The sequence below is a fragment of the Oncorhynchus mykiss genome, chromosome 18 (genome assembly GCF_013265735.2).
Source record: "Oncorhynchus mykiss isolate Arlee chromosome 18, USDA_OmykA_1.1, whole genome shotgun sequence".
NCBI lineage: Eukaryota > Metazoa > Chordata > Actinopteri > Salmoniformes > Salmonidae > Oncorhynchus > Oncorhynchus mykiss.
In genome coordinates this window covers 7,572,461-7,644,549 of record NC_048582.1, presented here as the reverse complement: position 1 = coordinate 7,644,549, position 72,089 = coordinate 7,572,461, and the positions used below count along the sequence as shown (strand labels likewise).

The 72,089-nt window shown below is 45.9% G+C and overlaps 4 protein-coding genes across 11 annotated transcripts in view; 1 reads left to right on the top strand and 3 right to left on the bottom strand.

The window, feature by feature from the left end:
- The first annotated feature begins 13,342 nt into the window (after window positions 1-13,342).
- LOC110495406 (serine protease 23) lies at window positions 13,343-27,014 on the top strand. The gene is made up of 2 exons (XM_036951587.1): window positions 13,343-13,665; window positions 24,574-27,014. The coding sequence occupies exons 1-2, from the start codon at window positions 13,628-13,630 to the stop codon at window positions 25,733-25,735; spliced, it is 1,200 nt and encodes a 399-aa protein (XP_036807482.1). The 5' UTR covers window positions 13,343-13,627; the 3' UTR covers window positions 25,736-27,014.
- A 223-nt stretch (window positions 27,015-27,237) lies between these two features.
- On the bottom strand, window positions 27,238-44,131 carry LOC110495404 (transmembrane protein 39A). 3 transcript variants are annotated; one of them, XM_036951585.1, is made up of 11 exons: window positions 43,985-44,128; window positions 43,809-43,899; window positions 41,281-41,482; window positions 39,992-40,214; window positions 39,805-39,888; window positions 38,473-38,627; window positions 36,815-36,925; window positions 31,582-31,804; window positions 30,796-30,983; window positions 29,661-29,781; window positions 27,238-28,866 (listed from the first exon to the last, which is right to left on the bottom strand). In XM_036951585.1, exons 3-11 carry the CDS (start codon window positions 41,385-41,387, stop codon window positions 28,591-28,593), a joined length of 1,488 nt encoding a protein of 495 aa, XP_036807480.1. In that variant the 5' UTR covers window positions 41,388-41,482; window positions 43,809-43,899; window positions 43,985-44,128; the 3' UTR covers window positions 27,238-28,590. The 3 variants fall into 3 exon arrangements, with proteins under 3 accessions (XP_036807480.1, XP_036807479.1, XP_036807481.1); XM_036951584.1 differs by having other exon boundaries at window positions 43,809-44,131; XM_036951586.1 differs by having other exon boundaries at window positions 28,755-28,892; window positions 43,809-44,130.
- A 3,030-nt stretch (window positions 44,132-47,161) lies between these two features.
- LOC110496984 (immunoglobulin-like domain-containing receptor 1) lies at window positions 47,162-59,323 on the bottom strand. The gene is made up of 7 exons (XM_036951583.1): window positions 59,028-59,323; window positions 54,353-54,523; window positions 52,524-52,673; window positions 52,037-52,156; window positions 49,221-49,367; window positions 48,901-49,023; window positions 47,162-48,741 (listed from the first exon to the last, which is right to left on the bottom strand). The coding sequence occupies exons 1-7, from the start codon at window positions 59,092-59,094 to the stop codon at window positions 47,876-47,878; spliced, it is 1,644 nt and encodes a 547-aa protein (XP_036807478.1). The 5' UTR covers window positions 59,095-59,323; the 3' UTR covers window positions 47,162-47,875.
- A 3,925-nt stretch (window positions 59,324-63,248) lies between these two features.
- LOC110495403 (immunoglobulin-like domain-containing receptor 2) overlaps window positions 63,249-72,089 on the bottom strand; it is a 46,611-nt gene continuing 37,770 nt past the window's right edge. For 2 of the 6 annotated variants that reach the window (XM_036951576.1, XM_036951579.1), the window contains 6 exons: window positions 71,442-71,588; window positions 70,628-70,801; window positions 70,253-70,381; window positions 68,707-68,944; window positions 67,391-68,282; window positions 63,249-65,553 (listed from right to left, as the gene is read on the bottom strand). In XM_036951576.1, coding sequence (XP_036807471.1) covers window positions 65,518-65,553; window positions 67,391-68,282; window positions 68,707-68,944; window positions 70,253-70,381; window positions 70,628-70,801; window positions 71,442-71,588 — 1,616 coding nt within the window. In that variant the 3' untranslated portion in view covers window positions 63,249-65,517. Of the gene's footprint in view, window positions 66,925-67,390; window positions 68,283-68,706; window positions 68,945-70,252; window positions 70,382-70,627; window positions 70,802-71,441; window positions 71,589-72,089 lie in introns of those variants that run through there. The other 4 variants (XM_036951578.1, XM_036951577.1, XM_036951580.1 and 1 more) reach the window with 4 other exon arrangements.

Genomic DNA, 72,089 nt, shown 5'->3' with positions numbered 1-72,089 from the left:
GAAAGAGCAGGAGGGAAGAGAGAGAGAGAGAGAGAGAGAGAGAGAGAGAGAGAGAGAGAGAGAGAGAGAGCAGGAGGGGGAGAGAGAGAGAGAGAGAGAGCAGGAGGGGGGTGAGAAAGAGAGAGAAAGAGAGAGGGGGAGACAGAGAGAGGAAAAGAGAGAGAGGGAGAGAGATGGGGAGAGGAAGTGAGGGAAGAGTGAAGAGGAGGGAGGGAAAGGGGAGAGGGAGAGATACAGATACACAGAGAGGGGGATCAGCATCACACTTGTTTGATTGTGTCTGCTCAGTTCAGCTCTGTGGGGAGAACGAAGAGGAGGGGAAAAATGTACATGAACACCACTCTGGAGAATGTGTGTCCCCGTGGCAACGACAAGCCATTAGCTCAAACAAGATGGCCTCTTTCATAACAACTCAAAACAAACAGCATGTCTCACCATATCAGCCCACTCAAATAACCTTTCTCCCATTGACCAAATGAGGTTGTCTGTCTGTCTCCTGGTCTGTCTGTCTCCTGGTCTGTCTCCTGGTCTGTCTGTCTCCTGGTCTGTCTGTCTCCTAGTCTGTCTGTCTCCTGGTCTGTCTCCTAGTCTGTCTGTCTCCTGGTCTGTCTCCTAGTCTGTCTGTCTCCTGGTCTGTCTGTCTCCTGGTCTGTCTGTCTCCTGGTCTGTCTGTCTCCTGGTCTGTCTGTCTCCTGGTCTGTCTGTCTCCCGGTCTGTCTGTCTCCTGGTCTGTCTGTCTCCTGGTCTGTCTGTGTCCTGGTCTGTCTGTCTCCTGGTCTGTCTCCTAGTCTGTCTGTCTCCTGGTCTGTCTCCTAGTCTGTCTGTCTCCTGGTCTGTCTGTCTCCTGGTCTGTCTGTCTCCTGGTCTGTCTGTCTCCTGGTCTGTCTCCTAGTCTGTCTGTCTCCTGGTCTGTCTGTCTCCTGGTCTGTCTGTCTCCTGGTCTGTCTGTCTCCCGGTCTGTCTGTCTCCTGGTCTGTCTGTCTCCCAGTCTGTCTGTCTCCTGGTCTGTCTCCTGGTCTGTCTGTCTCCTGGTCTGTCTGTCTCCCAGTCTGTCTGTCTCCTGGTCTGTCTGTCTCCTGGTCTGTCTGTCTCCTGGTCTGTCTGTCTCCTGGTCTGTCTGTCTCCTGGTCTGTCTGTCTCCTGGTCTGTCTGTGTCCTGGTCTGTCTGTCTCCTGGTCTGTCTGTGTCCTGGTCTGTCTGTCTCCTGGTCTGTCTGTCTCCTGGTCTGTCTGTCTCCTGGTCTGTCTGTCTCCTGGTCTGTCTGTGTCCTGGTCTGTCTGTCTCCTGGTCTGTCTGTCTCCTGGTCTGTCTGTCTCCTGGTCTGTCTGTGTCCTGGTCTGTCTGTGTCCTGGTCTGTCTCCTGGTCTGTCTGTCTCCTAGTCTGCATGTATCCTAGTCTGCATGTATCCTAGTCTGCATGTATCCTAGTCCGCCTGTCTCCTAGTCCGCCTGTCTCCTAGTCTGTCTGTCTCCTAGTCTGCCTGTATCCTAGTCCGCCTGTCTCCTAGTCCGCCTGTCTCCTAGTCTGTCTGTCTCCTAGTCTGCATGTATCCTAGTCCGCCTGTCTCCTAGTCCGCCTGTCTCCTAGTCTGTCTGTCTAATAGTCTGCCTGTATCCTAGTCCGCCTGTCTCCTAGTCCGCCTGTCTCCTAGTCTGTCTGTCTCCTAGTCTGCCTGTATCCTAGTCCGCCTGTCTCCTAGTCAAAATCAAATCAAATCAAATTTGTCACATACACATGGTTAGCAGATGTTAATGCGAGTGTAGCGAAATGCTTGTGCTTCTAGCTCCGACAATGCAGTAATAACCAACAAGTAATCTAACTAACAATTCCAAAACTACTGTCTTATACACACAAGTGTAAGGGGATAAAGAATATGTACATAAAGATATATGACCAATTCAGTTTGTCTGTGATGTGTATGCCGAGGAACTTAAAACTTGCTACCCTCTCCACTACTGTTCCATCGATGTGGATAGGGGGGTGTTCCCTCTGCTGATTCCTGAATTCCACAATCATCTCCTTAGTTTTGTTGACGTTGAGTGTGAGGTTATTTTCCTGACACCACACTCCGAGGGCCCTCACCTCCTCCCTGTAGACCGCCTGTATCCTAGTCCGCCTGTCTCCTAGTCCACCTGTCTCCTAGTCTGCCTGTCTCCTAGTCTGCCTGTCTCCTAGTCTGCCTGTCTCCTAGTCCGCCTGTTTCCTAGTCTGTCTACTGATCCAGCTGCAGAGAATACTCGTTATAACTCAGGACATGTGATTGGCTGGAGGACAAACAACATCACAAACACACACACAATCAAATGAACAAACACACAGGCTGTGTCAGAGATACACACTCAACCCCTTTAGATTCAACCAAAAGTATCATGGAGATTTTTATCCAACATAGGGACCACTTATTGTGCATACTGTAGTCAACGTTGCTAACCAACGGAGGCCCAATTACACTTTCTATGATGCAGAAGTCCAACCATGGATGAATATTCTTGTGTATTTGAATACTTAATTCAAGGCCTCAAAGAGGTCAGCTCTGAACCAAGGCTGTAGAATTGGTGTTGGGAGTGAATGGAGGTTAGGCTCAGTTGGCAGGGCTGCTGACCCAGTTACACAGCAAAGAGAGAGAGAGAGAGAGAGAGAGAGAGAAAGAGAGAGAGAGATAGAGAGAGAGAGAGAGCAGGAGGGGGGGAGAGAAAGAGAGAGAGAGAGAGAGAGGGAGAGAGAGAGAGAAAGCGAGAAAGAGAGAGAGGGGAAGAGAGAGAAAAAGAGCGAAGGGAGAGTGATAGATAGATGGAAAGGGAGAGGTGGGAGAGAGAGAGAGAGAGAGAGAGAGAGAGAGAGAGAGAGAGAGAGAGAGAGAGAGAGAGAGAGAGAGATAAAGAGGGGGAGCAGTGTAGGAAGTGTCATTGTTAGGTGATCCAGCGTGCGATGTAGAGTGGAACACACCCTGGACCTGGCCAACAACCTGATTACTAATCACTCACAGACAGAACACAGTTCACCCAGCACCATGTCGCTGCATTGTTGTGTGTGTGTGTGTGTTCACAGAGCACAGTTCACCCAACTATCTCCATGCTCTCACATTGTTGTGTGGGTGTGTGTGTTCACAGAGCCAGTTCACCGGACTATCTCCATGCTCTCACATTGTTGTGTGGGTGTGTGTGTTCACAGAGCCAGTTCACCCAACTATATCCATGCTCTCACATTGTTGTGTGGGTGTGTGTTCACAGAGCACAGTTCACCCAACTCTCTCCATGCTTTCACATTGTTGGATGGGTGTGTTTGTGCGGTGTGAACCTCTCTGGTGCTAGCTACCTCTCCAACAATATGACACCATGCTCTCTGGTGCTGGCTACCTCTCCAACAATATGACACCATGCTCTCTGGTGCTGGCTACCTCTCCAACAATATGACACCATGCTCTCTGGTGCTAGCTACCTCTCCAACAATATGACACCATGCTCCCTGGTGCTGACTACCTCTCCAACAATATGACACCATGCTCTCTGGTGCTGGCTACCTCTCCAACAATATGACACCATGCTCTCTGGTGCTAGCTACCTCTCCAACAATATGACACCATGGTCTCTGGTGGTGGCTACCTCTCCAACAATATGACACCATGCTCTCTGGTGCTGACTACCTCTCCAACAATATGACACCATGCTCTCTGGTGCTAGCTACCTCTCCAACAATATGACACCATGCTCCCTGGTGCTGACTACCTCTCCAACAATATGACACCATGCTCTCTGGTGCTGGTTACCTCTCCAACAATATGACACCAAGCTCTCTGGTGCTAGCTACCTCTCCAACAATATGACACCATGCTCTCTGGTGCTAGCTACCTCTCCAACAATATGACACCAGGCTCTCTGGTGCTGACTACCTCTCCAACAATATGACACCATGCTCTCTGGTGCTAGCTACCTCTCCAACAATATGACACCAGGCTCTCTGGTGCTGGCTACCTCTCCAACAATATGACACCATGCTCTCTGGTGCTAGCTACCTCTCCAACAATATGACACCATGCTCTCTGGTGCTGATTACCTCTCCAACAATATGACACCATGCTCTCTGGTGCTAGCTACCTCTCCAACAATATGACACCATGCTCTCTGGTGCTGATTACCTCTCCAACAATATGACACCATGCTCTCTGGTGCTGGCTACCTCTCCAACAATATGACACCATGCTCTCTGGTGCTAGCTACCTCTCCAACAATATGACACCATGCTCTCTGGTCCTAGCTACCTCTCCAACAATATGACACCATGCTCTCTGGTGCTAGCTACCTCTCCAACAATATGACACCATGCTCTCTGGTGCTAGCTACCTCTCCAACAATATGACACCATGCTCTCTGGTGCTGGCTACCTCTCCAACAATATGACACCATGCTCTCTGGTCCTAGCTACCTCTCCAACAATATGACACCATGCTCTCTGGTGCTGACTACCTCTCCAACAATATGACACCATGCTCTCTGGTGCTGACTACCTCTCCAACAATATGACACCATGCTCTCTGGTGCTAGCTACCTCTCCAACAATATGACACCATGCTCTCTGGTGCTAGCTACCTCTCCAACAATATGACACCATGCTCTCTGGTGGTGGCTACCTCTCCAACAATATGACACCATGCTCTCTGGTGCTAGCTACCTCTCCAACAATATGACACCATGCTCTCTGGTGCTAGCTACCTCTCCAACAATATGACACCATGCTCTCTGGTGCTAGCTACCTCTCCAACAATATGACACCATGCTCTCTGGTGGTGGCTACCTCTCCAACAATATGACACCATGCTCTCTGGTGCTAGCTACCTCTCCAACAATATGACACTATGCTCTCTGGTGCTGGCTACCTCTCCAACAATATGACACCATGCTCTCTGGTGCTAGCTACCTCTCCAACAATATGACACCATGCTCTCTGGTGCTGGCTACCTCTCCAACAATATGACACCATGCTCTCTGGTGCTGGCTACCTCTCCAACAATATGACACCATGCTCTCTGGTGCTGACTACCTCTCCAACAATATGACACCATGCTCTCAGGTGCTGACTACCTCTCCAACAATATGACACCATGCTCTCTGGTGCTAGCTACCTCTCCAACAATATGACACCATGCTCTCTGGTGCTAGCTACCTCTCCAACAATATGACACCATGCTCTCTGGTGCTAGCTACCTCTCCAACAATATGACACCATGCTCTCTGGTGTTGACTACCTCTCCAACAATATGACACCATGCTCTCTGGTGCTAGCTACCTCTCCAACAATATGACACCATGCTCTCTGGTGCTGGCTACCTCTCCAACAATATGACACCATGCTCTCTGGTGCTAGCTACCTCTCCAACAATATGACACCATGCTCTCTGGTGCTGACTACCTCTCCAACAATATGACACCATGCTCTCTGGTGCTAGCTACCTCTCCAACAATATGACACCATGCTCTCTGGTGCTGATTACCTCTCCAACAATATGACACCATGCTCTCTGGTGCTGGCTACCTCTCCAACAATATGACACCATGCTCTCTGGTGCTGACTACCTCTCCAACAATATGACACCATGCTCTCTGGTGCTAGCTACCTCTCCAACAATATGACACCATGCTCTCTGGTGCTGACTACCTCTCCAACAATATGACACCATGCTCCCTGGTGCTAGCTACCTCTCCAACAATATGACACCATGCTCTCTGGTGCTGACTACCTCTCCAACAATATGACACCATGCTCTCTGGTGCTAGCTACCTCTCCAACAATATGACACCATGCTCTCTGGTGCTAGCTACCTCTCCAACAATATGACACCATGCTCTCTGGTGTTGACTACCTCTCCAACAATATGACACCATGCTCTCTGGTGCTAGCTACCTCTCCAACAATATGACACCATGCTCTCTGGTGGCCCTGAATCATGCCTGACTCATGGTCTTGACTGGGGGATGTGGCTCCACCTATTGTCCTCAACTTCTCTGATGCTTTAACTATAAACAATCATTGCATATTGGACTGAAACGACATGGTAGTTTTCCTGGGGCTCTGCAGCTATTCAACATCCTGTGATTTAACAGCCTTCAGACATATTCATTGCATATTGAACTGATCAGAAACCGCAAGCCTTTAATGAGATCAACAGTTGGGTGCGTTTGATTAAAAAAAGATCCTATGTAAATCAAAACGTATGTGTGGTTATGATTCATCTCAAACAGACAGCTGGTACGGGTTGACAAATGGTCTGTGTTACAGAATAAACACCACTAGATATGGATAACGACAGTATGATACTGTATAAACAACACTAGATATGGGTAAAGACAGTATGATACTGTATAAACACCACTAGATATGGGTAACGACAGTATGATACTGTATAAACACTAGATATGGGTAACGACAGTATGATACTGTATAAATACTAGATATGGGTAACGACAGTATGATACTGTATAAACAACACTAGATATGGGTAACGACAGTAAGATACTGTATAAACAACACTAGATATGGGTAACGACAGTATGATACTGTATAAACAACACTAGATATGGGTAATGACAGTATGATACTGTATAAACACCACTAGATATGGGTAACGACAGTAAGATACTGTATAAACAACACTAGATATGGGTAATGACAGTATGATACTGTATGAACACTAGATATGGGTAACGACAGTATGATACTGTATAAATACTAGATATGGGTAACGACAGTATGATACTGTATAAACAACACTAGATATGGGTAACGACAGTAAGATACTGTATAAACAACACTAGATATGGGTAACGACAGTATGATACTGTATAAACAACACTAGATATGGGTAACGACAGTATGATACTGTATAAACACCACTAGATATGGGTAATGACAGTATGATACTGTATAAACACCACTAGATATGGGTAATGACAGTATGATACTGTATGAACACTAGATATGGGTAACGACAGTATGATACTGTATAAACACTAGATATGGGTAACGACAGTATGATACTGTATAAACAACACTAGATATGGGTAATGACAGTATGATACTGTATAAACACTAGATATGGGTAATGACAGTATGATACTGTATAAACACCACTAGATATGGGTAACGACAGTAAGATACTGTATAAACAACACTAGATATGGGTAATGACAGTATGATACTGTATAAACACTAGATATGGGTAACGACAGTATGATACAGTATAAACACCACTAGATATGGGTAATGACAGTATGATACTGTATAAACAACACTAGATATGGGTAATGACAGTATGATACTGTATAAACAACACTAGATATGGGTAATGACAGTTTGATACTGTATAAACAACACTAGATATGGGTAACGACAGTATGATACTGTATAAACAACACTAGATATGGGTAATGACAGTATGATACTGTATAAACACCACTAGATATGGGTAACGACAGTATGATACTGTATAAACACTAGATATGGGTAACGACAGTATGATACTGTATGAACACTAGATATGGGTAACGACAGTATGATACTGTATAAATACTAGATATGGGTAACGACAGTATGATACTGTATAAACACCACTAGATATGGGTAACGACAGTATGATACTGTATAAACACTAGATATGGGTAACGACAGTATGATACTGTATAAACAACACTAGATATGGGTAACAACATTAAGATACTGTATAAACAACACTAGATGTGGGTAATGACAGTATGATACTGTATGAACACTAGATATGGGTAACGACAGTATGATACTGTATAAACACTAGATATGGGTAACGGCAGTATGATACTGTATAAACAACACTAGATATGGGTAATGACAGTATGATACTGTATAAACACTAGATATGGGTAATGACAGTATGATACTGTATAAACACCACTAGATATGGGTAACGACAGTAAGATACTGTATAAACAACACTAGATATGGGTAATGACAGTATGATACTGTATGAACACTAGATATGGGTAACGACAGTATGATACTGTATAAATACTAGATATGGGTAACGACAGTATGATACTGTATAAACAACACTAGATATGGGTAACGACAGTAAGATACTGTATAAACAACACTAGATATGGGTAACGACAGTATGATACTGTATAAACAACACTAGATATGGGTAACGACAGTATGATACTGTATAAACACCACTAGATATGGGTAATGACAGTATGATACTGTATAAACACCACTAGATATGGGTAATGACAGTATGATACTGTATGAACACTAGATATGGGTAACGACAGTATGATACTGTATAAACACTAGATATGGGTAACGACAGTATGATACTGTATAAACAACACTAGATATGGGTAATGACAGTATGATACTGTATAAACACTAGATATGGGTAATGACAGTATGATACTGTATAAACACCACTAGATATGGGTAACGACAGTAAGATACTGTATAAACAACACTAGATATGGGTAATGACAGTATGATACTGTATAAACACTAGATATGGGTAACGACAGTATGATACAGTATAAACACCACTAGATATGGGTAATGACAGTATGATACTGTATAAACAACACTAGATATGGGTAATGACAGTATGATACTGTATAAACAACACTAGATATGGGTAATGACAGTATGATACTGTATAAACAACACTAGATATGGGTAACGACAGTATGATACTGTATAAACAACACTAGATATGGGTAATGACAGTATGATACTGTATAAACACCACTAGATATGGGTAACGACAGTATGATACTGTATAAACACTAGATATGGGTAACGACAGTATGATACTGTATGAACACTAGATATGGGTAACGACAGTATGATACTGTATAAATACTAGATATGGGTAACGACAGTATGATACTGTATAAACACCACTAGATATGGGTAACGACAGTATGATACTGTATAAACACTAGATATGGGTAACGACAGTATGATACTGTATAAACAACACTAGATATGGGTAACAACAGTAAGATACTGTATAAACAACACTAGATGTGGGTAATGACAGTATGATACTGTATGAACACTAGATATGGGTAACGACAGTATGATACTGTATAAACACTAGATATGGGTAACGGCAGTATGATACTGTATAAACAACACTAGATATGGGTAATGACAGTATGATACTGTATAAACACTAGATATGGGTAATGACAGTATGATACTCTATAAACACCACTAGATATGGGTAACGACAGTAAGATACTGTATAAACAACACTAGATATGGGTAATGACAGTATGATACTGTATAAACACTAGATATGGGTAATGACAGTATGATACTCTATAAACACCACTAGATATGGGTAACGACAGTATGATACAGTATAAACAACACTAGATATGGGTAATGACAGTATGATACTGTACAAACAACACTAGATATAGGTAATGACAGTATGATACTGTATAAACAACACTAGATATGGATAACGACAGTAAGATACTGTATGAACAACACTAGATATGGGTAACGACAGTATGATACTGTATAAACACTAGATATGGGAAACGACAGTATGATACAGTATAAACACTAGATATGGGTAACGACAGTATGATACTGTATAAACACTAGATATGGGTAACGACAGTATGATACAGTATAAACACTAGATATGGGTAACGACAGTATGATACTGTATAAACAACACTAGATATGGGTAATGACAGTATGATGCTGTATAAACAACACTAGATATGGGTAATGACAGTATGATACTTTATAAACACTAGATATGGGTAATGACAGTATGATACTGTATAAACAACACTAGGTATGGGTAACGACAGTATGATACTGTATAAACAACACTAGATATGGGTAACGACAGTATGATACTGTATAAACAACACTAGATATGGGTAACGACAGTATGATACTGTATAAACAACACTAGGTATGGGTAACGACAGTATGATACTGTATAAACACCACTAGATATGGGTAAAGACAGTATGATACTGTATAAACAACACTAGGTATGGGTAAAGACAGTATGATACTGTATAAACAACACTAGATATGGGTAACGACAGTAAGATACTGTATAAACACCACTAGATATGGGTAACGACAGTATGATACTGTATAAACAACACTAGATATGGGTAATGACAGTATGATACTGTATAAACACTAGATATGGGTAACGACAGTATGATACTGTATAAACACTAGATATGGGTAATGACAGTATGATACTGTATAAACAACACTAGATATGGGTAACGACAGTATGATACTGTATAAACACCACTAGATATGGGTAACGACAGTATGATACTGTATAAACACCACTAGATATGGGTAACGACAGTATGATACTGTATAAACACTAGATATGGGTAACGACAGTATGATACTGTATAAACACCACTAGATATGGGTAACGACAGTAAGATACTGTATAAACAACACTAGATATGGGTAACGACAGTATGATACTGTATAAACAACACTAGATATGGGTAACGACAGTATGATACTGTATAAACAACACTAGATATGGGTAATGACAGTATGATACTGTATAAATACTAGATATGGGTAACGACTGTATGATACTGTATAAACACTAGATATGGGTAACGACAGTATGATACTGTATAAACACTAGATATGGGTAATGACAGTATGATACTGTATAAACAACACTAGATATGGGTAACGACAGTATGATACTGTATAAACACCAGATATGGGTAACGACAGTATGATACTGTATAAACAACACTAGATATGGGTAATGACAGTATGATACTGTATAAACACTAGGTATGGGTAACGACAGTATGATACTGTATAAACACCACTAGATATGGGTAATGACAGTATGATACTGTATAAACACCACTAGATATGGGTAATGACAGTATGATACTGTATAAACAACACTAGATATGGGTAACGACAGTATGATACTGTATAAACACCACTAGATATGGGTAACGACAGTATGATACTGTATAAACACCACTAGATATGGGTAATGACAGTATGATACTGTATAAACACCACTAGATATGGGTAACGACAGTATGATACTGTATAAACACTAGATATGGGTAATGACAGTATCATACTGTATAAACAACACTAGATATGGGTAACGACAGTATGATACTGTATAAACAACACTAGATATGGGTAACGACAGTATGATACTGTATAAACAACACTAGATATGGGTAACGACAGTATGATACTGTATAAACACTAGATATGGGTAATGACAGTATGATACTGTATAAACAACACTAGATATGGGTAACGACAGTATGATACTGTATAAACACTAGATACGGGTAATGACTGTATGATACTGTATAAACAACACTAGATATGGGTAACGACAGTATGATACTGTATAAACAACACTAGATATGGGTAACGACAGTATGATACTGTATAAACACCACTAGATATGGGTAATGACAGTATGATACTGTATAAACACTAGATATGGGTAACTACAGTATGATACTGTATAAACAACACTAGATATGGGTAACGACAGTATGATACTGTATAAACAACACTAGATATGGGTAACGACAGTATGATACTGTATAAACACTAGATACGGGTAACGACAGTATGATACTGTATAAACACTAGATACGGGTAATGACTGTATGATACTGTATAAACAACACTAGATACGGGTAACGACAGTATGATACTGTATAAACACTAGATACGGGTAATGACTGTATGATACTATATAAACAACACTTTACACCTCTGTAAACTGTGATCAGTTTTATGACCTTGTTGTCATTGTAAATGTAGTTTGAGTTCTGGATTCAGGCCAGAAGGGCAACATGTGTAAGTTGGAGTGTGTACAGTTGGAGAAACCCTGCTGTGTGTTGACTGTGTTGACGGAGGCTAACACCTGAAACCAATAAAGTGTGCCTGCCGACCTTGGGCACACATACGCGCTCTGTTGCTGGTCGTAAAACAACATTTGTGTGTTTGTGTGTTGTGTATGTATAATATGCATCTGAAGGACTGCAGATTCTGGGTTGTGTGTGTGTGTGCAGAGAGGAATGCGCGTGTCCTGCCAAATCTGTGAGTTAGGAGTGTGTGTGTGTGTGTGTGTGTGTGTGTGTGTGTGTGTGTGTGTGTGTGTGTGTGTGTGTGTGTGTGTGTGTGTGTGTGCGTGCTTCGGTCCGTGTGTGGGTGTCCTGCCAGAGTGTGTGTGCGTGTTGTGACAGAGCAGTAACTAGGAGTAGGTGGGTGACAATAGAAGCTTGGGATTGCAGTATGCAGTCTTCAGTGCTACCATGGAGACAGAGACAGTTCTAGAACACAGAGAAGTCTTTCATCTAATGTCTCTGCTGTGTACTCCTCCCTCCCTTCTCCTGCTAAGTATTCCTCCCTCCCTTCTACTGCTAAGTACTCCTCCCTCCCTTCTCCTGCTGTGTACTCCTCCCTCCCTTCTCCTGCTATGTACTCCTCCCTCCCTTCTCCTGCTATGTACTCCTCCCTCCCTTCTCCTGCTAAGTATTCCTCCCTCCCTTCTACTGCTAAGTACTCCTCCCTCCCTTCTCCTGCTGTGTACTCCTCCCTCCCTTCTCCTGCTATGTACTCCTCCCTCCCTTCTCCTGCTAAGTATTCCTCCCTCCCTTCTCCTGCTGTGTACTCCTCCCTCCCTTCTCCTGCTATGTACTCCTCCCTCCCTTCTCCTGCTATGTACTCCTCCCTCCCTTCTCCTGCTATATACTCCTCCCTCCCTTCTCCTGCTATCTACTGCTATCTACTCCTCCCTATATACTCACCCCTCCCTTCTCCTGCTATGTACTCCTTCCTCCCTTCTCCTATGTACTCCTCCCTCCCTTCTCCTCCTCTTATTCTTCACTCTTCCTCACCTTTGCTCTCTCTATTCTTCTCTCATTGTCTTTCTCCATTCCTCCAGTCCACACCCTAATTGTTTTAACACTGCAGGGCACCACTACCTCCAGCTTCACATTCAGTATCACAAAATCATCATCTGAAAACACTAGCAGGTACAAAGAATTATGATGATGATTGATGATGATGATTGATGACATGGGGTCATACGGTAACTGAATGTTCACTGAGGCATGCCTTTAGTCTGGATACAACAATTCTGGAAATAATATCAGAATTCAGTTGGTGAAGGTTCATAAATAAATCAACAACAAATAGTTTCCTCATCTCTGATATTGTTTGTCAGCGTTTAAATCGTTGCCATGCAAATGACAAGCAAAATATCATCAGTCACGTGACCGGACCGGTTATAGCAGAGGCAGTAGCTTTCGCTGGTGGTCATTAAACTCTGGTTAGTATCCACCGAGCGAGCGCCTGTCCCAATGGAGGAGCGTCTACAGCGGACCGGTTGCCTTCGGAAATCATTTGAGAGAATACATCTTTTTCATTGGACCTCCTCTCTCCTGATGTAAGGATCTACTTTTTGAAAGGACTAGTTTAACTTCCACCCCTTCGCAGCACCCGCGTTATCGCACCGATACCCCTCTGATGTCCGCCCGGTAGCAGCAACAACCGCAGCTTCCCCAGACCCCCATCGCGTGCCACTTGCCAATGCAAACCAAGCATAAGTGGGGTGAAGCGCTCCGTGGGTAAGGATTTTCACATTTTATAGCCTATTATTTCATGTCTGCGTAATCTAGGTTATTATTCATCACCATAATTCCTATATAATTACCTATTCAGGCGTCCAATGTAGGCTAATGAGCACGGGGAGCATCTGAGCGAGATTTATTGAGAAGTTCTGGAGTAGTTCATGCCCAAGCAGATTTAAATGTATATCTATGAGTGATGGTGAAACATAATTTCATCAACATTTATAAGTCAATAACGTTAATAAACATGAATGTTAATAAACATTAATAAACATGTAATACCTTCCTATGAACGAAGTGTTTTGGACATCTGTGGTGATATCTGTTAATAGCAAAGTGCAATACATCGATACATCAGATCCCCAAAGTATTGGCTGACGTCATGGAGATAAGAGATAATCAGAAGAGAAGAGATACTGTTTTAACCAGTACTTCCCGTTTGTTTGTTCATAAAACAGGTTCAGGACATTTCTACTGTCCAGGACATGAAGGCCTACAGATAGATGCAAATAGGCTACTGTTGGCTCTAGTTTAAAACACATTTCCTTATTCAGAAGGACTTCGTTCATAGGAAGGTATTACATGTTTATTAATGAACCATCACTTTAGGGGTGATCCTACGTCTGATCCTACCACTGTGCTTAACAAATCTAAGTATTTTTACCACAGACAAGCCCCCCCCCCCCACCCACACCCCACAGCCTGTCCTACAGCCTGCCCTATTCCTATGGAGAAATCTAGTTGATAGAACCAGTATGATATACTACTATACAGTTCCTGCTTCCAGTCTGTAGTGGGGGCAAATGAGAGATGGAGGTCACATCCCAAATGGTACCCTATTCCCTATGAAGTGCACTACGTTTGACCAGAACCCCATAGAGAACTGGTCAGAAATAGTGCACTATATAGGGAATAGGGTGCCATTTGGGACGTATCCAGAGTTTCCTCCTACTACACAGCGAACAGAGCATCCTCACCCTCCCAGCCTCTGGAACCTTCCTCCAGCACTGCTCAGCCCTGAAGAGAGCACCTGACCTCTAACCTTTAACCCCAGGGGAAGGACATTTTTAAGCCATATTAAAACAGTAGAAGTTGTGTAACTGCTTGGCCGAATTCCACCGCAGCTCTAAATTCCTAAGGCAGAAATCTTAGTCCCTTGTGCACACAACCCCCCCCCCCCCCCCCCCCCCCCCCCCCCCTCTCCCCTCCCCCCCCCCCCCTCTCCCCTCCCCCAGCTCCAGTCTGGTGGCTAAAAATACGATGCAGGGCTCGCCGGGTCTGGGTTGGAGAATGTTTCCCAGCCGCTGTGACTGACGGTCCAGACATCCGGTCACATTCAGAAGGGCTCTGATCTCTCTGGTCACTGCAGTAGAACTACAGGACTCTCTGGTCACTGCAGCAGAACTACAGGTCTCTGGTCACTGCAGCACAACTACAGGACTCTCTGGTCACTGCAGCACAACTACAGATCTCTCTGGTCACTGCAGCAGAACTACAGGTCTCTGGTCACTGCAGCCGAACTACAGGTCTCTCTGGTCACTGCAGCAGAACTACAGGTCTCTCTGGTCACTGCAGCACAACTACAGGTCTCTCTGATCTCTCTGGTCACTGCAGTAGAACTACAGATCTCTCTGGTCACTGCAGCAGAACTACAGGTCTCTGGTCACTGCAGCACAACTACAGGTCTCTCTGATCTCTCTGGTCACTGCAGTAGAACTACAGGACTCTCTGGTCACTGCAGCAGAACTACAGATCTCTCTGGTCACTGCAGCACAACTACAGGTCTCTCTGATCTCTCTGGTCACTGCAGTAGAACTACAGGACTCTCTGGTCACTGCAGCAGAACTACAGGTCTCTGGTCACTGCAGCACAACTACAGGTCTCTGGTCACTGCAGTAGAACTACAGGTCTCTCTGGTCACTGCAGCACAACTACAGGTCTCTCTGATCTCTCTGGTCACTGCAGTAGAACTACAGGACTCTCTGGTCACTGCAGCAGAACTACAGATCTCTCTGGTCACTGCAGCACAACTACAGGTCTCTCTGATCTCTCTGGTCACTGCAGTAGAACTACAGGACTCTCTGGTCACTGCAGCAGAACTACAGGTCTCTGGTCACTGCAGCACAACTACAGGTCTCTGGTCACTGCAGTAGAACTACAGGTCTCTCTGGTCACTGCAGCAGAACTACAGGTCTCTCTGGTCACTGCAGTAGAACTACAGGTCTCTGGTCACTGCAGCAGAACTACAGGACTCTCTGGTCACTGCAGCAGAACTACAGGACTCTCTGGTCACTGCAGCAGAACTACAGGACTCTCTGGTCACTGCAGCAGAACTACAGGACTCTCTGGTCACTGCAGCAGAACTACAGGACTCTCTGGTCACTGCAGCAGAACTACAGGACTCTCTGGTCACTGCAGCAGAACTACAGGACTCTCTGGTCACTGCAGCAGAACTACAGGACTCTCTGGTCACTGCAGCAGAACTACAGGACTCTCTGGTCACTGCAGCAGAACTACAGGTCTCTGGTCACTGCAGCAGAACTACAGGTCTCTGGTCACTGCAGTAGAACTACAGGTCTCTCTGGTCACTGCAGCAGAACTACAGATCTCTCTGGTCACTGCAGCACAACTACAGGTCTCTCTGATCTCTCTGGTCACTGCAGCAGAACTACAGGTCTCGCTGGTCACTGCAGCAGAACTACAGGTCTCTCTGGTCACTGCAGCAGAACTACAGGTCTCTGGTCACTGCAGTAGAACTACAGGTCTCTCTGGTCACTGCAGCAGAACTACAGGTCTCTGGTCACTGCAACAGAACTACAGGTCTCTGGTCACTGCAGCAGAACTACAGGTCTCTGGTCACTGCAGTAGAACTACAGATCTCTCTGGTCACTGCAACAGAACTACAGGTCTCTCTGATCTCTCTGGTCACTGCAGTAGAACTACAGGACTCTCTGGTCACTGCAGCAGAACTACAGGTCTCTGGTCACTGCAGTAGAACTACAGATCTCTCTGGTCACTGCAGCAGAACTACAGGTCTCTGGTCACTGCAACAGAACTACAGGTCTCTGGTCACTGCAGCAGAACTACAGGTCTTTGGTCACTGCAGTAGAACTACAGATCTCTCTGGTCACTGCAACAGAACTACAGGTCTCTCTGATCTCTCTGGTCACTGCAGTAGAACTACAGGACTCTCTGGTCACTGCAGCAGAACTACAGGTCTCTGGTCACTGCAGTAGAACTACAGGTCTCTCTGATCTCTCTGGTCACTGCAACAGAACTACAGGTCTCTCTGATCTCTCTAGTCACTGCAGTAGAACTACAGGTCTCTCTGGTCACTGCAACAGAACTACAGATCTCTTTGGTCACTGCAGCAGAACTACAGGTCTCTCTGGTCACTGCAGCAGAACTACAGGTCTCTCTGATCTCTCTAGTCACTGCAGTAGAACTACAGGTCTCTCTGGTCACTGCAGCAGAACTACAGGTCTCTCTGGTCACTGCAGCAGAACTACAGGTCTCTCTGATCTCTCTAGTCACTGCAGTAGAACTACAGGTCTCTCTGGTCACTGCAACAGAACTACAGGTCTCTCTGATCTCTCTAGTCACTGCAGTAGAACTACAGGTCTCTGGTCACTGCAGCAGAACTACAAGTCTCTCTGGTCACTGCAGCAGAACTACAGGTCTCTCTGATCTCTCTAGTCACTGCAGTAGAACTACACGTCTCTCTGGTCACTGCAACAGAACTACAGATCTCTCTGGTCACTGCAGCAGAACTACAGGTCTCTCTGGTCACTGCAGCAGAACTACAGGTCTCTCTGATCTCTCTAGTCACTGCAGTAGAACTACAGGTCTCTGATCGCTGCAGCAGAACTACAGGTCTCTCTGGTCACTGCAGCAGAACTACAGATCTCTCTAGTCACTGCAGTAGAACTACAGGTCTCTGATCGCTGCAGCAGAACTACAGGTCTCTCTGGTCACTGCAGCAGAACTACAGGTCTCTCTGGTCACTGCAGCAGAACTACAGATCTCTCTGATCTCTCTGGTCACTGCAGTAGAACTACAGATCTCTCTGGTCACTGCAGTAGAACTACAGATCTCTCTGGTCACTGCAGCAGAACTACAGGTCTCTCTGATCTCTCTAGTCACTGCAGTAGAACTACAGGTCTCTCTGGTCACTGCAGCAGAACTACAGATCTCTCTGGTCACTGCAGCAGAACTACAGTTCTCTCTGATCTCTCTGGTCACTGCAGCAGAACTACAGGTCTCTCTGGTCACTGCAACAGAACTACGGATCTCTCTGATCTCTCTAGTCACTGCAGTAGAACTACAGGTCTCTCTGGTCACTGCAGTAGAACTACAGGTCTCTCTGATCTCTCTGGTCACTGCAGTAGAACTACAGATCTCTCTGGTCACTGCAGTAGAACTACAGATCTCTCTGGTCACTGCAGTAGAACTACAGATCTCTCTGGTCACTGCAGTAGAACTACAGATCTCTCTGGTCACTGCAGCAGAACTACAGTTCTCTCTGATCTCTCTGGTCACTGCAGCAGAACTACAGGTCTCTCTGGTCACTGCAACAGAACTACGGATCTCTCTGATCTCTCTAGTCACTGCAGTAGAACTACAGGTCTCTCTGGTCACTGCAGCAGAACTACAGATCTCTCTGGTCACTGCAGCAGAACTACAGTTCTCTCTGATCTCTCTGGTCACTGCAGCAGAACTACAGGTCTCTCTGGTCACTGCAACAGAACTACGGATCTCTCTGATCTCTCTAGTCACTGCAGTAGAACTACAGGTCTCTCTGGTCACTGCAGTAGAACTACAGGTCTCTCTGATCTCTCTGGTCACTGCAGTAGAACTACAGATCTCTCTGGTCACTGCAGTAGAACTACAGATCTCTCTGGTCACTGCAGTAGAACTACAGATCTCTCTGGTCACTGCAGTAGAACTACAGATCTCTCTGGTCACTGCAGTAGAACTACAGGTCTCTCTGATCTCTCTGGTCACTGCAGCAGAACTACGGATCTCTCTGATCTCTCTAGTCACTGCAGTTGAACTACAGGTCTCTCTGGTCACTGCAGTAGAACTACAGGTCTCTCTGGTCACTGCAGCAGAACTACAGGTCTCTCTGGTCACTGCAACAGAACTACAGGTCTCTCTGATCTCTCTAGTCACTGCAGTAGAACTACAGGTCTCTCTGGTCACTGCAACAGAACTACAGGTCTCTCTGGTCACTGCAGCAGAACTACATTGTCTATAGACTGCATGACTAGTATAAGAAATAGCATCATCATATAAACAAACACTAAATCATCTGTAACAGTGAGAGAAGGGTCTGTTTTATCAGGTGAAAGACCCTTGATGTATTACTGACTCACCACATCTCACCTGTCTAGGTATTACTGACTCACCACATCTCACCTGTCTAGGTATTACTGACTCACCACATCTCACCTGTCTAGGTATTACTGACTCACCACATCTCACCTGTCTAGGTATTACTGACTCACCACATCTCACCTGTCTAGGTATTACTGACTCACCACATCTCACCTGTCTAGGTATTACTGACTCACCACATCTCACCTGTCTAGGTATTACTGACTCACCACATCTCACCTGTCTAGGTATTACTGACTCACCACATCTCACCTGTCTAGGTATTACTGACTCACCACATCTCACCTGTCTAGGTATTACTGACTCACCACATCTCACCTGTCTAGGTATTACTGACTCACCACATCTCACCTGTCTAGGTATTACTGACTCACCACATCTCACCTGTCTAGGTATTACTGACTCACCACATCTCACCTGTCTAGGTGTTACTGACTCACCACATCTCACCTGTCTATGTATTACTGACTCACCACATCTCACCTGTCTAGGTGTTACTGACTCACCACATCTCACCTGTCTAGGTATTACTGACTCACCACATCTCACCTGTCTAGGTATTACTGACTCACCACATCTCACCTGTCTAGGTATTACTGACTAACCACATCTCACCTGTCTAGGTATTACTGACTCACCACATCTCACCTGTCTAGGTATTACTGACTGACCACATCTCACCTGTCTAGGTATTACTGACTCACATCTCACCTGTCTAGGTATTTAGTGACATCACACTTCACCCCTACCTATATGTACAAATTACCTCAACTAACCTGTATCCCGCACACTGACTCGGTACCGGTACCCCCTGTATATAGCCTCCACACTGACTCGGTACCGGTACCCTCTGTATATAGCCTCCACACTGACTCGGTACTGGTACCCTCTGTATATAGCCTCCACACTGACTCGGTACCGGTACCCCCTGTATATAGCCTCCACACTGACTCGGTACCGGTACCCTCTGTATATAGCCTCCACACTGACTCGGTACCGGTACCCCCTGTATATAGCCTCCACACTGACTCGGTACCGGTACCCCCTGTATATAGCCTCCACATTGACTCTGTACCGGTACCCCCTGTATATAGCCTCCACATTGACTCTGTACCGGTACCCCCTGTATATAGCCTCCACATTGACTCGGTACCGGTACCCCCTGTATATAGCCTCCACATTGACTCTGTACCGGTACCCCCTGTATATAGCCTCCACATTGACTCGGTACCGGTACCCCCTGTATATAGCCTCCACATTGACTCTGTACCGGTACCCCCTGTATATAGCCTCCACATTGACTCTGTACCGGTACCCCCTGTATATCGCCTCCACATTGACTCGGTACCGGTACCCCCTGTATAGAGCCTCCACACTGACTCTGTACCGGTACCCCCTGTATATAGCCTCCACATTAACTCTGTACCGGTACCCCCTGTATATAGCCTCCACATTGACTCTGTACCGGTACCCCCTGTATATAACCTCCACATTGACTCTGTACCGGTACCCCCTGTATATAGCCTCCACATTGACTCTGTACCGGTACCCCCTGTATATAGCCTCCACATTGACTCTGTACCGGTACCCTCTGTATATAGCCTCCACACTGACTCTGTACCGGTGCCCCCTGTATATAGCCTCCACATTGACTCTGTACCAGTACCCTCTGTATATAGCCTCCACATTAACTCTGTACCAGTACCCCCTGTATGTAGCCTCCACATTGACTCTGTACCGGTACCCTCTGTATATAGCCTCCACATTGACTCTGTACCGGTACCCCCTGTATATAGCCTCCACATTGACTCTGTACCGGTACCCTCTGTATATAGCCTCCACATTGACTCTGTACCGGTACCCCCTGTATATAGCCTCCACATTGACTCTGTACCGGTACCCTCTGTATATAGCCTCCACATTGACTCTGTACCGGTACCCCCTGTATATAGCCTCCACATTGACTCTGTACCGGTACCCTCTGTATATAGCCTCCACATTGACTCTGTACCGGTACCCTCTGTATATAGCCTCCACATTGACTCTGTACCGGTACCCCCTGTATATAGCCTCCACATTGACTCTGTACCGGTACCCCCTGTATATAGCCTCCACATTGACTCTGTACCGGTACCCCCTGTATATAGCCTCCACATTAACTCTGTACCGGTACCCCCTGTATATAGCCTCCACATTGACTCTGTACCGGTACCCCCTGTATATAGCCTCCACATTAACTCTGTACCGGTACCCCCTGTATATAGCCTCCACATTGACTCTGTACCGGTACCCTCTGTATATAGCCTCCACATTGACTCTGTACCGGTACCCCCTGTATATAGCCTCCACATTGACTCTGTACCGGTACCCCCTGTATATAGCCTCCACATTAACTCTGTACCGGTACCCCCCTGTATGTAGCCTCCACATTAACTCTGTACCGGTACCCTCTGTATATAGCCTCCACACTGACTCTGTACCGGTACCCCCTGTATATAGCCTCCACATTGACTCTGTACCAGTACCCCCTGTATATAGCCTCCACATTGACTCTGTACCGGTACCCCCTGTATGTAGCCTCCACATTGACTCTGTACCGGTACCCCCTGTATATAGCCTCCACATTAACTCTGTACCGGTACCCCCCTGTATGTAGCCTCCACATTAACTCTGTACCGGTACCCCCTGTATATTGTCTCCACATTGACTCTGTACCGGTACCCCCTGTATATAGCCTCCACATTGACTCTGTACCAGTACCCCCTGTATATAGCCTCCACATTGACTCTGTACCGGTACCCCCTGTATATAGCCTCCACATTGACTCTGTACCGGTACCCCCTGTATATAGCCTCCACATTGACTCTGTACCAGTACCCCCTGTATATAGCCTCCACATTGACTCTGTACCAGTACCCCCTGTATATAGCCTCCACATTGACTCTGTACCAGTACCCCCTGTATATAGCCTCCACATTAACTCTGTACCAGTACCCCCTGTATATAGCCTCCACATTAACTCTGTACCGGTACCCCCTGTATATAGCCCCCACATTAACTCTGTACCGGTACCCCCTGTATATAGCCTCCACATTGACTCTGTACCGGTACCCCCTGTATATAGCCTCCACATTGACTCTGTACCGGTACCCCCTGTATATAGCCTCCACATTGACTCTGTACCAGTACCCCCTGTAAATAGCCTCCACATTGACTCTGTACCGGTACCCCCTGTATATAGCCTCCACATTGACTCTGTACCGGTACCCCCTGTATATAGCCTCCACATTGACTCTGTACCGGTACCCCCTGTATATAGCCTCCACATTGACTCTGTACCGGTACCCCCTGTATATAGCCTCCACATTGACTCTGTACCGGTACCCCCTGTATATAGCCTCCACATTGACTCTGTACCAGTACCCCCTGTAAATAGCCTCCACATTGACTCTGTACCGGTACCCCCTGTATATAGCCTCCACATTGACTCTGTACCGGTACCCCCTGTATATAGCCTCCACATTGACTCTGTACCAGTACCCCCTGTATATAGCCTCCACATTGACTCTGTACCGGTACCCCCTGTATAAAGCCTCCACATTGACTCTGTACCGGTACCCCCTGTATAAAGCCTCCACATTGACTCTGTACCGGTACCCCCTGTATATAGCCTCCACATTGACTCTGTACCAGTACCCTCTGTATATAGCCTCCACATTGACTCTGTACCGGTACCCCCTGTATATAGCCTCCACATTGACTCTGTACCAGTACCCCCTGTATATAGTCTCCACATTGACTCTGTACCAGTACCCTCTGTAAATAGCCTCCACATTGACTCTGTACCGGTACCCCCTGTATAAAGCCTCCACATTGACTCTGTACCGGTACCCCCTGTATATAGCCTCCACATTGACTCTGTACCGGTACCCCCTGTATATAGCCTCCACATTGACTCTGTACCGGTACCCCCTGTATATAGCCTCCACATTGACTCTGTACCAGTACCCCCTGTATATAGCCTTCACATTGACTCTGTACCAGTACCCCCTGTATATAGCCTCCACATTGACTCTGTACCGGTACCCCCTGTATATAGCCTCCACATTGACTCTGTACCGGTACCCTCTGTATATAGCCTCCACATTGACTCTGTACCAGTACTCCCTGTATATAGCCTCCACATTGACTCTGTACCGGTACCCTCTGTATATAGCCTCCACATTGACTCTGTACTGGTACCCCCTGTATATAGCCTCCACATTAACTCTGTACCGGTACCCCCTGTATATAGCCTCCACATTGACTCTGTACCGGTACCCTCTGTATATAGCCTCCACATTGACTCTGTACCGGTACCCTCTGTATATAGCCTCCACATTGACTCTGTACCGGTACCCTCTGTATATAGCCTCCACATTGACTCTGTACCGGTACCCTCTGTATATAGCCTCCACATTGACTCTGTACCGGTACCCTCTGTATATAGCCTCCACATTGACTCTGTACCGGTACCCTCTGTATATAGCCTCCACATTGACTCTGTACCGGTACCCTCTGTATATAGCCTCCACATTGACTCTGTACCGGTACCCCCTGTATATAGCCTCCACACTGACTCTGTACCAGTACTCCCTGTATATAGCCTCCACATTGACTCTGTACCGGTACCCCCTGTATATAGCCTCCACATTGACTCTGTACCGTAATACCCTGTATATAGCCTCCACATTGACTCTGTACCGGTACCCTCTGTATATAGCCTCCACATTGACTCTGTACCGTAATACCCTGTATATAGCCTCCACATTGACTCTGTACCGGTACCCTCTGTATATAGCCTCCACATTGACTCTGTACCGGTACCCCCTGTATATAGCCTCCACATTGACTCTGTACCGTAATACCCTGTATATAGCCTCCACATTGACTCTGTACCGGTACCCTCTGTATATAGCCTCCACATTGACTCTGTACCGTAATACCCTGTATATAGCCTCCACATTGACTCTGTACCGGTACCCTCTGTATATAGCCTCCACATTGACTCTGTACCGGTACCCCCTGTATATAGCCTCCACATTGACTCTGTACCGTAATACCCTGTATATAGCCTCCACATTGACTCTGTACCGGTACCCTCTGTATATAGCCTCCACATTGACTCTGTACCGGTACCCCCTGTATATAGCCTCCACATTGACTCTGTACCGGTACCCCCTGTATATAGCCTCCACATTGACTCTGTACCGGTACCCTCTGTATAGAGCCTCGTTGTTGTTATGTTATTGTGTTACTTACTTGATTATTTTCATTTGGTAAATATTTTCTTAACTCTTCTTGAACTGCATGGTTGGTTAAGGGCTTGTCAGTAAGCATTTCACGGTAAGGTCTACCTACACATGTTGTATTCGGCGCATGTGACAAATAAAGTTAGATTTTATCTCACCTGTCTAGGTATTTAGTGACATCACATCTCACCTGTCCTCTCCTTCTCTCCTCTTCTAGGTCTCCCTCCTCTATGGCCTCTTTTCCCTCCATCCCATCCCCCCTTCCCCTCCTCTCCCTCTTCCTCCTCCTCTCCATCCCTCCAGTGGCTCCTATCCAGCCCCAATGGCCCCTGCAACGCGTCCCTGTGGTCTTACCCCAGGTGACAGAGGACCGACCCGCCCCTCACTTCCAGGCTGATGCCCGATTGGACGTCGCCTCCCCATGTGACCCAGAATGTCACAAGAAGGCTCTTCCCCCCAGCTACTGGGACCTGCGTAGCATCCTGTCATACGAGACACTCCATAGCAACGGTCGCCTCACGGAAACCGCCGTGGGGATCTACGGGTACACTGCCCGCACCCAGACCACGCCGGCACTGCCTTCCCGACGCAAACGTCAGATCTTTGGCCATGACGGGCGTTTCAGCATTGTAGGGCAAGACTTCCTGTTGAACTACCCATTCTCTGCAGCGGTCAAGCTGTCCACCGGGTGTTCCGGAACACTGGTGGGCGACCGGCACGTTCTGACCGCCGCCCACTGCGTCCACGACGGGAAGAACTACGTGAAGGGGGCGCAAAAGCTCCGGGTGGGTTTCCTGAAGCCAAAGCAGCGTGACTCTCCCAATCCGGCCTCTGCCACCAATGCATCCAACACCCATCCATCACCCCCAGATAAGATGAAGTTCCAGTGGATTCGTGCCAAGCGCACCCACGTGCCCAAAGGCTGGATCAAGGGCAACGGCAACGACATCGGAATGGACTACGACTACGCCTTGTTAGAGCTCAAGAAGGCCCACAAACGACGCCACATGAAGCTGGGCGTCTCCCCGCCGGCGAAGCAGCTGCCCGGGCGCAGGGTCCAATTCTCCGGCTATGACAACGACCGGCCGGGCCAGCTGGTCTACCGGTTCTGCCGGGCTGGAGAGGAGACGCCAGACCTGCTCTACCAGCACTGTGACGCCCAGCCCGGGGCCAGCGGCTCGGGGATCTACGCTCGTATGTGGGACCGGAGGAGGCGGCGCTGGGAGAGGAAGGTGATCGGGGTGTTCTCAGGGCACCAGTGGGTGGATCGAGACGGGGCGTCGCAAGAGTTTAACGTGGCGGTGAGGGTGACGCCTCTGAAATACGCCCAGATCTGCTACTGGATCAAAGGAAACTATGTAGACTGCCGAGAAGGATGAGGAAGAGGTGGACATGTCATGCACATACTGTACACACACACACACACACGGAGGATTGATGGAGGACAAAGGGGGTCTTCACTTCCCTTGCTGAGGAAGTTTACAAGTGGACATGTCATTCATACACATGCAGAACACACTTCATCATGCATTAATACTGTTTCATTACTAATACATACCATCGTTCTGCATGCAGAGACATCCCACCCAACACACAACTAGAACGACTCACATTTACATCCAGGAAGTCCTACTGTACATACATACATCCTCACTAACCCTTTCCGTCGTACATTAAATAAAATGTAAAACATGTATTCGTGCCCTTCTTACTGCATGATCAACACTGTGCTTTGAAACACAACTGAAAGGTGTTATGACTGAGCTTCAGAAGATGGCTTTGACCAGGGACTCCCTGTACTTCAGAAGATGGCTTAGACCAGGGACTCCCTGTACTTCAGAAGATGGCTTTGACCAGGGACTCCCTGTACTTCAGAAGATGGCTTTGACCAGGGACTCCCTGTACTTCAGAAGATGGCTTTGACCAGGGACTCCCTGGACCAGCATGTTATGACTGAGCTTCAGAAGAGGGCTTAGACCAGGGACTCCCTGGACCAGCGTGTTATGACTGAGCTTCAGAAGATGGCTTAGACCAGGGACTCCCTGGACCAGCGTGTTATGACTGAGCTTCAGAAGATGGCTTTGACCAGGGACTCCCTGGACCAGCATGTTATGACTGAGCTTCAGAAGATGGCTTTGACCAGGGACTCCCTGGACCAGCGTGTTATGATGGTGAAGAGAACATTTAATGCACTGAAAGAAAGGATGAAATAGGAGGAGGAACAAGAAGATGTGTAAGAGATTGGTGGAGAGAGAGAGACAGATGCAGTTTCACTGCTAATTCTATAGATTGTCAGAGCTCTGTTGGGACAACTTTTTTTTTCTGTTATTGCCAATGAATGTAACCCTGTCATCAACCAAAGGTGCTACCCTGCTCTTAAAAAAATGTCAACTCAAGGTATAGACTGTCACAGTACAAACGGTTGGTGTTTCAAATGGACCCAAGTCAAATATCCATAGCTCCCTCTGCTGGGCCAAATACAACACTACAGGCCACTTTGATGACAGCAGAGTGTTGACTCTGGAACACTGACCCTCAACTACTCATGATATGCACTTTGTCAAACCTTATGGGTGAGCTATTTTTCTGTTTCAAAAACAACTGTGCAGCAATATATATATATCAACTTTATAATGCTTTGGAATAAAATGCATAATGTGGTTTGGTGGTCTTTGTGGTTTCATCTCTTATCTACACGGTGTCATGGACAAACAGAAACATTTCACAAGTCAGTTTAACAGCGTTATTTTAGTTTATTTCATATTTCAACAGCATGAAAAATGCTCATTGAAAATCCAACACTGAGCCATACGATAGTCCATGTCCCCCCCCCCTCTCCATCTTCCTTCCACCTCACCCACTGAAAATATAAACACACAGCTAACGTTCCAGGTCATCTTTATTGCAGTCATCCTGCACATATCAGATCTCACAACATCGCAGGTACCACATTCATTTCATATAGCAATCTGCTGAGAGGCGCCTACAACAAGGACTGCATTAAAAGACAAGGTTGGAACGCGCCCGTGAACAAACGTGATCATACAGGCAACCTGGGATTTTGGCACGTTGATAAAACATGAATCATTCTAGATCAGCTGCTCATAGAAAAGGAACAAGATAGAGTGGATGAGCGGACAGTTATGGCACTAGAAGCCATCCCACATGGTCATCTGGGACTGGCAACAAGGCAAGCTGTTTAAAATAACACTGCTGGCAGCGGAGCACAACGTGTAGCATTGAAGATACCAAGTGTCATTTGTAATTTAATTTCAAACACACACTGGAAAGTAAAGCACATACACACGTCTGCACATTCAACGCGGTTCGTCTCCCATCTAGAAAAACGGTCATTCAATCTGTTGCGGTGGTGGTGTCCATTCTATTCAGACTATATCTATGTTTTTCGCTTCTCGGGCACAGTGAAATGAAGAGCGGCTATTTGTGGCAAATTAATGACCTGAATGAACATGACGCTGCAAAGAAGACATTGGGCCTGTCCCGAATTATACCCTATTCCCTACATAGTGCACTACTTTTAACCTGGGCTAATAAGGCTCTGGTCAAAAGCTGTGCACTATGTAGGGAATAGGGTACGTGGGTATGTTCTACAGGCACCTGAGTCAGCGCTCATGGCCAAACTGCAGACGGTCTTGCTACGTAACGAATCCTAATAAAACACTGTAAAGGGATGGGATATGTTCTCTAAAGAGGCAGTGTGCAGGGAGAGGCGGGGTCTCCTCAGTCGCTTCCTTGATTGGCCAACCGAGCCAAAGTCTCTTCCTTGATTGGCCGCCGGCGCCATCTGATTGGCTCTAGAGCCTTCTTTAAGCATCTTTGGTGGAAGTCGGAACGCGGTGAGCATAGGAGGAAGAGCTTAGCACAGCACGTGGGCGGGGCCTCATGGCATTAAGAACACAACTCACTCTCTCCCATCCAATCGCTTTGCACCATGAAGCAACAACAAACATCACATGACAATACTACTGTAATGCCCTGTTACTTTTGAAAACAGTATACAAAATAAAATATTATTTAAATAGGTATAAACATTGCATGAAAAATAGAACCGTATCAAAACAATATGAGTTCACAGTCAGTCCCTCCTGCTGCCGGCCGACCCCCTCTCTCACCTCCACCCCTTCCACCCATCCCTCCGTACAGCCATAGTGGCAGGGAGGCTAGGGAGTATCCGAACCCACGTCCCCCAGCTCCAGAACCCTCTCCTGGGGTGTCACTGGGACTTGAGCCCCAGGCCGTTGGTGGCGGTGCTGGTGGTGGTGCTGGACCCGGTACTGGAGGTAACAGGGTAGGAGTAGGCCTTGCCCAGCACGATGCGGTCCCGGAGCAGCTTGAAGAGGACGTAGTAGTTACAGAACAGGATGAGGCCCAGGGACAGGGTGTGGTTCCAGCTGTCAGAGCGGAGCAGGGAGTACAACTGGTACAGGACTACGCTGGACTCGATCCAGATTAACAGGTTCAGGATCCGCAACGGCTTGTGGAAAAGGAACTGCAACACAAAAAATCACATCACAACTGGTATTTATTTACTAACATGTATCTATAGTTAGACTTGTACATAAAAGGGACATCTCAAGGCAGTACATGGGCAGGATATAAACACACACAGACTACAGGGTCTAGTGAAAGGCAGTACATAAACACACACAGACTACAGGGTCTAGTGAAAGGCAGTACATAAACACACACAGACTACAGGGTCTAGTGAAAGGCAGTACATGGACAGTACATAAACACACAGACTACAGGGTCTAGTGAAAGGCAGTACATAAACACACACAGACTACAGGGTCTAGTGAAAGGCAGTACATAAACACACACAGACTACAGGGTCTAGTGAAAGGCAGTACATAAACACACACAGACTACAGGGTCTAGTGAAAGGCAGTACATAAACACACACAGACTACAGGGTCTAGTGAAAGGCAGTACATAAACACACACAGACTACAGGGTCTAGTGAAAGGCAGTACATGGACAGGACATAAACACACACAGACTACAGGGTCTAGTGAAAGGCAGTACATAAACACACACAGACTACAGGGTCTAGTGAAAGGCAGTACATGGACAGTACATAAACACACAGACTAAAGGGTCTAGTGAAAGGCAGTACATAAACACACACAGACTACAGGGTCTAGTGAAAGGCAGTACATAAACACACAGACTAAAGGGTCTAGTGAAAGACAGTACATAAACACACACAGACTAAAGGGTCTAGTGAAAGGCAGGACATAAACACACACAGACTACAGGGTCTAGTGAAAGGCAGCGACTCACGTAAAACCTAGCGTGGGAGACATCTGAGGGCAGGGCCACGTTGTAGGGTCCTACAGCCTTGTATAGGCTACGACTGTGACGTACCAACACCCCCTGGGGCCAGACTGTACTCTCAGACCACCTGCAACACACAACGAAGAGGTGGAGATTGATCCTACAGCCGACAGATCCAATAGAACCCTGCCTAGAAAACTGGACAGTCTGGTGGACAGCAGGGTGGCTAACCCTCTTCCTGGAGACAGCCTCCTTATGCAGGGCTTCACTCCATCCCTGCTCTAATGCTCCTGGTAGAGTCCTGAAGAACAGTTGATTAGAGTCAGATGTGTTGGAACAAAATCCTGCATATGTCTAGCTCTCCAGGAGAAAAGGTTGGGTTACGTACTGACACACAAGTGTTGCGGGGCGTTGTTGTAGAAGTATGTGTGTGTGTGTGGGGACCACCTACACGTGCTGTGGGCCGTTGCTGTAGAAGTATGTGTGTGTGTGTGGGGACCACCTAAGCGTGCTGTGGGCCGTTGCTGTAGAAGTATGTGTGTGTGTGTGGGGACCACCTAAGCGTGCTGTGGGCCGTTGCTGTAGAAGTATGTGTGTGTGTGTGGGGACCACCTAAGCGTGCTGTGGGCCGTTGCTGTAGAAGTATGTGTGTGTGTGTGGGGACCACCTACACGTGCTGTGGGCCATTGCTGTAGAAGTGTGTGTGTGTGTGTGTGTGTGTGGGGACCACCTACACGTGCTGTGGGCCGTTGCTGTAGAAGTATGTGTGTGTGTGTGGGGACCACCTAAGCGTGCTGTGGGCCGTTGCTGTAGAAGTATGTGTGTGTGTGTGGGGACCACCTAAGCGTGCTGTGGGCCGTTGCTGTAGAAGTATGTGTGTGTGGGGACCACCTACACGTGCTGTGGGCCATTGCTGTAGAAGTGTGTGTGTGTGTGTGTGTGTGTGTGTGTGCGTGGGGACCACCTAAGCGTGCTGTGGGCCGTTGCTGTAGAAGTATGTGTGTGTGTGTGTGTGTGGGGACCACCTACACGTGCTGTGGGCCGTTGCTGTAGAAGTATGTGTGTGTGTGTGTGGGGACCACCTACACGTGCTGTGGGCCGTTGCTGTAGAAGTATGTGTGTGTGTGTGGGGACCACCTACACGTGCTGTGGCGCGTTGCTGTAGAAGCCGTGCTCCAGCTTCTGCCAGCGCCCCAGGTGGGCTGCAGAGCGGTGCAGCAGGTCACAGTAGCTGGGAGGTAACAGCTGGCTCATCAGCATCACAAACGCATTGATCCACACCATGATCAGGTGCTCACAGGACCAGCGCATGTCATAGTACTGGGTACTCTGGAGGGGGAGAGAAGACCACGTTTTAGGGTTCAGGGGCCTTAACACAAACGCAGGAGACAGCACCTAGGATACCTGGAGACTGAAGGAGGAAACTGTGAACACACAAAGGAACTGGGAGGGGAGGGGAGATGAGTACCAGGAGGGTTGACAGTTCCTTGGATAACGGAGAGGGGAGATGAGTACCAGCAGGGTTGACAGTTCCTTGGATAACGGGGAGGGGAGATGAGTACCAGGAGGGTTGACAGTTCCTTGGATAACGGGGAGGGGAGATGAGTACCAGGAGGGTTGACAGTTCCTTGGATAACGGGGAGGGGAGATGAGTACCAGCAGGGTTGACAGTTCCTTGGATAACGGGGAGGGGAGTTGAGTACCAGGAGCGTTGACAGTTCCTTGGATAACGGGGAGGGGAGGAGAAGGAAAGCAGCAACCTGCTAGAGGGAGGGAAAGAGTGGAGGAAGGAGAGGGAGAGAGAGAGGAAGTGTGACGTACCTTGATGAAGCAGAGGAGGAGGAATGCTATGTAGTAAGGGTTAGGGTTTGTACCTTGACGAAGCAGAGGGGGAGGAAGGCTACGTAGTAAGGGTTAGGGTTTGTACCTTGACGAAGCAGAGGGGGAGGAAGGCTACGTAGTAAGCGCTGAAGAGGGAGTTGAAGAGGACTTCCTTGATGCGACGGTTGAAGTCGCTCCGGAGTTCCTCCACCTCGCTGCGGATGAGTTCTGGAGACGGGGGCTGGGGACAGGTGTGGTGGGGGATGTGGCCTGGAGTGGTAAACTGCTCTCTCAGGTTCTCCCTTAGTAATGCTAGGAAGTCCTTAGGCCTGGAGGGAGAAGAGAGAAGTAATAATGATCTAGGATCAGTTTTTTCTTCAGTCTCCAGGTATCACTCATGTTTAATTGCATAGGGCATGCATAGTTTTAATATTATCCCTCTGATTACAATGAAGAGCAAGACGTTCTGCTTTGTTCTGGGCCAGCTGCGGGTTAACTAGGTCTAGAACATAGGGAATGATTTGTACCAAATACAAAGCTCTTAGTTTTAGAGATGTTCAGGACCAGTTAATTACTGGCCACCCATTCCAAAACAGACTGCAACTATTTGTTAAGGGTTTCAGTGACTTCACTAGCTGTGGTTTCTGATGTGTACATGGTTGAATCATCAGCATACATAGACACACATGCTTTGTTTAATGCCAGTGCCAGGTCATTGGTAGAAATAGAAAAGAGTAGAGGGCCTAGAGAGCTGCCCTGCGGTACACCACAATTTACATGTTTGACATTAGAGAAGCTTCCATTAAAGAAAACCCTCTGAGTTCTGTTAGATAGATAGCTCTGAATCCACGATATGACAGAGGTTGAAAAGCCACAACACACAAGTTCTCAAAAACAGGTTATGGTCAATAATATCAGAGGCTGCACTGAAATATAACAGTACAGCTCCCACAATCTTCTTAATATCAAAGGCTGCACTGAAATCTAACAGTACAGCTCCCACAATCTTCTTAATATCAATTTCTTTCAACCAGTCAGTCATTTGTGTCAGTGCAGTACATAGAGTGCCCTTCTCTATAAGCATGCTGAAAGTCTGTTGTTCATTTGTTTACAGAGAAACAGCATTGTATTTGGCCAAAAACAATTCCCCCAACAGTTTGCTAAGAGCTGGCAGCCAGCTGATTGGTCTGCTGTTAGAACCAGTAAAGGCCGCTTTACCACTCTTGGGTAGTGGAATGACTTTGGCTTCCCTCCAGGCCTGAGGACAAAGACTTTCCTCGGGGCTCAGATTAAAGATATGACAGATGGGATGGTAGCCGACTCTAGAGCCACTCCTATGTAGCGTTCCATCTAAGGTGTCAATGCCGGGAGGTTGGTCATTATTGAACGATAACAATTATTCCACCTCTCCCGGACAAACTTCACAAAATTATAACTTAGAAAAATATGATTAGTTTTTTTATGTATGAATACGATGGACTCACTCACTGTTCGTTGTTGGCATTTCCTGCCTAAGTTTTCCATTAAGTAATTATTAAAATAATTGGCAACATCCAATGATGGAGAATAATCAAATCGCTGTGAACCCAATAGCATGTGTCAGACAACCACAGTGGATGGAGAATAATCCCTCGCTCTGAACCCAATAGCATGTGTCAGACAACCACAGTGGATGGAGAATAATCCCTCGCTCTGAACCCAATAGCATGTGTCAGACAACCACAGTGGATGGAGAATAATCCCTCGCTGTGAACCCAATAGCATGTGTCAGACAACCACAGTGGATGGAGAATAATCCCTCGCTCTGAACCCAATAGCATGTGTCAGACAACCACAGTGGATGGAGAATAATCCCTCGCTCTGGACCCAATAGCATGTGTCAGACAACCACAATGGATGGAGAATAATCCCTCGCTCTGGACCCAATAGCATGTGTCAGACAACCACAGTGGATGGAGAATAATCCCTCGCTGTGAACCCAATAGCATGTGTCAGACAACCACAGTGGATGTGACTGTACATTAAAACATTGATAAAACGTTTGATATCCTTGTCACATGACACGACCACTTCCTTCTCTTAACTGTGGATGAATATGTTGGCAAGCATAACCATTTTTTTTAAAAACTCATTCTGATCATGTATGATAATGTTGCATACGACATTTGAAAGGTCTATAATTCTTTTCCCGAACACAATCAAAAGTTAACATAGGCCCTACATGCCTTCAACTGCCCAACTTAAAGGCATGTCCAATTTGGGCACCTTTTTAACAATGTGATATTGTGCTCCAACGGGATAACTAGAAGTAACATGATGTAGGTTAATGAAATAATACAAATAAAAATATGTGATTTATTATATTATGTGAAATAGGCCTCGTGTGAAATCACTGTCAAAGATACTGCTGCGTCGCCTCATGAGTGGAGCAGCGGTCTAAGGCTCAGCATCGCAGTGCATCGCATCACATCGCTGTGCCACTAGAGATTCTGGGTTTGAGTCCAGGCTCTGTCGCAACCGGCCGCGACCGGGAGACTCATGGGGCGGCGCACAATTGGCCCAGCGTCGTCTGGGTTAGGGAAGGGTTTGACCAGCAGGGATGTCCTTGTCCCATCACGCACTAGCGACTCCTGTGACGGGCCGGGCGCAGTGCTCGCTGACACGGTGGCCAGGTGTACGGCGTTTCCTCCGACACATTGGTGAAGCTGGCTTCCGGGTTAAGCGGGCATTGCGTCAAGAAGCAGTGCGGCTTGGTTGGGTTGTGTTTCGGAGGACGCACAGCTCTTGACCTTCGACCTCTCCCTGAGTCCGTACGGTAGTTGCAGCGATAAGACAAGACTGTAACTACCAATTGGATCCCACAAAATTGGGGAGAATGACAAATAAAAATGACAATTGAAAATAATGTTGCATTTAAGTCTAGATTTATCATACAGAAATATCAAAACATTCTTTCAACATCTCCAAAGCAATTGCCTGACTAAGGCGCAGGTACCACTGACTCACTGCCCTTCTCTATTATCAAGGAGTTTGTTTTAAAACAATGGTTCTAATAAAGTACCACTGACTCACTGCCCTTCTCTATTATCAAGAAGCTTGTTTTAAAACAATGGTTCTAATAAAGTACCACTGACTCACTGCCCTTCTCTATTATCAAGAAGCTTGTTTTAAAACAATGGTTCTAATAAAGTACCACTGACTCACTGCCCTTCTCTATTATCAAGAAGCTTGTTTTAAAACAATGGTTCTAATAAAGTACCACTGACTCACTGCCCTTCTCTATTATCAAGGAGTTTGTTTTAAAACAATGGTTCTAATAAAGTACCACTGACTCACTGCCCTTCTCTATTATCAAGAAGCTTGTTTTAAAACAATGGTTCTAATAAAGTACCACTGACTCACTGCCCTTCTCTATTATCAAGAAGCTTGTTTTAAAACAATGGTTCTAATAAAGTACCACTGACTCACTGCCCTTCTCTATTATCAAGAAGCTTGTTTTAAAACAATGGTTCTAATAAAGTACCACTGACTCACTGCCCTTCTCTATTATCAAGAAGCTTGTTTTAAAACAATGGTTCTGATAAAGTACCACTGACTCACTGCCCTTCTCTATTATCAAGAAGCTTGTTTTAAAACAATGGTTCTGATAAAGTACCACTGACTCACTGCCCTTCTCTATTATCAAGAAGCTTGTTTTAAAACAATGGTTCTGATAAAGTACCACTGACTCACTGCCCTTCTCTATTATCAAGAAGCTTGTTTTAAAACAATGGTTCTGATAAAGTACCACTGACTCACTGCCCTTCTCTATTATCAAGAAGCTTGTTTTAAAACAATGGTTCTAATAAAGTACCACTGACTCACTGCCCTTCTCTATTATCAAGAAGCTTGTTTTAAAACAATGGTTCTGATAAAGAAGAAGCCTGCTGGTAACTGGTAATTGATTAGGACAGCTGGTGTCCTAAAGATCTGTCAACTAGGTAGGACTCTTACGACTAGAGGTTTCATCAATAGCTCGTATACTGAACCATAAGAGCAGGAGATTCTCTATTCTCAGCACTTAAGACCAATTTTCTACTCTGAGCCTCTTTGTGGATACGGGGCCCAGCGCTCCTACTGTCATTATTAATACAGACACAGAAATAAAACAGATCAGACAAAAGCCAAATGACACTATTATTGCATTTATGAAAACGTCACATGACAGGAATATCACATTGTTGTCTCTTTGCAGTGTACTCTCCATGGTACTTTAAAATGCCCACCCTTTAGGTGGGGTGTCAGCTGAAAAGACCACGGACTAAACTCACACAATCAAACAAAGAGGAATCTGTCCCAGGCTGTGAGAGAGAAGAAATCAGGAGTTCCTGACTGCCTCTGATTCCACTCACTTCACAGGGAACTTTAACTGACATTTTGTTTTAAATCAATGTTCTGTCCCCCAGTCTGACCAGAAGGGGGTGTTTGGCTGGGGGAGACAACAGTGAAGTCTGGGGTTTCATTTGTTTAGCTGAATAAGGGGAGTGTGTGTGTGTTTATGTTTACCTGAATAAGGGGAGTGTGTGTGTTTATTTGTTTACCTGAATAAGGGTAGTGTGTGTGTTTATTTGTTTACCTGAATAAGGGGAGTGTGTGTGTTTATGTTTACCTGAATAAGGGGAGTGTGTGTGTTTATGTTTACCTGAATAAGGGGAGTGTGTGTGTTTATGTTTACCTGAATAAGGGGAGTGTGTGTGTTTATGTTTACCTGAATAAGGGGAGTGTGTGTGTGTTTATGTTTACCTGAATAAGGGGAGTGAGTGTGTGTTTATGTTTACCTGAATAAGGGGAGTGAGTGTGTTTATGTTTACCTGAATAAGGGGAGTGAGTGTGTTTATGAGTGTTTACCTGAATAAGGGGAGTGAGTGTGTGTTTATGTTTACCTGAATAAGGGGAGTGAGTGTGTTTATGTTTACCTGAATAAGGGGAGTGAGTGTGTTTATGAGTGTTTACCTGAATAAGGGGATAGTGTGTGTTTATGTTTACCTGAATAAGGGGATAGTGTGTGTTTATTTGTTTACCTGACTAAGGGGAGTGTGTGTGTTTATTTGTTTACCTGAATAAGGGGAGTGTGTGTGTTTATTTGTTTACCTGAATAAGGGGAGAGTGTGTGTTTATTTGTTTACCTGAATAAGGGGAGTGTGTGTGTTTATTTGTTTACCTGAATAAGGGGAGTGAGTGTGTTTATGAGTGTTTACCTGAATAAGGGAGTGTGTGTGTTTATGTTTACCTGAATAAGGGGAGTGTGTGTGTTTATGAGTGTTTACCTGAATAAGGGGAGTGAGTGTGTTTATGTTTACCTGAAGAAGGGCCCATGGGACAGGTCCTGGTCTGAGTAACCACAGTCTGAAGGCACTGGCTGGGCCCTACTCTCCTGATGGAAGCAACACAGGGGAACATACACCCCAAACCTGTTGTACAGAGAGACAGGGATGAAAGAGAGAGAGAGAAAAGGAGAGAGCGAAAGAGAAAAATGAAAGAGAGAGGAGAGAGAAAGAGAGAGAGGACAACGGGAAATAAGAATATGACACTGATCAACTAGATAATGGATAATATGACACTGATCAACTAGATAATGGAGAATATGACACTGATCAACTAGATAATGGAGAATATGACACTGATCAACTAGATAATGGAGAATATGACACTGTGATCAACTAGATAATGGAGAATATGACACTGATCAACTAGACAATGGAGAATATGACACTGATCAACTAGACAATGGAGAATATGACACTGTGATCAACTAGATAATGGAGAATATGACACTGATCAACTAGACAATGGAGAATATGACACTGTGATCAACTAGACAATGGAGAATATGACACTGTGATCAACTAGATAATGGAGAATATGACACTGATCAACTAGACAATGGAGAATATGACACTGTGATCAACTAGATTATGGAGAATATGACACTGATCAACTAGATAATGGAGAATATGACACTGTGATCAACTAGATAATGGAGAATATGACACTGTGATCAACTAGATAATGGAGAATATGACACTGTGATCAACTAGATAATGGAGAATATGACACTGTGATCAACTAGATAATGGAGAATATGACACTGTGATCAACTAGACAATGGAGAATATGACACTGTGATCAACAAGATAATGGAGAATATGACACTGATCAACTAGATAATGGAGAATATGACACTGATCAACTAGATAATGGAGAATATGACACTGATCAACTAGACAATGGAGAATATGACACTGATCAACTAGATAATGGTGAATATGACACTGTGATCAACTAGACAATGGAGAATATGACACTGTGATCAACTAGACAATGGAGAATATGACACTGATCAACTAGATAATGGTGAATATGACACTGATCAACTAGATAATGGTGAATATGACACTGATCAACTAGATAATGGTGAATATGACACTGATCAACTAGATAATGGTGAATATGACACTGTGATCAACTAGATAATGGTGAATATGACACTGTGATCAACTAGATAATGGTGAATATGACACTGTGATCAACTAGACAATGGTGAATATGACACTGTGATCAACTAGATAATGGTGAATATGACACTGATCAACTAGATAATGGAGAATATGACACTGTGATCAACTAGATAATGGTGAATATGACACTGATCAACTAGATAATGGTGAATATGACACTGTGATCAACTAGACAATGGAGAATATGACACTGATCAACTAGATAATGGTGAATATGACACTGATCAACTAGATAATGGAGAATATGACACTGTGATCAACTAGATAATGGAGAACAATAAAACACACTACTTCCCAGTAAACACACCATCTCTGAATCAAACCACCAGACCAGACTACCATCTACAGAGCTGTACTGACACATCAACTGTAGAGCTGCTGTCCTACAGTAACTAGTCTGAAACCTCTGGTAGCTCCGCTCTCTGAACACAGACACTCACGGGTATCCAAGGAAGAGCAGGTTGAGCACCGAGTGGTTCTTGAACAGGTTGACCAGGGTCCAACAGAGAACCCAGCCACACAGAGTGAGGAGGCTGAGCCGTGCTGCGATCAGAACCACGTACCGTACCAAGGAACATGGACTGGTCTGAGACGCCTGGTGGGGGGGGGGGGGGGGGGGGGGGGGAGACAGACAGAGAAACACACGCACAGGTTAGAGGTTATACAAACACGATCCACCGACAGACAGCACAATCAACCACAATGCATTGCTACACACTAAGCTCTTAACTTGGACATAACAAGACCACAATCCTCAATATAAAGCACAAGTCAGTCAAACACACACAACCCTGGCCAGAGTCCAGACACAACAATACTAAGCCAGTCACACACGAACGATGCAACTAGGAGGATCAGCGTAGGCCTAAATACTAGAAACAAGTTCACTCCCATCCCCACTACTACACCACAAACATGATGCAACCAGGAGGATCAGCGTAGGCCTAAATACTAGAAACAAGTTCATTCCCATCCCCACTACTACACCACAAACATGATGCAACCAGGAGGATCAGCGTAGGCCTAAATACTAGAAACAAGTTCATTCCCATCCCCACTACTACACCACAAACATGATGCAACCAGGAGGATCAGCGTAGGCCTAAATACTAGAAACAAGTTCACTCCCATCCCCACTACTACACCACAAACATGATGCAACCAGGAGGATCAGCGTAGGCCTAAATACTAGAAACAAGTTCATTCCCATCCCCACTACTACACCACAAACATGATGCAACCAGGAGGATCAGCGTAGGCCTAAATACTAGAAACAAGTTCATTCCCATCCCCACTACTACACCACAAACATGATGCAACCAGGAGGATCAGCGTAGGCCTAAATACTAGAAACAAGTTCATTCCCATCCCCACTACTACACCACAAACATGATGCAACCAGGAGGATCAGCGTAGGCCTAAATACTAGAAACAAGTTCATTCCCATCCCCACTACTACACCACAAACATGATGCAACCAGTTTAGAAACAGCTGATGAATAGGCAGATAAAGTTGAGGAAGGGAGAGAGAGGTAGAAAGAGAGAGAGGTAGAAATAGAGAGAGGTAGAAAGAGAGAGAGAGGTAGAGGAAGAAAGAGAGAAAGAGAGAGAGATAAAGAGAGAGAGAGGTAGAAAGAGAGAGAGATAAAGAGAGAGAGGGGTAGAGAGAGAGAAGATGAGGTAGAAAGAGATAGATGGAGAGAGAGAGAAGATGAGAGGTAGAAAGAGATAGAGATAACACGAGAGAGAGGTAGAGAGGTAGAGAAAGATACCTCTGACACTATAGTCCACACCAGTCTCCTGGCCAGCATCACTGTGATGAAGATAGCCAGGTGGTAGTCCATCAGATGGAAGTTCTGCAGAGAGGAGACAACAAACGGACTGAAGGTGTGTTCACTACTACTCACCAGAGTTGTAGGTTATCTCTGTGTGTGTGTGTGTGTGTTCACTACTACTCACCAGAGAGGTGGAGGCAGCAGGGTGACTATAAGGGTACCACCACACAGTCCTGTAGATATTAATATACTGAACAAACAGCGCCACCAGCAGGTAGAGGAAGAGCAGGAACTCAAACAGCAGGCTGCTGTCCAATGGGAGGTCAGGGATCCGGTAGTGACGGACGGGTTCCGGCGTGATGAGGGCCGAGAGGGGCGGGGCAGAGAGACCCACACAGTTACTGCTCCTGGAGGGAGGGGGGCATAGAGAGAAGCTGGGGTTACTGGTGTGTTGTGGTTCTGGAGGGAGGGGGGCATAGAGAGAAGCTGGGGTTACTGGTGTGTTGTGGTTCTGGAGTAGCCTTGAGCTTGAGTGTTAGTGTGCTGAGCATCTGAGTCCGCCGGACAACCACTCCCTGGAGAACGAGTCCGCCAGACTGCTCCCTGGAGAACGAGTCCGCCAGACTGCTCCCTGGAGAACGAGTCCGCCAGACTGCTCCCTGGAGAACGAGTCCGCCAGACTGCTCCCTGGAGAACGAGTCCGCCAGACTGCTCCCTGGAGAACGAGTCCGCCAGACTGCTCCCTGGAGAACGAGTCCGCCAGACTGCTCCCTGGAGAACGAGTCCCCCAGACTGCTCCCTGGAGAACGAGTCCGCCAGACTGCTCCCTGGAGAACGAGTCCCCCAGACTGCTCCCTGGAGAACGAGTCCCCCAGACTGCTCCCTGGAGAACGAGTCCGCCAGACTGCTCCCTGGAGAACGAGTCCGCCAGACTGCTCCCTGGAGAACGAGTCCGCCAGACTGCTCCCTGGAGAACGAGTCCGCCAGACTGCTCCCTGGAGAACGAGTCCCCCAGGCTGCTCCCTGGAGAACGAGTCCGCCAGACTGCTCCCAGAACAATAGAAGTGAAATGATCTCGATGCCTCTTCCTCATCGGTGTTGATCTGAGCTGGCATACCTTCCTCCTCAGAGGAGGTGTGGTATTAATAATCTGACTCCACCCCCCTCACTCACACCAATCATCTACAGGACTAACACTAATTATGTTTGAATGTTAAATCACAGTCAGGACGGGAAGGAAGAAGCCGTCTCATGGTAGATACAGACAGTAACATTTTAAAAACAGAAGGTGTGATCAAATAGCCTAGAACTACACATTTAACTTCCCATTAGGCTTGGCTCAATAAATCATGTAGGCCTGTTTGTGTTTGGTGGGGTAGGAGGGTTAGGTCTGCTTGTTGTAGTACACTACTTTACCCCATCTGTGTGTGTGTGTGTTAGGGGTGTCGACAATATCTGTGTTCGTATCCTAACCTGTTTCTGAGTCCGTTGCCGAGGCTGCCCCCCACCAGAGTCTGCAGGGAGGGCAGAGCAGAGCGGCTCAGCTGTTGTCTACTTGGCCCCCTGCGGCCCCCGGGCATGGCCAGGCACCACCTCAACACCCCCTGCTACTGCCTCTCCACCTAGACCCAGAGACCAGCACCACCTCACAGCCCGGCCCAACACAGCCAGGCCACTGGAGAGACGGACAGAGAGAGAGAACAACGTCAGGGTCATGTTCATTAGGCACAACACGTTAGAAAACAGAGTCAAACAGGGAGGTAGAATACCATCTGAACTTGTGCACATTGCAACCCATTTTGTTATAGTGTGTGCTCTAATGAAGACAACCCAGGTGCAATAAAGAACCGTCCCAATAGAGGACAGAATGTGTACACACACACACACACGTTGCAGATAGACGTCTCCTGAAAAAAACATGCCATGAATGAGTCGCTACTCTTCTCATCGGAGAGGCACGTAGGATGATATGACGTAGGATAAACAATGTATTTCTGTCTAAACTTTCCAGAACATGGTGTCCTACTGAACGCAGCCCTGGGGAAGATGGTGACAAGACAAGGCAAGACTAGGTCAGAGTCAATAGAACAGAGGTGGGTGAATAGGTCCTGGGTTACTGGTAGGACAACATCACCACAGTCAAGCACCCAGGGTCATGCAACTTTACATAAGACGACATCCTCAGACTGATCACAGACAGGCAACACAGAGACACACAGACAGACAAGGCATCACACACAGACAGACAGACATCACAGACAGACAGGCATTAGACACAGACACACAGAGACAGACAGACAGGCATCACACAGACAGACTGGTATCACAGACAGACAGGCATCACACAGACAGACAGACAGACAGACAGGCAAACATCACACACACACAGACAGGCATCACACACAGACAGACAGACATCACAGACAGACAGACAGGCATTAGACACAGACACACAGACAGACAAGGCATCACACACAGTCAGACAGACAGACAGACAGACAGACAGACAGACAGACAGACAGACAGACAGACAGACAGACAGACGCATCACACACAGACAGGCATCACACACAGACAGACAGACATCACAGACAGACAGACAGACAGGCATTAGACACAGACACACAGAGACAGACAGACAGACAGACAGACAGACAGACAGACAGACATTAGACACACAGAGACAGACAGGCAGGCAAACATCACACACACACAGACAGGCATCACACACAGACAGACAGACAGAGAGGCATCACACACAGAAAGACATCACACACACAGACAGACAGGCAACGCACACAGACAGGCAACACACACAGACAGGCATCGAATGCATGTACAAGCACACAGTCACCAAACACACTTTACCATGGCAGCCAGGTGAGAGACAACAACCGTAGCTACGGTAGATGCCACGGTTATAGAACAAGAGATAAGCAAACCAGGTTATCACAATTACCTTTGTCTGTGTCTGTGTGTCTGTGTGTGTGTGTGTGTGTGTATATAATTGAGGAGCTTCCTAGTGCCTGTACATAGGCTAATGTATAGTTTGCTGGAACAATCCACACACACAGCCATTCCACTAAGGGAGACTGAACAGAAAGGAGTTAGGGAGAGAGACAATGCCCACAACCACAAAACAAAGGTAGCTGGCTAGTCCAGTACACTACAACCTTGACTACTGGAGGAGCAGGGAAGGAATGCAAAGGTGCCAGTCAACTTAGACTAGCTAGGCTGTCCTTCCATGTACTAATGTTGCTGGTGATGATGAGTGATAACGGCTTTAGAAACATCCCCTTTAGCCATGCTCGCATCAGATCAGAGTAGCCTATCTGCAAACATAGCTAGCTACTGTTCTCAGGCAACACTTTCTTAAGCATGACTGTACTGTATGTAGTGTTGTATCGAAACTGCAGTTTTTCAACTTTGCAAAATGCGGAAATCAGATCAGAAGGCATGCGCAATAAAGTAACGGCTTTATGACAGTTCGTGGTAAACTGTGGCTGATAGAAGCTGTTACAATATTATAGGCAACTGTTACACAAGTCTGACACTTGTATTGAGAGTGCAATATTCCCAAATGGCAGAACATCGAATTTCTAACTACTTTATAACATTCAAGAAGATGAAACATTCTCATAGAAGAAGTTGAAAAGTTGTATTTTCAAGACACGTAGCTAAAGTTTGCTAGCTAAACACATATTGTACTTACTACACATTTAACTAGATTTGTATAAGCAATTTGTAGCTAGCTAGTTATTTTCAGTAACATTGTCAAGCTACCTAACGAACGGTGCTAGCTAGTTTTTGTGTGTTATTGGACATGATCGAACTGTTATTTGTTATTATAGAGGAGAAACGAGACAATGCACAGGATTCATCATTTCAAATTGGGGAAGTTAGCTAGCCTAGGTAGTTTATATTATGTTTAATATTATGCATCGTATACAAAAACAGCTAGCTAATTAGCTACTCGTGCAGGAATTAAACAGAATACTCACACAACATTGACAAAAAGCGGATGGTATGGACACGGATGCATCAGTCAATTGTGGGTTGACAAGCCGAGACAGGAGCGAACATTTCTCTCGTCTTAAAAGGGAATATATTCATAGGTTTTAGCGGGGACGGGGGTTGTGTGCTACTTATAAACACACAGGACGTTATATCGGTTTACCTCCAACAACAAACATACGGTTAAAAACGAGTCTGTTTGCAGTGCAACAGTAGCTAGCTACAGTCACTAGTAGCACACAGAGACCGACGTGGCAAAGCGATGCCTGTTTTGCCAAAACGTCATCATTCATGCGACGTGTTCTTCAGCCACGCAGCCGCACACGAATTTGGTGACGAATATTTACACAAATTGTACAATCCTCTTGCAAAGCAGTGGCTTTTCAAGTTAACATTTTCAACACAGGGTAAATGTTAAATAAAAAAATATGCATTTAATTCCTGCTAACTTTGTTATATTGAATACATTAATCACAAGCGAGTATGACATCCCATGGCACACATCTTATATGGATGGCCTTTGACCCTGAATGTAATTTGACAAATCAATTCTGCCAATTTGTCTTTACCTTGCCTTGAGCTGATCTGATCACAACACAAAGGTGATCATATATAGGTCTGAAGCAGGCATTCACTGTCTGTGTAACTTACTGGACAATGGAGGAGCTTCCTAGTGTCTGTGTGTCCTATAGGCCAGCCTGTTGGATGTGAGTGTAATTTTCCTCCAGCATGTTTGAAATGGAAACCAGTTGGGTGAAGAAGACACCTGTACACAAAGGTATCTATAAAATAACTTTATTGAAAACATTTCCTTCATTGTCCTTAAGAGGGAGTAACTTACACCAACACCATTTTCTATCCAGAGACATCAAATCATACAGCTGTGATCTTCACATCAAAGCCTAATTCACCCTGAGGAGATGGTGGTGGTTTTGCTTTCTCTAATAGGATAAGTCCCCAAGCAAACTGACTTCACGTAACAACACATCGTTTTTGCTCATTTTTCTCACATTTGAAATATCCTGAGCCATATCGATACATACATAACTGAATATTCACAGGTCAAGATGTCCAGACAGAGCACAAAATTCAAAACTATTTACATGTACAACATGTAGAAAAGGGACCTGAGTGATCATGGAGTACAAGCCTACATAGGCTATGGCTAAAAACAAACAGGAAACACATTTTGTTTTCTGGTTTACTTTTGACAAACAATTAAATAAGGCATATTATGTATTATTCTCATCTGTTAATGTTATGGCAATGATACAAATAAAATGGTGTGTGTAGTACCTTCAAAAACGTTAAAGAAATTGTAAACGTTCTAGAGTCCTAGTTCTAGAATCTGGAAAATCAGATCGACATGTCGACTTGCACGCCGCCAGCTATCATTCGTGCTTTCTACGTCTTTCATATGTTGTCATTCATTTCTCTCGTTTAGTCCTTTCTTTCCCCGTTAGGATAATACAAGATGGAGAGATGTAGGGCGGATGGAGGAAAACAAGAGGGCGAAGGTGAAGGAGGAGGACAACATGGCCGCTGACCAAAGACAATTGCTTAGTTCTACATAATTGCCAAACTTCATCTCTTTCATATGTTGTCATTCATCCCTCTCTTTCCCCATTAGAATTAGAGGTCGACCGATTAATTAGGGCCGATTTCAAGTTTTCATAACAATCGGAAATCTGTATTTTTGGGCGACGATTTTGCCGATTTAAATGTATTTTTTATACCTTTATTTAACTAGGCAAGTCAGTTAAGAACACATTCTTATTTTCAATGATGGCCTAGGAACGGTGGGTTAACTGCCTTGTTCAGGGGCAGAACGACAGATTTTCACCTTGTCAGCTCGGGGGATCCAATCTTGCAACCTTACCGTTAACTAGTCCAACGCTCTAACCACCTGCCTCTCAGTGCACTCCACGAGGAGCCTGCCTGTTACACGAATGCAGTAGAAGCCAAGGTAAGTTGCTAGCTAGCATTAAACTTATCTTATAAAAAACAATCAATCATAATCACTAGTTATAACTAACTACACATGGTTGATGATATTACTCGTTCATCTAGCGTGTCCTGCGTTGCATATAATCGATGCAACGCTGGGGAATGATTTAACAAAAGCGCATTTGCGAAAAAAGCACAATCGTTGGACGACTGTACCTAATCATAAACACCAATGCCTTTCTTAAAATCAATACACAGAAGTATATATTTTTAAACCTGCATATTTAGCTAAAAGAAATCCAGGTTATCAGGTAATATTAACCAGGTGAAATTGTTCATTGCACACAGAGTCAGGGTATATGCAACAGTTTGGGCAGCTTGGCTCATTGCGAACTAATTCGCCAGAATTTTACGTAATTATGACATAACATTGAAGGTTGTACAATGTAACAGGAATATTTAGACTTCTGGATGCCACCCGTTAGATAAAATACAGAACGGTTCCGTATTTCACTGAAATAATAAACGTTTTGTTTTCAAAATGTTTCTGGATTCAACCATATTAATGACCAAAGGCTCGTATTTCTGTGTGTTATGTTGTAATGAAGTCTATGATTTGATAGAGCAGTCTGAACGGTGGTAGGCAGCAGCAGGCTCGTAAGCATTCATTCAAACAGCACTTTCGCGCGTTTTGCCAGCAGCTCTTCGCAAGCACAGCGCTGTTTATGACTTCAAGACTATAAGCCTAATGGCTGGTGTAACCGATGTGAAATGGCTAGCTAGTTAGCGGGGTGCGCGCTAATAGCGTTTCAAACGTCACTTGCTCTGAGACTTGGAGTAGTTATCCCCCTTGCCTAGCAAGGGCCGCGGCTTTTGTGGAGCGATGGGTAACGCTGTTTCGAGTGTGGCTGTTGTCGATGTGTTCCTGGTTCGAGCCCAGGTAGGGACGGAAGCTATACTATTACACTGGCAATATATAGTGCCTATAAGAACATCCAATAGTCAAAGGTATATGAAATACAAATGGTATAGAGAAATAGTCCTATAAATCCTAAATTAACTACTACCTAAAACCTCTTACCTGAGAATATTGAAGTCTCATGTTAAAAGGAACCACCAACGTTCATATGTTCTCATGTTCTGAGCAAGGAACTTAAACGTTAGCTTTCTTACATGGGACATATTGCACTTTTACTTCTCCAACACTTTGTTTTTGCATTATTTAAACCAAATTGAACATGTTTCATTATTTATTTGAGGCTAAATTGATTTTTATTGATGTATTATATTAAGTTAAAGTAAGTGTTCATTCAGTATTGTTGCAATTGTCATTATTACAAATAAATAACATTTAAAATAAATAAATTATTGTTATTATTTTTAAATCGGCCGATTAATCGGTACCGTCTTTTTTTGGCCCTCCAATAATCGGTATCGTCTTTTTTTGGTCCTCCAATAATCGGTATCGGTGTTGAAAAACCATAATCGGTCGACCTCTAATTAGAATAGCACAATATGAGGAGATAGAGGGTGGAGGAGGACATGACAGTGTGACCTGAGACAGTTGTTTAGCTCTGCAAAATTGCCCAACCTCAGCTCTTTCTACAGTCTCTGATTTCCCATTGCTGAGCCTTTCAAACTGCTCATCTACTGTTGAGGGCTGACTCACTGGCTGACTACTGTACTGCACACACAGCTTTTGTTTGCACAACAGATTGTCAAGATTGGGCACTTATCTGCACTGAGAGCGTTCAACCAGCAGAGGGGGCTGTTGTAATGCCATTCAGCAGAAGGAGAGGAGAGGTAGCCAGTGAGAGCCCAGATCAGATGACCACAGTGCCCCTGCCAGAACTCTTGCCCTGTAGCGGGACACATTAATTAAAGGCTCCCTGAATGGAAGAAGTGATGAAAGCAAGTAGTGTGCACTAGTGTGTCTGTGAGTGATTCTTTCATATCTGCGTGATTATATGATTGTGTGTAATTGAAGGCATGGATCAAATGCCATTGTCAGATGGTAAATGTTTTTGAAGGGGTTGTGTGAGTGTGTGTGTGTGTGGTTTGTGTGTGTGTGTGGTTTGTGTTTAGGAGTGTGTATTCAGTGTACTAACTAAAGCAGAGTTTTAACAGAGTAACGCTCATTCCTCCTTGGTGGTTTCTGTCCCGGCTCGTATTCAGAATAGCTGGGCGGAATGTCTGAATACATCTCTCCTCCTCCTCCTCTCCTGTGACCTCTGCCCTCTCCTCTCCTGCTGTTTTCATCCTCATCTGAACTGAACGACCCTCTGCGGGAGCGGGAGTAGTTGCTGGGAGGTGGGGCGCGACGCTGCTCCTCGAACAGGTCGTCTCTGGAGCGGGATCGAGGGACCCTGTCGCTGAGGTCGTCACGTGAACCCATTCGACCCCGCGCCCCCCGGCTCTCCCCGTCCAGAAAGACTTCACTGTAGCTCCTTGGCATGCCACGGCTCCTTGACGGCGACGGGTAACGGCGCCCGCTGGCTTCGCTGCGGTCGTCACGGTGACTGGTGAAGCGACTCTCGCTGCGGCTGCTTCCTCTGGAGCTGGGTGGACGTGTTTTAGGAGCAAGCGGCGGCTGGCCCCCTCTCCGACCTCCTCGTCCAGGCTGCTCTATGATGGGAGGCATCTGGATGACCCCCCGGTACTCCACGGCCCCGTCGTCCAGGCCAGAGAGCATGCTGGGAGGACCCGCTGAGAAGGGGACGTGCTGGGGCATCATGTGCTGAGGGGGAGGGGGTATCATCTGGAGCTGCTGGTGGTGGGGTTGGGGCTGCATCATGGGGCTGGTCCCATCCATGCCCCTCACCTGGCTCTCCAGGTAGTCCAGCATCTGCTTGTTGCCGGGATGTTGGTTGCCGTAGATGCTGGCAGCGTGGACACTGGGGGGCATGTTGTAGCCAGATGGGGGAGGGGGTAGGGGCATGGGGGCCATGGCGATGCTCTTCCCTGATTGGGAGCCTGATGGGACAGAGAAAACCATGATAAGTGACAAATATGGATTTGTTAAAAACACATTTAGAAGATCAGAAGCATAGCTCTGCTGTGTGTGTGTAAGACTCCGTGTGTGTGTGTGTGTGTGTGTGTGTGTGTGTGTGTGTGTGTGTGTGTGGTACTAACCTGCATACAGCAGAGGGTTCATCTGTGAGGATCCGTGGCTCATGGGGCTGTAGATGGGCTGACCTCCCATCCATGGACCCATGGCCCTCTGGGCATCCTTCATCATCCTGTGCTGCATCACCGCTGGAGAGAGAGAGACACAGAGGAAGAGGTGAGATGGAGCCTAAGTGTGTGAGAAAGAGAGAAGAGAGGCCCTTCCCTATCTTTCTCAGGACAGCAGGTCTGTGGGCAGCAGGGACAGACAGATGCCCTTCCCTACCTTTCTCAGGACAGCAGCAGGTCTGTAGGCAGCAGGGACAGACAGAGAGACCCTTCCCTACCTTTCTCAGGACAGCAGCAGGTCTGTGGGCAGCAGGGGCAGCGGACGTAGCAGCAGCACCTCTGAGGACAACACTGGCAGCAGCAGATACAGAAGAGCAGGATGAGGAGCAGAGCTCCAATCACTATGAACAGCACCGTCAGCCAGTCTGGGGACAGCCACAACACAGGAAACCATCACATCAGATGATACTTACTAGGTCGGGAAACAGACATGCACTTATACCCATGTCACTTCATTTAGAGTCTATTCCCACCAGGGTCAGTATTTACAAAGTGCTTCACAGTAGGACTAGTGCTGATATAAGCTATGGCTTCTCCTAAATGAATAAGATGACATGGAAACATAAATCTATGATTATCAATCATTTCAATAAGCATTTTTTACAGCTGGCCATGCTTTCCACCTGGCTACCCCTACCCCAGCCAACAGCTCTGTACCCCCCGCAGCAACTTGCCCAAGCCCCCCTCCCCACTTCTCCTTCACCCAAATCCGGACAGCTGATGTTCTGAAAGAGCTGCAAAATCTGGACCCCTACAAATCAGCAGGACTAGACAATCTGGACCCTCTCTTTCTAAAATTATCCGCCAAAATTGTTGCAACCCTTATTACTAGCCTGTTCAACCTCTCTTTTGTATCGTCTTGAGATCCCCAAAGATTGGAAAGCTGCCACGGTCACCCCCCTCTTCAAAGGGGGAGACACTCTAGACCCAAACTGTTATAGACCTAGCTCCATCCTGCCATGCCTTTCTCAAATCTCCGAAAGCCAAGTTAACAAACAGATCACCGACCATTTTGAATCCCACCGTACCTTCTCCGCTACGCCGTCTGGTTTCCGAGCTGGTCACGGGGGCACCTCAGCCACGATATCATAACCACAATCGACAAAAGACAATACTGTACAGCCGTATCCATCGACCTGGCCAAGGCTTTCAACTGTCAATCATCGCATTCTTATCGGCAGACTCAATAAGCCTTGGTTTCTCAAATGATTGCCTCGCCTGGTTCACCAACTACTTCTCGGATAGAGTTCAGTGTGTCAAATCGGAGGACCTGCCGTCCGGACCTCTGGGGTGCCTCAGGGTTCAATTCTCGGGCCGAGTCTTTTCTCTGTAAACATCAATGATGTCGCTCTTGCTGCTGGTGATTCTCTGATCCACCTCTACGCAGACGACACCATTCGGTATACATCTACCCTTTCTTTGGACACTGTGTTAACAAACCTCCAAACGAGCTTCAATGCCATACAACACTCCTTCCGTGGCCTCCAACTGCTTTTCAATGATAGTAAAACTAAATGCATGCTCTTCAACTGATTGCTGCCTGCACCCCCGTCTAGCATCACTACTCTGGATGGTTCTGACTTAGAATATGTGGACAACTACAAATACCTAGGTGTCTGGTTAGACTGTAAACTCTCCTTCCAGACTCACATTAAGCATCTCCAATCCAAAATTAAATCTAGAATCGGCTTCCTATTTCGCAACAAAGCATCCTTCACTCATGCTGCCAAACATACCCTCGTAAAACTGACTATCCTACCGATCCTTGACTTCGGCGATGCCATTTACAAATTAGCCTCCAACTCTACTCAGCAAACTAGGTGCAGTCTATCACAGTGCCATCTGTTTTGTCAACAAAGCCTCATATACTACCCACCACTGAAACCTGAATGCCCTCGTTGGCTGGCCCTCGCTACATATTTGTTGCCTAACCCACTGGCTCCAGGTCATCTAAAAGTCTTTGCTAGGTAAAGCCCCGCCTTATCTCAGCTCACTGGTCACCATAGCAACGCCCACCCGTAGCACACGCTCCAGCAGGTATATTTCACTGGTCATCCCCAAAGCCAACATCTACTTTGGCCTCCTTTCCTTCCAGTTTTCTGCTGCCAATGACTGGAATGAATTTCAAAAATCACTGAAGCTGGAGACTTATATCTCACTCTCTAACTTTAAGCATCAGCTGTCAGAGCAGCTTACCGATCGATCACTGAACCTGTACACAGCCCATCTGTAAATAGCACACCCAACTACCTCATCCCCAAGACTTAGGAAGTGCAATCGGACCAAATTTACACTATCTTAGATAGCCATATACTTGAAAATCTACAAACCTCAGATTTCCCACTTCCTGGTTGGATTATTTCTCAGGTTTTTGCCTGCCATAGGAGTTCTGTTATACTCACAGACATCATTCAAACAGTTTTAGAAACCTCAGTGTTTTATATCCAAATATACTAATAATATGCATATATTAGCAACTGGGCCTGAGTAGCAGGCAGTTTACTCTGGGCACCTTATTCATCCAAGCTACTCAATACTGCCAACAGCCATAAGATATTTAAAATTCCTCAAACATTCAAGTATTATGAGATTTCTGTTTGAATTTGGCGCCCTGCACTTTCACTGGCTGTTGTCAAATCGATCCCGTTAACGGGATTTCAGCCGTAAGAAGTTAACGAATCAGATGACATGGACAGGAAAGACATCTTAACGAATCAGATGACATGGACAGGAAAGACATCTTAACGAATCAGATGACATGGACAGGAAAGACATCTTAACGAATCAGATGACATGGACAGGAAGGACCTCTTAACGAATCAGATGACATGGACAGGAAGGACCTCTTAACGAATCAGATGACATGGACAGGAAAGACATCTTAACGAATCAGATGACATGGACAGGAAAGACATCTTAACGAATCAGATGACATGGACAGGAAGGACCTGATCCTAGATCAGCACTCTGACTCAGAGACGCTTTATGAACACGGCCCAGGTTGTGGTCATAGCTGTGGTCGTGGTCAACCTACTGTAGACCATGAGTTGGATCACGCCATCCAAGCCGCCGCTGGTGTCTCCCGTGGCTTCCACAGAACAGTAGTAAACTCCGTTGTCCCACCACATGATCTCATTGATCACCAGGTCAGCCTCTGTGGGGGAAGACAGGCCCAACAACGTCAAAACATGTCAGAGTAGCAACAAACAGCACACATTCACACGTTGTTTCTCAATCCATTCTTCTGGGAACCTCCAGTCATTTCACATGGTTGTTGTATTCCACCACTATTTGGATTAGTTAACGCAGGTGTGACATTGTGACTGGATTAAAGTTACAAAATTCCAGTAATGTTCCTGAAATTCCCAGGTTTTCCAGAAATGCCCAGGTTGGATGATTTCCGGTATCAGGAGGGATTTAAGCAGGGAATTTGGAATTCTCCCACCAAGATTTCTATCAAACTGGGGGATTTAGGGGAAGTTACTGGAATTTTGCAACACAAGGCTGTCTACTAGACTCACTGTTCTGGACGGAGATCTTGCGTTCCCGGTACTCTGTGCCCAGTATGGCCTCGTTGGAGCCTCTCTTCTGGACGATGATCCTAACCGTGCGCTGGCGGTCGGGGCAGTCATTGGCCGGGTCCTGACCCAGCTGCAGAGCATTCTGGTACGCTATAGAGGGAGATATGTTTCATTCAGAAGTGAGTGTTACTGTACATTACCAGTAATTTAATTAATATTTCAGGTTCTAGAGTGAGACAGGAAGTTTGGGCCTCACTACAAACCTGAAGAAAACACTACAGCAAACTCATCTACCCAACCACTAACAACCTTAGAATTTGCCTATATACACCGTCAAACTGTAGCCCAACTAGTTAACATGTAGCCCAACTCCCAAACCCAGCTCCAGGCCAGTTCCTTTCACTTCCACCATAACTAACCTGGGGACTAGGACAGGGTCCATAACTAACCTGGGGACTAGGACAGGGTCCATAACTAACCTGGGGACTAGGGCAGGGTCCATAACTAACCTGGAGACTAGTACAGGGTCCATAACTAACCTGGGGACTAGTACAGGGTCCATAACTAACCTGGAGACTAGGACAGGGTCCATAACTAACCTGGAGACTAGTACAGGGTCCATAACTAACCCGGGGACTAGGACAGGGTCCATAACTAACCTGGGGACTAGGACAGGGTCCATAACTAACCTGGGGACTAGTACAGGGTCCATAACTAACCTGGGGACTAGTACAGGGTCCATAACTAACCTGGGGACTAGGACAGGGTCCATAACTAACCTGGGGACTAGGACAGGGTCCATAACTAACCTGGGGACTAGGACAGGGTCCATAACTAACCTGGGGACTAGGACAGGGTCCATAACTAACCTGGGGACTAGTACAGGGTCCATAACTAACCTGGGGACTAGTACAGGGTCCATAACTAACCTGGGGACTAGGACAGGGTCCATAACTAACCTGGGGACTAGGACAGGGTCCATAACTAACCTGGGGACTAGGACAGGGTCCATAACTAACCTGGGGACTAGTACAGGGTCCATAACTAACCTGGGGACTAGTACAGGGTCCATAACTAACCTGGGGACTAGGACAGGGTCCATAACTAACCTGGGGACTAGGACAGGGTCCATAACTAACCTGGGGACTAGGACAGGGTCCATAACTAACCTGGGGACTAGGACAGGGTCCATAACTAACCTGGGGACTAGTACAGGGTCCATAACTAACCTGGGGACTAGTACAGGGTCCATAACTAACCTGGGGACTAGGACAGGGTCCATAACTAACCTGGGGACTAGGACAGGGTCCATAACTAACCTGGGGACTAGGGCAGGGTCCATAACTAACCTGGGGACTAGTACAGGGTCCATAACTAACCTGGGGACTAGGACAGGGTCCATAACTAACCCGGGGACTAGTACAGGGTCCATAACTAACCTGGAGACTAGTACAGGGTCCATAACTAACCTGGGGACTAGGACAGGGTCCATAACTAACCTGGGGACTAGGACAGGGTCCATAACTAACCTGGGGACTAGTACAGGGTCCATAACTAACCTGGAGACTAGTACAGGGTCCATAACTAACCTGGAGACTAGTACAGGGTCCATAACTAACCTGGGGACTAGGACAGGGTCCATAACTAACCCGGGGACTAGTCCTGGGTCCATAACTAACCCGGGGACTAGGACAAGGTCCATAACTAACCTGGAGACAAGTACAGGGTCCATAACTAACCTGGGGACTAGGACAGGGTCCATAACTAACCTGGAGACAAGTACAGGGTCCATAACTAACCTGGGGACTAGTACAGGGTCCATAACTAACCTTGGGAGTAATACTCCAGGATGGGGTCCTTGCAGAAGGACTTGTATCGCCAGGTGACCTGGACATCCTGCTGGTTAGCGGAGGTGGAGTAATCACACTTCAGGATGACGGAGGCAAACAGAGCTGTACTCCTCTCTGTCTGAGGAACATTCACCTGGACGCTCTGCACCTCTGATGGGAGAGAATACATCATGTCAGTGTGTATGTATGTATGTATGTATGTATGTATGTATGTATGTGTGTGTGTGTGTGTGTGTGTGTGTGTGTGTGTGTGTGTGTGTGTGTGTGTGTATATGTGTGTGTGTGTGTGTGTATGTGTGTATGTATATGTGTGTGTGTATGTGTGTATGTATATGTGTGTGTGTGTGTGTGTATGTGTGTGTGTGTGTGTGTGTGTAAGGGGGAATGTACAGTTTTTGAAAGAAAAGTCCATTTTTGTCCATTAAAATAACATTAAATTAAATCAGTGTAGACATTGTTGATGTTGTAAATGACTATTGTAGCTGGAAACGGCTGATTTTTCATGGAATATCTACAGTTGAAGTTTACATACACTTAGGTTGGAGTCATTAAAACTTGTTATTCAACCATTCCACAAATTTCAGGTTCACAAACTATAGTTTTGGCAAGTCGGTCAGGACATCTACTTTGTGCATTACACAAGTAATTTTTCCAACAATTGTTTACAGACAGATTATTACAGTGAATTATAAGTGAATGTGGGTCTGAAGTTTACATACACCGAGTTGACTGTGCATTTAAATAGCTTGGAAAATTCCAGAAAATGTCATGGCTTTAAAAGCTTCTGATAGGCTAATTGACATAATTTGAGTCAATTGGAGGTGTACCTGTGGATGTATTTCAAGGCCTAACTTCAAACTCAGTGCCTCTATGCTTGACATCATGGGAAAATCAGCCAAGACCTCATAAAAAAAAATGTAGACCTCCACAAGTCTGGTTATTCCTTGGGAGCAATTTCCAAACGCCTGAAGGTACCACGTTCATCTGTACAAACAATAGTTTGCAAGTATAAACACCATGGGACCACGCAGCCGTCATACCGCTCAGGAAGGAGACCCATTCTGTCTCCTAGAGATGAACGCACTTTGGTGCGAAAAGGCAATGCTACCAAATACTAATTGAGTGTATGTAAACTTCTGACCCACTGGGAATGTGATGAAAGAAATAAAAGCTGAAATAAATCATTCTCTCTACTATTATTTATGACATTTCACATTCTTAAAATAAAGTGGTGATCCTAACTGACCTGAGACAGGGAATTTTTACTAGGATTAAATGGTCAGGAATGGTGAAAACTGTGTTTAAATGTATTTGGCTAAGGTGTATGTAAACTTCCGACTTCAACTGCACATAGACATACAGAGGCCCATTATCAACAACCATCCCTCCTGTGTTCCAACAGCACGTTGTGTTAGCTAATCCAAGTTTATCATTTTAAAAGGCTAATTGATCATTAGAAAACCCTTTTGCCATTATGTTAGCACAGCTGGAAACTGTTCTGATTAAAGAAGCAATAGAACTGGCCTTCTTTAGACTAGTTGAGTATCTGGAGCATCAGCATTCGTGGGTTCGATTACAGGCTCAAAATGTCCAGAAACCAAGTACTTTCTTCTAAAACTCTTCAGTCTATTCTTGTTCTGAGAAATGAAAGCTATTCCATGCAAGAAATTGCCAAGCAACTGAAGATCTCGTACAACACTGTGTACTACTCCCTTCACAGAACAGCGCAAACTGGCCCTAACCAGAGTGGGAGGCCCCAGTGAACAACTGAGCAAGAGGGCAAGTACATTAGAGTGTCTAGTTTAAGTAACAGACGCCTCACAAGTCTTCAACTGGCAGCTTCATTAAATAGTACCTGCAAAACACCAGTCTCAACATCAACAGTGAAGAGGTGACTCCAGGATGCTGGCCTTCTAGACAGAGTTGCAAACAAAAAGCCATATCTCAAACTGGCCAATAAAAATAAAAGATTAAGATGGGCAAAAGAACACAGACACTGAACAGAGGAACTCTGCCTCGAAGGCCAGCATCCCGGAGTCGCCTCTTCACTGTTGAAGTTGAGACTGGACAGAGGAACTCTGCCTAGAAGACCAGCATCCCGGAGTCGTCTCTTCACTGTTGATGTTGAGACTGAACAGAGGAACTCTGCCTCGAAGGCCAGCATCCCGGAGTCGCCTCTTCACTGTTGACGTTGAGACTGGTGTTTTGTGGGTACTTTTTAATGAAGCTGCTTTGTGAGGCGTCGGTTTCTACAACTAGACATTCTAATGTACTTGTTCTTTTGCTCAGATGTGCGTTAACTCTATCAGTCCCGAGGCCACAGCAAAAATCAGCTTCTCATTGATCTGACTTTCATTGATCTGCACGTCCAGCCCTTATATTTATTCTCACAATGAAGTGTTTTAACATTGTATTTTCAGGACAACCAGGGCTACAAGTAGAACACAACAACTATTTCACATAAACAGTTGTATTCATGAGTTTTATTGACAAATGCCAATACAAAACATAAGGTCCACCAAAGCAAAAACAAGTACAGAAATGGTTTGCTCACTGGGAAATATCCAACTAGTCAGTGACAACTGGGTGGAGTTTGTGACAGCAACTATGTCAGCTTATTACAATATTATAGACACGATGTCCTGGGATTTCCTATGATCTATGTAGAAGAACCCCTTACAGTATTATAGACACTATGTCCTGGGATTTCCTATGATCTATGTAGAATAATCCCTTACAGTATTATAGACACTATGACCTGGGATTTCCTATGATCTATGTAGAAGAACCCCTTACAGTATTATAGACTATGTCCTGGGATTTCCTATGATCTATGTAGAAGAACCCCTTACAGTATTAGAGACTGTCCTGGGATTTCCTATGATCTATGTAGAAGAACCGTATCTTCTAGCGACTCTTCTGTAGCTTGTGAGGTCATAGACCTAAACATGTCACACGTGCGTGTTCCTGAGAGTCTCAGCTTTTCAGAGATCGCTTTAAATAGTTTGTAGCTCAATCCATTCGGACTGCCCTGGTCTCACAAACACCGCTCTAGCTCAGCCCCCGTTAAATCACAGAGGAATCGTTGGTACCAAAATGCGCTGGCGTTCCGGTGGGAATCATTGGGTTAAAGCATATTGAATGAGATAGAGAGAATAAAAGAATGGGGTAGAGTATGTGTACGTGTGTGTGACAGAGCCCTACTGAAGGTGGTTCAACCAGAAAAACTAGTGACAAAGCAAGAGACAGCCTGCCACAGGAAACAGTTTGATGCTATTCAAATAGACTCAACTTCCATTGCAAAAATACCTCTACAGTATAGGCCAGGTGTATTCAACTCTTACCGTACGACAGCGTTCTCCAACCCTGTTCCTGGAGAGCTACCCTCCTGTAGGTTTTCACTCTAAGTCCAAGTGTAACTAACCTGGTTCAGTTTATCAACCAGCTAATTATTAGAATCTGGTGTGCTAGATTAAGGTTAGAGTGAAAACCGACGGGACGGTTTCTCCCCAGGGACAGTTTTGGAGAGCCCTGACAAAACGCAGTGGAACTGGCGTTGAGGGATATCGGCAATAGACCACCCTTTACAACCTGGTTGTAGAGCATTCCGTATTATTCTGTATGTAAATCCGAGACACTCCATTTATTATCATATAATACGTTTCATATGGTATGCATTAATTTGTGGATGTCCATCACACATTACCTATGATATGTTAAAACTTACAATTCATATTACGTGTTACGAATTTGCAAAAAGTACAATATGTTACGAATTTTCAAACAGTATGATATGTTACATTCTAGCTAGGTGGTTAACGTTAGACAGCTTGCTAACGTTAGCTAGGCTAGGGGTTAAGGTTGAGTTTAGGAGTTAGGTTAAAGGATTAAGGCTAGTGTTAGGGGAAGGGTTAGCTAACATGCTAAGTAGATGCAAAGTAGCAAGTAGTTGAAAAGTTCCTAATTAGCTAAAATGCTGAAGTTGTCTGTGATGAACTCGTAACCTTTGGGTTGCTAGAGCTAGACGTTTGCATTATACACCCACCCATCCACCCTACTTTCGTTTTTGCCTTAAGTAACAGTTTGTCTTCTGTAACCATACCAAACATAACATATCACACTAAATGGAGTGTCCCGGATTTACGTACAGAATAATACGAAATGCTCTGAGACCAGGTTGCCATTTAGGCTAGTCAGGTTACTCTGTAACTGTCGGGGTCTATGTCCTTAAATACCCTACATAATTACTATTATTGAGGTGCAATGTCAGGATAACTAACACCCATTCTCCCCCCAGCTGGAGCCAAACCAACAGGAGTTTTGCTCTAAAAAAAGGTGAATTCCATTTTCAATCTACAGTATTTCATTATGAGTAGGTCTAAATCTAGATAAGGATCAGTATCTGTAACTTGACAGGACGACAGTGCGAGTCATCGTGAGAACTCATCGGTATCTGTCCATCATGTGACCGATACCCCGGCTCCTGCCTAACTGGCTAGTCATTGGAACTTTTTGGGTTGTGGATGGATACATTAGAATAGCATAAACTTTTGACGCGACTTAATGAAACGAAGCTCTAATGCAAGAACAGGACGAATTGACAACATTTAACGATTCAAATATAAATTGCTCATTTTCATCAACAAAAACTCACCTGTCGGTAGGGAAGAGAGGACGAACGCGGCCAGTATCAACCTCCTCATCGTTGATGATTGATCCATTAAACTAATAAATATTATCTCGCCCAATTTATTATCTATTAAAAAAAAGGAAAGACCTAAATTATCCTCCTAAACAGACTCCCCATTGTTCTGTCTGTCTTGTGTTTTGTCTTCCTTGTCCGACACCTTTCGGGAATTTGCTTTGCTGGCTGCGGAGACAGACAGACCCCACCCCGAAACAGGTGCTGTATGTGACGTAGACAGGTGCTTCCTACCGCAGAATGGCAGGAAGCCGCTATGATAATACAGAATGAAAGCGACGGTAAATCTGTAATATGTTAATTCATTCGATATTTAAATAATTACTTTAATGCATACATTAATATTCAGCCTTTTTTAAATGTGATTTAGGGTCTTTTTTTTTTTTACACATGACATTGTTAGGCAATAATTAGCCTACAGTGAGATGTTTTTACTTCGTTTGGAATACATTCATTCAAAAGGTTCATTTTTAATGTTAGAATGAATATCATTTAAAAGGCCGAGACCCTGTAGCCTACAACAGGTGAAGTGATCCAGGGGACAGGAGGCCTAGTATTAAACCACTGGATGTTCCCAGTAGCCTAGACCCTGTAGCCTACAACGGGTGAAGTGATCCAGGGGACTGGAGGCCTAGTATGAAACCACTGGATGTTCCCAGTAGCCTAGACCCTGTAGCCTACAACAGGTGAAGTGATCCAGGGGACTGGAGGCCTAGTATTAAACCACTGGATGTTCCCAGTAGCCTAGACCCTGTAGCCTACAACAGGTGAAGTGATCCAGGGGACAGGAGGCCTAGTATGAAACCACTGGATGTTCCCAGTAGCCTAGACCCTGTAGCCTACAACGGGTGAAGTGATCCAGGGGACAGGAGGCCTAGTATGAAACCACTGGATGTTACCAGTAGCCGAGACCCTGTGCTGATGCAAACGTTGCTGACTTTGTGACGGTTGTAGACGAGGGTGGGAATCCATTCAGTCCACATCATAATACTTGTTCATTCATTTGATGGAAATAATCCCATTCTAGCTGTTTGATGATAGACAGTGTAGCAGCCTAACACCTGTAAACTAAGCAAACATTGTAGCAGCCTAACACCTGTAAACTAAGCAACCAGTGTAGCAGCCAAACACCTGTAAACTAAGCAACCAGTGTAGCAGCCTAACACCTGTAAACTAAGCAACCAGTGTAGCAGCCTAACACCTGTAAACTAAGCAACCAGTGTAGCAGCCTAACACCTGTAAACTAAGCAACCAGTGTAGCAGCCTAACACCTGTAAACTAAGCAAACAGTGTAGCAGCCTAACACCTGTAAACTAAGCAAACAGTGTAGCAGCCAAACACCTGTAAACTAAACAACCAGTGTAGCAGCCTAACACCTGTAAACTAAGCAACCAGTGTAGCAGCCTAACACCTGTAAACTAAGCAAACATTGGCTTAGCATCTCTCTCCCTCCCTCCCCTTCTTTCTCTCTCCCTCCCTCCCCTTCTCTCTCCCTCCCTCCCCTTCTTTCTCCCTCCCTCCCCTTCTTTCTCTCTCCCTCCCTCCCCTTCTCTCTCCCTCCCTCCCCTTCTTTCTCTCTCCCTCTCCCTTCTTTCTCCCTCCCTCCCCTTCTTTCTCTCTCCCTCCCTCCCCTTCTTTCTCTCTCTCTCCCTCCCCTTCTTTCTCCCTCCCTCCCCTTCTTTCTCTCTCCCTCCCTCCCCTTCTTTCTCTCTCCCTCCCCTTCTTTCTCTCTCCCTCCCCTTCTTTCTCCCCCCCTCCCCTTCTTTCTCCCTCCCTCCCCTTCTTTCTCTCTCCCTCCCTCCCCTTCTTTCTCTCTCTCTCCCTCCCCTTCTTTCTCCCTCCCTCCCCTTCTTTCTCTCTCCCTCCCTCCCCTTCTTTCTCTCTCCCTCCCCTTCTTTCTCTCTCCCTCCCCTTCTTTCTCCCTCCCTCCCCTTCTTTCTCTCTCCCTCCCTCCCCTTCTTTCTCTCTCTCTCCCTCCCCTTCTTTCTCCCTCCCTCCCCTTCTTTCTCTCTCCCTCCCTCCCCTTCTTTCTCTCTCCCTCCCCTTCTTTCTCCCTCCCTCCCCTTATTTCTCTCTCCCTCCCTCCCCTTCTTTCTCTCTCTCTCCCTCCCCTTCTTTCTCTCTCTCTCCCTCCCCTTCTTTCTCTCTCCCTCCCTCCCATTCTTTCTCCCTCCCTCCCCTTCTTTCTCCCTCCCTCCCCTTCTTTCTCTCTCCCTCCCTCCCCTTCTTTCTCTCTCCCTCCCCTTCTTTCTCTCTCCCTCCCCTTCTTTCTCCCTCCCTCCCCTTCTTTCTCTCTCCCTCCCTCCCCTTCTTTCTCTCTCTCTCCCTCCCCTTCTTTCTTTCTCCCCTTCTTTCTCTCTCCCTCCCCTTCTTTCTCTCTCCCCCCCCTTCTTTCTCTCTCCCCCCCCCTGTTTTGTGTGTTATTTGGCACTGTCTTGTGTAGACCTCTTTGCAATGTTTTAGTGCCCTGTGAACATAGTTTCCCAATGGACAAAGCATGCAACCCCAGAACATTACCATGTGAATGTAAAGCCTATAAAGCCCCACAGGCCTAGGGCCAACAGGTCTCAGAGCAGAGCCAGCGGCTCCCTGGTTCCCCCCAGCCGGGGACCGACAGGCTGCTTGTTCAACTCTGAGGAGACAACAGGACTTAGGGCAGAGCCAGCGGCCCCCTGGTCCCCCCCAGCCAGAGACCGACAGGCTGCTTGTTCAACTCTGAGGAGACGACAGGACTTAGGACAGAGCCAGGTTGCCCCAAAATGGCATCCTATATTCCCTATGTAGTGCACTACTTTTTGGGCTCTGGTCAAAAATAATTTACTATGTAGGGAATAGGGTACCATTTGCCCCAGTAAAAAGTAGTGCACTATATATGAAATAGGTTGCCATTTGCCCTGGTCAAAAGTAGTGCACTATACAGGGAATAGGTTGCCATTTGCCCCTGTCAAAAGTAATGCACTATATAGGAAGTAGGATGCCATTTGAGACGCACTCCCTGTCTCTCACCCAGGCCAACCAACCACTCTCACTACACCACTTGGTAGTACTCATAGACAATGTCCACAAATGGAAGTGTGTGTGTGTGTTTTTGTGCGTGCATGCTTGCAAACGTCTGTGTCTCTGTCTGTGTAGGTAAGGTATGTGGATCTAGGAATTCCTTAACAGATTGTTTCTCTCCCATGAGCACACCCACTCTACTCTGCACCTGCCCAGCTTTACCACTGCTGGTTTTCTGCTATTGTATTCTCATCCACAGAGGATGACAGCAGCTACTCTATCTTTCCTACTCAGTACTCAGTTGTATCCTGTCCCTGGGTTTCCAATATGGACCAGATGTTATTATTTGTAATGGAAATAAAACCTCCGAAGCGGTTTGACTTCTTGGACCAGTTTCCCGGAACCAGTTTGGGCTTAGTCATAGACTAAAAGCATGCTGCTTCTGTGTCCAGGAACCAGACCCCTTGTGTGCTACTGGTGTAACTGACAGAGTTGTTGTTATCTATCTGACATAGTTGTTATGATCTATCTGACATAGTTGTTATCTAGCTGACAGAGTTGTTGTTATCTGACAGAGTTGTTGTTATCTAGCTGACATAGTTGTTATCTAGCTGACATAGTTGTTGTTATCTAGCTGACATAGTTGTTGTTATCTAGCTGACATAGTTGTTATCTAGCTGACATAGTTGTTATCTAGCTGACATATTTGTTGTTATCCTCTCATAGAAGTGATGTCATCACTCCCCTCAGGCTAGCGTGTGTGTAAGCTCTGAGACTCTCAGGCCTAGGAAGGACTTGCTCAACCACATTCCTCACATACAACCCTGAGCTGAGTGGTCAGCCCCTCCCCAACCTCCCAAGCCACATCATGAGTCGCCGGGCGGAAAACAGCCAGCGCCTCAGACACAACAGAGGACATGTGTATCAGAAAACAGAACAATTAACTGACCCACTTATATCAAGACTTTCTAGAGCATTCATATAGTCTTCATAAGAACTACATTGTTGATTCACAAATAGTTTATAAAACATACCACAGTTTACAAGTCTACAATGATTTATAAGACATACTTTACTACAGTGATTTATAAGACATACTTTACTACCATAAAGACATAACACCTGAAGGATGACAAAATGTCCTTATAAACTGAATGAAGGACAGTGGAGAAGATGTGTAGATTAAGTAGACTTTATTGAATGAGATTGAAGCTGCCTGGTCAACAGTATTTGAGGTAAAGGCTGTGGTTAAACTGCGTCTCTGGAGGTAAATAATAAATAATAGTTAATTAGGCATTAGTTTGTAACGGACGGTAAGTGTTATTGCAAAAAGCCCCAGTTATGGTATAAGTTACTATAACAAGGTGACCTAAAGGAGAAATACAACTTCAGTGTTTATTTATTTTACCTTTATTTAACCAGGCAAGTCAGTTAAGAACACATTCTTATTTTCAATGACGGCCTAGGAACAGTGGGTTAACTGCCTGTTCAGGGGCAGAACGACAGATTTGTACCTTGTCAGCTCGGGGATTTGAACTTGCAACCTTTCGGTTACTAGTCCAACACTCTAACCGCTAGGCTACCCTGCCGCCGTTTAGTGTTCACCAACATGCACTTTCCAAGATACTGTGTGTGTGTGTGTGTGTGTGTGTGTGTGTGTGTGTGATTACCAGATCTCTTAGAGTAACAGTCAGTTGGTGATGATCATAAATAGACAAAGCCATTGTTGCCTGTCGCCTATGACTTCAACTCAGTGAAACAACCGTCTCATTGACAGACAGGGAGCTGGGCTGTGAAACAACCGTCTCATTGACAGACAGATAAATGGAACACAGGAACACGATGACGTAGAACAAGCATAGAAAGAAAATAACATAGAAAAGCACAAAAGCTATGAGCAATAACTACACTGAAAGAAGTGGAAAAAAACGACACTAAACATGAACAATTGTAACGAATCCTTCTACAAGGCGCGAGAAAGAGCTGTGGTAAGTTGACAGCCAGTATATTTGCATGAAGGTCAGTAAATGTGTGTGTGTGTGTGTGTGTGTGTGTGTGTAAGTGCTAATGAGTGGAGATAAAGTTGTGTGTTTAGCAGTTTACACAACAATGATAAGAAAACTAAACACACCTTGGTTATCTTATCTTAAACACACACAGACATACCCACAAGTGCTTTCAGTTACACTTGCACAATCATTTACTGCATTGTAATCACAACATGATTTAACACAGAGACAGGCAGAGTTGATAAACTATGTATAAAACTATTATAAACCAAATACAGTCTTCGAAGGATAGATGGCACATAATCACAACCCAGTACATTTACGTCATCTAGCAGACGCTCTTATCCAGAGCAACTTACAGGAGCGATTAGGGTTAAGTGCCTTGCTCAAGGGCACATCAACACATTTCTTTTCACCCTAGGCGGCTCGAGGATTTGAACCACCAACCTTTCGCTCTTAACCGCTAGGCTACCTGCCGTCCCTAAAGTTCCAGTTTCTCTCCCCGGCTCTGTTAGTAGTACCCTCTAGTCCAAACTTACTGGGTATAACCCACATTGTATCATTACATTAAACACAATGATTAAGAAACACTGTGTCCTCTATCCACAGAGTCAAGGCCAAGCAAGGCCAACAGGTGCTTTACACTGAAAAACACAATGGTATGGGGGATCCAGACCATTCACACAACAGAATCCAAACGTTGTCTCAACGGCGGCCTTCGACCGTGACTGGGCAGTGGTGGTGCAGGCTGTGGCAGAAACTCCAGAGTGACATCATCATTCAGCGACTTCACAGAGAGAGCGTTGCACTGTGTAGAGGTGGCAGTGACAGAAACTCCGGAATGACATCGTCATTCAGTGTGTGTTGTTAGTGAGAGAGGAGAATAGAATGGAGAGGGAGATGGAGAAACTATTCACTCTCACACACAAAAGAGCAGACAGGAATAAGCACCATACTTCGTCTCACACACACACACAGTGCTATTTGTCCTGTGCATCCAGAGGTCTTTGTCACAGCTCTGAACAGTACTCTTCTTCTTAGGTCATGGTGATTGATGTGTATCTAAAGTCTGATCAGACCCTCCCACGTCCTGTGCCATGGTCAGTCCAGTGGTTGTACTGCCTGTCACTCAGAGGTAGCCATTCCCTCTGCTGGTCACTGACCTCTCCATGGGGTTCTCTGCTTGCCTAGTGTGCTCTGAGAACCTCTCTCCTCCCCAGTGTGGGGTGATGGGGGAGTAGAGGATGATCCCCTGTGTGGGGTGATGGGGGGGTAGAGGATGATCCCCTGTGTGGGGTGATGGGGGGGGGTAGAGGATTATCCCCAGTGTGGGGTGATGGGGGGGTAGAGGATGATCCCCTGTGTGGGGTGATGGGGGGGGGTAGAGGATTATCCCCAGTGTCTTTCCCAGAGTCTGTATGTGTCCTCTCCAGGCATCAAACTATGAGAGAGTCTCTGCTAAGAAGAGTGCTCTGTTAAAAGAAAACAGCAAGAGAGCTTCACGTTAGTCACGTGTGTGCAGAGTGATGGAAGCTGTGCTTTGTGCTCATTTGGCCCAGTGTAATGGTGAAAATACCCCGCTCGTCTCAGCCAAGCTCTGTCAGTTAGTTGGGAGAGGAGTAGCAAGCCAAGCTCTGTCAGTTAGTTGGGAGAGGAGCAGCAAGCCAAGCGCTGTCAGTTAGTTGGGAGAGGAGAAGCAAGCCCAGCTCTGTCAGTTAGTTGGGAGAGGAGCAGCAAGCCCAGCTCTGTCAGTTAGTTGGGAGAGGAGCAGCAAGCCAAGCTCTGTCAGTTAGTTGGGAGAGGGGCAGCAAGCCCAGCTCTGTCAGTTAGTTGGGAGAGTAGCAGCAAGCCCAGCTCTGTCAGTTAGTTGGGAGAGGAGCAGCAAGCCAAGCTCTGTCAGTTAGTTGGGAGAGGAGCAGCAAGCCAAGCTCTGTCAGTTAGTTGGGAGAGGGGCAGCAAGCCAAGCTCTGTCAGTTAGTTGGGAGAGGAGCAGCAAGCCAAGCTCTGTCAGTTAGTTGGGAGAGGGGCAGCAAGCCAAGCTCTGTCAGTTAGTTGGGAGAGGAGCAGCAAGCCAAGCTCTGTCAGTTAGTTGGGAGAGGAGAAGCAAGCCCAGCTCTGTCAGTTAGTTGGGAGAGGGGCAGTAAGCCAAGCTCTGTCAGTTAGTTGGGAGAGGAGCAGCAAGCCCAGCTCTGTCAGTTAGTTGGGAGAGGAGCAGCAAGCCCAGCTCTGTCAGTTAGTTGGGAGAGGAGAAGCAAGCAGGCAGAATAAGAAGGATAAGTGACGTCAGGTTCTGGGGTCACATTGGGGGCACAAAGGTTACAAAGAGATTTGACCTGGCTCTGCCATTTCAACTGAGGTAAAAAAAAAAAAACTGTTAGAAGGCTGAACACAACGCTGGCATTAGCCAAGTAGTAGTAGTGGTAGTAGTAGTAGTAGTAGTAGTAGTGGTGGTAGTAGTAGTAGTTGTAGTAGTAGTAGTGCTAGTCAATATGTTAAGTTGAACAAATGTGATATCTAATCACCTGTGCCTTTTAATTGTAACTGATTGCAGACAAATGGAGTTAGATCCATAAAAGTCCATATAAACACAGTTGTAAACCATTAGATTAGAAAAACAAACCCAGGGAATAAGAAACCCCCCCCAAAAAAATAGCAGAAAGGAACGCTATAAAAGGTAAGCAAAGTGGTTCAGGTTCAGATCTTGACGATAGTTTTCCAGCTTTTCTTATTATGGTCTGATTCTGCTTATCTCTCTGGCTAAAGAGGCACAGGTGCAATGACTTCTAAAACAGATTCCTTTCTCACCTGAGTCACAGTATATCTGTTAAGGTGAGCCTCCATACCTGAGAAAGATGGGCATAAGCTTATCTCTTGTCTTACCTTAAAGGGATACTTGGGGATTTTGGCAATGAAGCCCTTTATCTACTTCCCCAGTCAGATTAACTCATGGATACCAATTTTATGTCTCTGCATTCAGTAGTTTTTCAAACCAATGCTAACTAGCGTTGCTAGCAGTTACCATAGACGTCCAGTCATTGTGCTAACGTTAGTTAGCATCTTCCTTCAAACTGTACGCAGAGACATAAAAACAGTATCCACAGGTTAATCTTACTCTGGGGAAGTAGATAAAGGGATTAATTGACAAAATCCTGAAGTATCCCTTTAAGCAGTCTTAGCTACAGTACTGTATGAGCATAAGGATATCTTTGCCCTAAATCAGTAGTCTCAACTATAGTACAGTATCTCTTCAGTGTATTTCTACTGTGGATGAAGTGAACCCATACTGGGTGTACCCTAAATGTAGCTCACCACTTTCCGGGGCTTATCCCGCTCCTCTCCGCTCTCCTGCTGTAGGGTATGGGCGTGGCTATGGGTGGAGCCTCCGTTGGAGGGGCGGGAAGAATGGGTGGAGGGGCGAGGGGAGGGGGAGGGGCGCTCAGCGGCTCTGAACCGCTCTAACGCAGTCTGGCAGTACGGGGGTAGAGAGTCTTCTCCCCGTGAGTCTAATACCAACTCCACCTCCCTGTTGCTAGGACAACGGCCATGGTGACGCTCACCGCCACTGCCGCTGCTCTTCTTAGAGCCCTTAGAACCCTTAGAGGGTGTGTCTGAGGGCGTGTCCTCTTCGCTGCGCCCCCCTCCCCTGCCCCTATCACCTCCACTGTCACTGGCCCCACCCCGTCTGGTCTTGCGCTCCAAAAGAGTGCTCAGGAGTTCGTCATCGTAGTCCCGCCCCCGGGGGCTCTGGCGAGGAGGGGGAGGAGGGGCGGGGGGTTTAGGGGGGCGCTGCTCCAGCTCGTTGTCCCACGTGCCCCGTCTCTTCTTGGGCGAGGGTGGCGGACTGCGTTGTCGGTTTCCCTGACGATCTCCATGGCAATCCTCTTGGCGATCTCGTTCTCGCCAAGTCTCTGCACGGTCATCGCAATCTCTGTTGTCACGGTAACCACGTTTCGTCGTCTTGTCCCGGTAAGAAGGCGGACAGTATTCCCGATCTCGATCCCTATCCCGGTCACCTTCTCGTTCCCGCAGCTCCAGTCTCTCGTACTCCTGGTCGGTGTCTCTGATGTCCCTGACGGTGAGCTCCTCCCTGGGGCCTCTCTGTCTGTAGCACTGGGAAAACTCCTCCAGCTCATCCAGAGAGCCTGACTTCCCACCCAGGAGGAAGGCCTTACGCTGCAGGTGCTCCGAACGAGGGTTCCACCTGGACATAACATCTCATTAGGAACTTAGAACATGCAGAACACACACACACACACACACACACACACACACAACCCCTATGAAGACACACACACACACACAACCCCTATGAAGACACACACACACACACACACAACCCCTATGAAGACACACACACACACACACACAACCCCTATGAAGACACACACACACACACACACACACACACACACACACACACACACACACACACACGAAGACACACACACACAACCCCTATGAAGACACACACACACAACCCCTATGAAGACACACACACACAACCCCTATGAAGACACACACACACAACCCCTATGAAGACACACACACAACCCCCACTCCCCTCCACACACACACAACCCCCACTCCCCTCCACACACAGTCAGTCTAAAGGTGTTTCTGGCGACCTGCTGTTATTATCATGATGATGGTCCTCCTCAATGCTGCGGTTGCGGCGGTGCTGGTAGCGTGTGGGGCGACGGGTCTGAGAGGAGGACGAGGGATGATGGAGGTCAGGGATGTCTTCAAGGTCACGGTCGTGGTCAGGGATGGCTGGCAGGGCCTTCTTCTGTATCTGGCGGTAAGACTGACGGAAACCCCCTGTATCCACCTCATGGAGAGAACTGAGCTCTGAGATACTGCAGGCTGAGGAAGAGGAGAGGGAAGGGGGAGGAGAGAGGAGGGGTGGAGACATGAGTACGTTTCTGTATTTATGATACTATGAATCACAGTTTTAGTATCACAGTGACTAAGATAAGATGCCAGGTGAATGAAGAATCCAGTGGACATGCACATAACATAGAGAGAGAGGAAGTCCTAGATGAAAAACCTCTGAAACAAACAGACACATTACAATAGGTCTTCTTTTACAGACTGTCTTTGACACACAAGGCCAACACATCCAATCGGAGAAAGAAAACAATTACCAGCAGTTGATGAGGATTGGAGGAAATCGAGGAATGAATCATTAGATGAGGATCAACAAGGTGGTGATGTACGGATAGTGTGAGACTGGCTCACAAAACGAGGAAGAATCAGGTGTGTTGTCTTTATGAAGTAGGAATAATCAGGTGTGTTGTCTTTATGAAGTTGCAGGAATCAGGTGTGTTGTCTTTATGAAGTAGGAAGAATCAGGTGTGTTGTCTTTATGAAGTAGGAAGAATCAGGTGTGTTGTCTTTATGAAGTAGGAAGAATCAGGTGTGTTGTCTTTATGAAGTAGGAAGAATCAGGTGTGTTGTCTTTATGAAGTAGGATGAATCAGGTGTGTTGTCTTTATGAAGTAGGAGGAATCAGGTGTGTTGTCTTTATGAAGTAGGATGAATCAGGTGTGTTGTCTTTATGAAGTAGGAATAATCAGGTGTGTTGTCTTTATGAAGTAGGAGGAATCAGGTGAGTTGTCTTTATGAAGTAGGATGAATCAGGTGTGTTGTCTTTATGAAGTAGGAGGAATCAGGTGTGTTGTCTTTATGAGTTCAAGTCAAACACATTTTTATTGGTCACATATTTAGCAGATGTTATTGCGGGTGTAGCGAAATGCTTGTGCAGTTGCAGGAGAAGAGAGAAGAGGAGCACTGTTGAAGCTAGGATTTCAGAGAGTAGTGTGTAGGCAGAGGTTATTTCAGAGAGTAGTGTGTAGGCAGAGGTTATTTCAGAATGGATTTCATGCAGATTATAGCTAGAGTATAAAAAGCATGTTGACTCTGTCCTACACAGGGGTTGTCTGTCTGTAGGGCTTACAACCATGAGTCAGGTTGATTTCAGAGTGGATTTGATTTCACAGAGGATGTCAGAGTGTAGTACATTATAAGTCCTGCTGAGTCTACACAGGGTAGGGTAACTATCTGTCTGTCTGTAGGGCTTACAGTCATGACACATGCAGAAGTGGATTTCAGACAGAGTAGAGTATAGGGTGTATAGAGTCTACTGTCTGTTTGTCTGTCTGTCGGGCTTACAGTCGTGGCTCTGGGCCTTGGCCGGGTGGAAAAGAGCCAGCTGTTTCTCTACGTGCTGCAACACCTTCAGAGAGTCCTGATCCAGAGAGGACTGATCCAGAGTAGACTGCAGCCGGTACACAGGCCGCACTGAGACGTATATGAGACAACAAACACTTGTCAGGCAGGAGAGGAGAGACAGGCCTCACTACGACAAACTGTTGGGCTCTGTATGAGCTTTCCACACGTTCAACAAGGTGAAGAAATGGCTGTTCAACTATACCAGTATGTTTCTTATATTGCAGCTTTAAATTAAGTTACAAATCAAAAGGCAGTTTGTTAGATAACGTTTAAAACATCAGAACATCAATAGACAACACCAGACCCAGTACCCACCTCCAGCTGCACTGCTCTCTGACACAGAGGGGGGAGCGGACATCATCGTGGTGTCCACCAGGGAGGGGGGAGCGATGGGGACCATGGCCGGGACCCCAGGTACGTAGTAGGGTGGATAGACAGCGATCTGGGGGGACGAAGCCCTGCTCCTCAACCCCTTTCCTGCCTCGTACACTACATGGAGAGAGGACAGAGAGATAGAAGACACAGAAAGGACTGAAGGATGAACATTCATCACTTCAGGTATTCCAGACTCCACAGGTAATACTGGAGGTGGAACATTCATCACTTCAGGTATTCCAGACTCCACATGTAATACTGGAGGTGGAACATTCATCACTTCAGGTATTCCAGACTCCACAGGTAATACTGGAGGTGGAACATTCATCACTTCAGGTATTCCAGACTCCACAGGTAATACTTCAGGTATTCCAGACTCCACATGTAATACTGGAGGTGGAACATTCATCACTTCAGGTATTCCAGACTCCACAGGTAATACTGGAGGTGGAACATTCATCACTTCAGATATTTCAGACTCCACATGTAATACTTCAGGTATTCCAGACTCCACAGGTAATACGTCAGGTATTCCAGACTACACAGGTAATACTTCAGGTATTCCACACTCCACAGGTGCTCTGGGAATTCTACAGTAGTAGACATTATATCCACTAAAAAGGTGGTAGTGGATTGGTAGGATGAGTGACATTCAGTATGATATGCTACAATAACTGTAGTATGCTACAATATTAGTTTACTACAACAGTTGATCTAACGTGGTATGATCTCCAGTGGAAGCAGCAGGACTTACAGTGTCGTGGGCAGCAGCAGGTCTCAGGGCAGCACCAACAGGACACATAACAGCAGCAGGAGTGAGGACAGCACTGGCACCAACACACACCAAACAGCAAAATGAACAGGATAATACCCAGGGCTACCGAGCCCACAAAGGCCCATTCTGGAAGAGAGAGAGAGATGAAAGTTACATTTCAAAAACATTCTAGAGTAGGAAGTGGTATTTGTTTTTGCTTGGAAGAGTATTCCCTCGCACTCTCCACACACACACACACACACACATCCTCTCAACTTTTCAGGAAGTCTGGTCAGGGGACTAGGCTACAGGCAGGAAAGGGAAAGAGTGTTTCCTGTTACAGTATGTCATGCAGAGAGTACATTGTTGATACTGATCTAATCGACTACCATCATTATGACAGAATGATGACTACACACAGAGACATATATTTATATTCTATATTCTACACACAGAGACATATATTTATATTCTATATACTACACACAGAGACATATATTTATATTCTATATACTACACATAGAGACATATATTTATATTCTATATACTACACACAGAGACATATATTTATATTCTATATTCTACACACAGAGACATATATTTATATTCTATATACTACACACAGAGACATATATTTATATTCTATAT

Coding starts and splice junctions, on each gene's coding strand:
- LOC110495404 (XM_036951584.1), bottom strand. CDS start 41,387: ATGCCCGGGGGCCGCAGGGGGCCAAGTAGACAACAGCTGAGCCGCTCT. Junction 31,805..36,814: donor TCCCATGGGCCCTTCTTCAG/GTAAACATAAAC, acceptor TTCTCCCTCCAG/GCCTAAGGACTTCCTAGCAT. Junction 28,867..29,660: donor TCTCCCACGCTAGGTTTTAC/GTGAGTCGCTGC, acceptor TTTGTGTTGCAG/TTCCTTTTCCACAAGCCGTT.
- LOC110495406 (XM_036951587.1), top strand. CDS start 13,628: ATGCAAACCAAGCATAAGTGGGGTGAAGCGCTCCGTGG. Junction 13,666..24,573: donor TGGGGTGAAGCGCTCCGTGG/GTAAGGATTTTC, acceptor CTCCTCTTCTAG/GTCTCCCTCCTCTATGGCCT.
- LOC110496984 (XM_036951583.1), bottom strand. CDS start 59,094: ATGGATCAATCATCAACGATGAGGAGGTTGATACTGGCCGCGTTCGTC. Junction 49,024..49,220: donor CTGCTGCTGTCCTGAGAAAG/GTAGGGAAGGGT, acceptor CTCTCTCTCCAG/CGGTGATGCAGCACAGGATG. Junction 48,742..48,900: donor GAACCCTCTGCTGTATGCAG/GTTAGTACCACA, acceptor CTGTCCCATCAG/GCTCCCAATCAGGGAAGAGC.